We start from the raw sequence: 66,282 nt of genomic DNA, 5'->3' as shown, positions 1-66,282 counted from the left end.
TGCATTTTCCTCGGAAATTCAATTATTTCTTGGAAGTCTAAAAAGCAGACTAATGTGTCCAGATCATCAGCAGAAGCCGAGTATCGAGCTATGGCAAATACTTGTTTAGAGTTAACTTGGTTAAGATACATTCTTCAAGACTTGAATGTTCCACTGTCCGAACCAGCATTATTATATTGTGATAATCAAGCAGCATTACATATAGCAGCCAATCCAGTTTTTCATGAACGTACGAAACACATTGAAATAGATTGTCATATAGTTCGAGAAAAATTACAAGCTGGAATCATCAAACCGTGTTATGTTTCGACCAAAATGCAATTGGCAGATGTTTTTACTAAAGCTTTGGGAAGACAGCAATTTGACTTTTTGAAGGACAAGTTGGGTGTGATCGACATACACTCTCCAACTTGAGGGGGAGTATTAAGAGGATATTTTGCCGTGATAATTAGTTAGAATATATCTTAGATATTTAGGAAGCTGTTAGTATAGATTTGATTAACCGTATATTTTATTTATTTACCAGATTTAATTAGATATATATTTTTCTATTTTTAGGTATTAGTTGATAGTTTGTATCCTATTTAAACGTGTAAACCTGAATGAATGAAGATCATACTTTCGATCCCAATTCTATTTCTATTTCTCTTTCTTAACAGTCCTGCATTCCATGCTTTCGAATTTTAGAGAGTAAATTTCTGCTGCGGTGAGTTCAATATTTGTGGATGAGTGTGTTAAGTTGATTTATGGAAAGGATTCAAGTGTTACAAAGGAAAGGAGATTTTCTGGAGTTCAGGCACTTTCTGGGACTGGAACGTGCCGACTGCTTGCTGAATTTCAGAGCCATTTCCATCCTGATGTTCCAATGTTCTTGCCCGAACCAACTTGGTCTAAGTAAGTTTCCACTTGCTTTAAGTATTTTTTGCAAACATACACTCGGGTAACAAAGAAAACGCATACCTAGTTTAGATCACTGTTATAAATAATTTGTTAAAATCAATGACAAAGAATAAATGAACTTTTCTTTCAAATAGAATGCTTTAAGGATATGATCTTGATAAATGTTTTTTCGTACCATGGCAAGTGAAACTTTCTGCTATGATATGTTAGTGTTAGGAACTGCGAACCTCTATAATTGTATGACATTGTCCACTTTGAGTATAAACTCTCGTGGTTTTACTTTTGGTTTTTCCAAAGGGCCTCAACTAATGGAGACGTATTTCTTATTTATAAACTCATGATCATTACCTTAATTAGTTAATGTGAGACTCCTCCCAACAATCCTCAATAGTTAGTTCTTATTTGATTTAAAATTCCCCGGAATGTTCTTTCTTTTTGCTCCATCCTTGTGCTCACAACCTAACACATGAACAATGGCTAGAAATTTCAAATCAATTAATGGTAGTTGCAAATAATTTGATGGAGAGAATGATGTGACTTAACTCCAACTTTTCCTTCCAGGTGAAACATCACTTTCCCTTTGTTTGACATGGCGTATCAAGGGTTTGCCAGTGGAGATCTTGAAGGGATGCCAAAGTTATATGGCTGTTTCTTGAAGATGGATATATGGTAGGTTGTGCTCAATTCATATGCGAAGAATATGGGTTTATATGGACACAGGGTTGTTTGTCTAAGGTCAGTATCTATTAGCTGAACTCTAGATTGCTATCAATAGGGAAATATTGTGTAGTGTGAAGTAATTGTCTTGCGTTTAATCGAAGTGTTGCAGTACTTTAAATCTTAATTGGGTTTCTTAGTTGCTAGACAGGGGTAAGCATGGTCTTATTTTTCTTACTTTATGATTGTGTTGCAGTACTTTAAATCTTGATCTCTGCCTCTTGCCTGCCTTGTATTCTGACATTACATCCATTTGTTCAACTTTTCCCCCATTTTCTAGTGTTCTTGGCAAAGATCAACAGCAAGCCATGATAGTAAGATTTCAGCTTCAGTGACTGGCCAGGGCAATGTATAGCAGCCCTCCCATTCGTCTGAAGACTGAATGGATTGAAGAACTGAAGGTACTGGATAAATATTTGTAAAGTCTCTTCTTGATTTCTTGGAGGATATTGATTGTGAGATCCCACGTCAGTTGGAGAGGGGAACAAAGCATTTCTTAAAAGAGTGTGGCCCTAATAGACGCGTTTTAAAATCATGAGACTGACGGCGATACGTAACGAGTCAAATCAGACAATATCTGCTAGCAGTGAGTTTGAGCTGTTACAAATGGTATCAAAGCTAGAAACCAGACAATGTGACAGTGAGGACACTGACCTTCAAGGGGGATGGATTGTGAGATCCCACATCAGTTGGAGAGAGAAACGAAACATTCCTTATAATGGTGTGCAAACCTATCCCTAGTAGATGCGTTTTAAAACCGTGAGGCTGACGGCGATACGTAACGGGTCAAAGCGGACAATATTTACTAGTGGTGAGCTTGGGCTGTTACAAATGGTATCAGAGCCAAACATCGGACAGTGTGCCAATGAAGATGCTGGGCCCCCGAGGGGGGTGGATTGTGAGATCCCACATCAGTTGGAGAGGGGAATGAAGCATTGCTTATAAGGGTGTGGAAACCACTAGTAGCGTGTTTTATAACCATGAGGCTGACAACGATACGTAACGAGTCAAAGCAAACAATATTTGCTAGCGGTGGCTTAGGCTGTTACAAATGATATCAGAGCCAGACACCAAACGGTGTGCCAATGAGGACGTTGGGCTCCCAAGGGGGGTGGATTGTGAGATCCCACATGAGTTGGAGAAGAGAATAAAACATTTTTTTATAAGGGTATGGAAACCTCACCCTAGTAGATGCAGTTTTAAATCGTGAGGTTGATGGTGATACATAATGGGTCAAAGTGAACAATATTTATTAGCGGTGAGCTTGGACTTGGACTTGGACTTGGGCTGTTACATACTGATGTGTTTTTACCCTCCTACATTTTAAGGTTTTTGGCCAATTGCATTTGATCTATTAGAGCTAGTTTATTTGATAATCTTGAGAAACTGAATGCTCCTCTCAATCGGGATCACATAGTCAGTTATGGTACTAAGAATTTGGCTAAGTTACATTTTTGTTCCATCATTGAATCCTGCAATTATTATTGGTTGCATTCCAGCTCTTTGATTTCTTTCCAGCTAAACTTAAGTCCTGTCACGTGTCCATATTTTCAATCAGTATGAATTCTTTGACGCATATTTCATATCATTAAAATAAGATTATATCACGAAATTCATATGGCACATACAACACTAATGACTGAGTGGAAAAAATTGTGATAAAGCTGTTTAATATTTGTTTATTTATCAATTGTGACAGATGCAGGTCGGAATGGTTTGCTATTCTGGTTTAAACTGTGAGCAGATTGATCTGCTGGCTAGAGATTTTGGTGGTACATATGAACAGGGATGGACGTGTGAGGTACCTCTAAAACTTTATGTTAGGCTGCATTAAATTTGCATCTTTGATTGGCTGGTTGATGATTTATGTTTTAATTAATTGAGCGATAGTTAAAATATACGAAATAAAAAATTTGTTTCTTTGATTTCTTTCTTGGTTTGATTTATTATCTTTGGGCAGCCTGGCGGGTGTAACGGCAAGAAATGTTAGTTACTTACGTAGAGTATCAAGTCAGCAATTATGATCTAAAATACTTAAACGTCTCAAGATGTAGCTTCTAATGGCTTTTTGTTGTTTAATTTGAAGATGATACGAAAACTCTAGCCAATTGAATCTAAGAATTCTTATGGATATATGAACCCTTGGATCACAAATGCCACGCCCCTCCAAATCAAGGTGATTTCATTCCATAAGATAAGGAAATTTTTAGGTGAAAAACTAGAGATATTAGGTATCCTTAAAACGAAAAGACATCATTCCAAGAGAAATGAATATTTGGATTATCTTATCGATCAAATAAGACAAAAAAAAAAAAAAAACTTTAAGATAAACCAAGTCAAACTTATAGGTAGCTAAGAGAAAGTATAAATGCTCTTTTTATTACATTTTCCACCTCTACTCCACTCGAATACATAAAGTCTCATACATAAAGTCTCAAATAAAACATGTAGCTAAAAAAAAAGTAAATAAAAAGAACTAAAAATATACTAATGAAGCACTATATATTTAGGTTTCAATTCCTCCACCCAAAAGTTTATAACCGTCCAAGAAAAAATGAAGGCCCACTTAAAGAGCTTGAGTCTATTGTCGGAGCTGGATTCTTTCTTTAATGTGACATTATCGACAACTTAAAAGTTCAATTTTAATGAAACTTGACTTTATTTAATGTGATTAGAGTCTATCTTGTGGTAATTTGATGATATTTTTTCACTTCTTTGAAATTTATATTCACTAAGATTCATATCATGGTTCAATGAACGGAGACCAAAAAGAAAAATTGTATTGTATAGCTAATTGAATTGCTTTCTAAACCAGTCGAATTTAAAGTCGACAAGAAGGATCAATTCTTCTAGTTTTTAATTTTTTTTTTTAACTATATTCTAAAATGAATAAATAAATTAATAAAATGATTACAAATGAGCTTTTAGTGTTTGATATTAATGTATATAGTGTTGGTATAATGAAATTAATGTGTAACATAGTAATGGGTAGATGAGAATTTTCATACTATTAATTACATTGAACCAAAATTATTTATTTTTTAAAAGAATTTAAGTCTGTGGGACCAAAGAAAGAATCTGTTGTATGTTGATGTAGCATGGAGTTAAAGTCCATGGTACCAAATCACGGGGTCTTATTTATGTTGTCGAAAGTTTAGAAAACTAGAGTGGTATATTAAACTAACATTGAATCTTTTTTTAAATTTGATTATTGCATAATGAATGAGGAAGTTGTTGAATGTTTGTTTACCATCGGCAGTAATGGATTAGCCTTTTTCTTTTTTTCGACCCAAATAATGGTTATAATCATATGAAATAGAATCTATGTGAGATCTTACATCGGCTGGGGATGAGAACAAAATATTCCTTATGAGAGTGTGAAAACATTTTCTTAGTATACGCATTTTAAAACCGTGAGGTTGACGGCGATACGTAACGAGCAAAAGTTGACAATATATGTCAGTAATGGGCTTGAGCTGTTACAAATGGTATTAGAGTCAAGACATATGGCGGTGTGTGAGTAAGGACATTAGGCTCCCACAGGGATGGATTGTGAGATCCCACGTGGATTGAAGAGAGGAACAAAACATTTCTTATAAAGGGTGTGAAAACCTCCCATAAAGCAGACAACGATATGTAATTGGTCAAAGTAGATCAAAATTACTATCAGTGTACGTGTACTTGGGCTATTTGTGTAATAATCATTCACAACTGAAAAATTAAATAGGTTGATGGTAACAGATACCTATTTGTGTAATAATATTAGTAAAATGCAAAGGATAAAATTCTTATTCTTTCTTATGATTATAATCATTCTTCTTTCCTGTCGGTGCAAATGTTTAGTTGGGCACCAAATGGGTACTAAAATCTTACTACATGACAAGTTTGTTTCCTTTTCACGGTTTTATATCTATCAAATTGACCCGACCCAATTATTACATGTCAACTACGATCAAATTTTACGATAGATTTCAATTACATTCTTCGACTTTGAAATTTTTTATTTTAATCTTTAAAGTATATTTCAGTTATATCCTTCCCTTTTAATAAATTTTATTTTAGTTCTTAAACTTAAAAATTGTTTTCAAAATAATTTTTAGTTAAACAGCTCAATAATTCAAAAAATTTGATGGGTTGGATTCAAATAAATGAAAGTTTAATGGCTCGTGTTGAACTGAACTAAAAAGGATTTATTGTTAATTCGTATATTTAAAATTGAAATTTATCAATAACCACCTTAATCTTATAGAATTTAACCTTATCTTTTCACACCCGTGCACTTGATCAATAGCCCAACTTAGGAGGGTGTTTTTGTCCCTAAATTTTCATTTTTGATCTTCGATAAATCAATTTTTGAAATGATAATTAATGTTTTAGGAATCGTTTAGGTGTGTTTCACTTAAACTAGTCTCATCCTCCCACTAATAACTAATAAATTTTTAATATGAAAATTAGCTAAACAATAAATTAAACTATAAATTTAATTCATAAAATTTAATAAATTTTTAATTTTGAATCCAATAAAATTTTAAATTTTGTGCTTGATAGATTTTAATTTTTTTGGGACGGTTTTTTAAATTTACTTAATTAATAGATAAATTAAAAACTTTATTTATATTATATATAATTATAATGGTAAAATTAGATTTCTAGAAACAATGAAAAAAAAAGTGGTAATTATTCTTAAAAAGAGTTTTAATGCGACAAGGAATATAGATGTATTAAATTGCATAGCTAAATTAGCATAAACATGCTTTAGGTTTAATTATTATTATTAATTTTTTCACAAATTTAATTATTTCAGATGAACAGAACTATGATTCGAAAGCTTTCTTCTCCGATTCCGATTCCGATTCAGAAACTATGAAGATTATCAATCTCACAGCCACAGCGGCCAATTATCTGCCGATGCCGAAACAAAGTACCGAACCGGTGGGCGCCGCCGCCGCCGCTTTCTCCTTCGAATGCGAGATTCCGCTCGGTAACCGTCGCGGAAAACGGCGTCCGGCGGCCGAGTCGAACATCGATCCGGAAGACGGCAATGACGCCGATTTGGAAAATGGCGGCGACAACAGATCGTCGATTTTCCTCTTCGGATTAAAGAAGATGTGGAAAAGCGAGAGCGATTTGGATCGCTTCTTCGGCGGTTTCTTAAGAGAATCGGAAAAGTAAGAAGGAGGAGGAGTGAGAGGAGGAGTTAGGTCATCGGAAAATCGGTGAATAGGCGTACCTGGCTGAGACTCCCAACCGAAGGGAACAGCGCCGGCCAATCCGGCATAGTAGACTCTGGAAGAGTAATCGGCTCTGGAACTTTCTCTGGTTAGAAGCTTGGAGAAGAATTTGTCGTTGTGCTTGATCTGAAGCGATTGGTGGAGATTATCGGAGGTTTCGCAGAGCATAATTGTAAGTTTCTGAACACGGAATCTCTGAATTTGCGATCTCTGATTGTTCGTCGAATCTCTCTCTCTCTCTCTCTCTCTCTCTCTCTCTCTCTCTCTCTCTCTCTCTGTTTGTTCTTTTGTGCGAAGGCCATTGATTAGGGTCCCTGAAACTGTTCATAAATGCGCCTCTGCACGGCCTTTGTCCCCCCTTGGAAAAAGGGTTTTTTCTTTTTTCTTTTTCGGATTACTTTAAATAAATAATTATAATTTGAATAATTTTAGGCTGTAAATTATGGGTTATTTATTTATTTATTTGTTAGATTATTCTTAATATTTGAAAATTATTAGTGTAATATTAATCATTTGGATTATTATTTTATTATGGAATAGAAAATCTTAGATCTATATATTTAAATTAATTAAATTATGTTTATGTCCCACCGTTAGCAGATATTTTTCTCTTTGCGCTTTCCCTTTTAGGCTTCCTCTTAAGGCTTTAAAACGTGTTTGTTAGGGAAGTTTTCCACACGCTTATAAATGGTGGTTTGTTCTCCTTCCCAATCAATGTGGGACATCACAAACCCACATTGAGGGGAAGCCCGAAAGATAAAGCCTAAAAAGGACAATATTGTTAGCGGCGATCTTGGCTGTTACAAGATTTGTTTTGAAAACTTTGAGGGGAAGCTTGAAAGGGAAAGCCCAAATAGGACCATATATGTTAGTAGTGGGCTTGGGCTATTAAAAATGGTATCAGAGCCAGACATCGAGCGATATGCCGACGAGGACGTTGGGCCCCCAAGGGAGGTGAATTGTGAGATCCACATCGGTTGGAGAGGGAAATGAAGCATTTCTTATAAGAGTGTGAAAATCTCTCTCTAGCAGATGCGCTTTAAAAACCTTGTGGGGAATTTTGAAAAGGGAAAGCGTAAAAAGAACAATATCTGCTAGCTGTGGACTTAGACGGTTATAAATGACATTAGACCAATGATTCAGGGGTGCTCGCTAGACGATATGAACCCAATCATTGATATGAATCGAGTGTTTTTTAAGGTAGTACCCCAATCAAGTACTCGTGTACACGGGCCACAATGAAGCTAAATGGTGGACTATTATGACCCTATTTTTTAGAATTAGTTTCATAACTATTTAATACATATATTCTTTAATTAATATTTATTTTTAAAAAATACTGATTTTTGTAAAGGTGATTTTATGAATTATGGAGGAAAAAATTCCCGACAAGATCTAAAGGAATCAAGATATTTTGAAAGTGGGCCGAGTAGTTTCTTTCTTAGGCCCACTAGCTTCCATGACAATGGTTGCTTTATATATACTGGGCCATATTGGGCTCTGAATGGATCACAATGGAAACTCAATTAAATTTATAAAAAATGTAAAAAATATTTATATAAATATTTTTAAAATTGGTGTTGCAATATGGTTTCTATGAAATTGACCAATATTTTAAAATTATTTTATATTTGGGTATATATGAAAATTTGTTAATTCACGATAAAACTCGATATTGAAGATAATCAAAGGAGTTGTATGAGACGTTTCAAACCGAGCTAATTTGGCAAGAAGCTGGAATATTTTGCAATTGTTTCATAAAATTTCGGTGGGTAATGACACAACTTCAATGAACCATTTTTCCTCTGTAAATTTAACGTTAATTGTCCAACGCTCACGGGTTAAGGCTTTAGGTCATATAGATACATATTTTCGTACGTTCGTGTGTTATCAACAATGGAAATGAATGATTTACCCGACAACAAGAAATAAAAATCTGATTAATGGCGAGTTGAATTATTCTCTAGAAATGGAAATTAAATTTAATGATAAAAATATTTGTAATTTTTTTTAAAAAAATTAAAATTATTATTGGAATTTTTTAAAATTTATGAATAATAAATGTGTTTTATTATTTTAACCTAAAATAAATAAATAAATAAAAAGGTTGGAATTTATGATAAAATCTCGGAATTAATTCTAATTAAATCAGATACCCTAAATTCTATTTATTGGACCAAATTTGTAATTACAAAAAAGATCGACCATTTCATTTTCCCTCTCTCACTGCACCGAAACTTTCTTCCCTGTACCTTCTTCTGTTCCTGCTCTCGCTTCCATCTTCTCCAAAAATCCAAACCAGACACCATTGTTGTTCCCCTACCCTTCATCAACCTCCATTGATTCCTCTAATTTTCTCAAGGAAAGAAGAGTTTCGAGGTCTGCTTTTAATGGAGTTTCAATTTGCCTTCGTAAGTTCTTGTTCGTTTTTTTTTTTTTTTAAATTTTCTTACTGAATCCCTAAAATGTCGCATGTTGCCGTTCTGGTAGTTTATGCAACGAGAAAAAACTCGGAGTCCGAGTTTCATTTGGTGATGGAGATTTGAGAGCCGTGAGGTTGTCGGTTGGTTAGCGGCTATTACTTTCTTTAATGGAGAAGCGCGGTGGCGTCAGGGCGGAGATTGATACTTCGGCGCCGTTCGAGTCGGTGAAAGAGGCTGTCAGTAGGTTTGGCGGAAGCGGCTTTTGGAAACTCTCCAACAGTAATGGTCACAGTCACAGCCATCTATCTGAACCTGAGGTTCTTTCCGCCCACCCTTCTCTCTTTCTCTCGCTCTCTTTTGTTGAATGTGGATTGTTTATTTTAGAATTTTCAGATTGTTAAATGGACGATTTCGATAATTTCAGCTTGTTTTATAATTATCTCTGCAGATTTTGGTATTGTTATAGGTAGTGAATGTTCTTGTTTTATTGTAGTTGGTTTGTTTTTATTGTCTTTTGGAGGTACTAATTTGAGATGTTTAGATGCATATTGGCCAGTTTGTAGATAAGATAAAACTAGAGGTTTGGGTCTCAAGTTTTAGTTGTTTTCCATTTCAAATGATCGTGATATAGTCAATTTGTCATTGGCTTTTGACATGCTTTGTATCACAGGCATGCTTATCTGAGGCGTGTTGCCTGTGGTTACATGTCAAATCCTTTGGTCATGCTTGTCTAGGATGTGTTATCCATGGCTGCATGTCCGTTCCGAACCTCCTTTACTTGATTTCATGTATACTTAGGTCTTTAACTATTCTTGTAGTCGATGCGGAGTGTATGACTATTCACCAAAATCATGTTTACACCCGTCAGGACAGAAATGCCCCAAAATATACTATAGGAGATGTGACTGTTAGGAATCACGACCTCCACAATGGTATGATATTGTCCATTTTGAACTTAAGCTCTCATGGTTTTGCTTTTGGTTTTCCCAAAAGGCCTCATACCAATGGAGATAGTGTTCCTTGCTTATAATCCCACAATCATCCTCTAAATTAGCAAATGTGGGACTCCCTCCCAACAGTCCTCAACAATGATTAGTCGTTAATCCTTCCTACCTGGGTTATATACTATCAAGGTTGTGGTTATTTTATTTGCTTTTAGAGACTTTATCATATGTCCGAATTGTCCATGACTTAAGATTTCTATACGGCTGACTTGTTTGTCGGGTTAGAACAAGTGTCACACCATTGATGTCCCATTGCCACAAGAGTGCGATTGTGACCTTGTACAATAGCAGCTAATATAGTTAAACGATCAGAAATTTTGGATATTCATTAGTGACTCTCTTTCCTGAAAATAACTAATGTCAAATTGGTTTATATTCTATCTACTTTCTTCAAAACCATTGGGGAGAGGCTTTGAAAATTTTCAAGGTAGCCCTACATCGACATCCAGTGCAGACTAATTTGAGAATTAAGTTTGTGCCATGTCCTCTGACCTGTTATGTCCTTTCTTTTTTTAATCTTTTCTTCATCATTAGCATGATAAGAACGAGATCGAGGTTGACGTTGCAATGCTTGAAAAGAAGGCAATGGACATGGAGAGTGAATTGATTGTCAAAGAAAGGAAGATCCTGGAGGTCTTAAAAGAACTGGAAGCAAACAGGAGGAATGTAGAAGATTTGAAATTTAAGCTGCAGAAAGAAACAGCTGAAGTCAGCATGATTCGAGAAACGACGAGAGATGATATGAATGCAGCTTCTCCTAAAGAAGCAGATAAGGAAAACCACATGAATCTCGACAGCCGAGGTTGGAATGTGCAAGTCTCCCCTCCAGCACCTGGTGTAATTCTTAAGGAACTGGAACAGGCAAAGTTAAATCTTACCAGGACCACGAGCGATATTGCTGATATACGAGCTTCTGTTGAATCTTTTAACAGGAAACTAGAGAAAGAAAGAACCGGACTTGAGAAAACTCAAGAGAGGTTAGCCCAGAATTCGTCTAATATATCGGCGCTCGAGGAAGAGCTAAACCAAACAAAACTGAAGTTACAAGTGGTAAAAGACGCTGAGGCCAAAGGTTTTCCAGATAACCCTTTAGAGAGGTCAAAGGAGCTGCAACAATTAAGTTATGAGGCAGAAAAGTTCAAGAAAGCGAGGGAAGCGATCGGACTCGAAGTTTCAAGAAGAGAATCCGAGATTGAACAGAACAAGGCCGTGCTAAGAACAGCTCAAGTCAAATTGGTTGCTGCTAGAAAAATGAAGGAAGCTGCTAGAGCAGCAGAAGCTATTGCTCTATCTGAGATCATGATTTTGACGAAGCATAAGAATGCATCTAGTGATGTTTCACAAATTCATGGCAGCGAAAGTGTAACGCTTTCGTCGGAGGAATATTCTACTCTTACTCGTAAAGCTTGTGATGCTAAAGAACGATGTACGAAGAGAGTTATCGACATCATGCAACAAGTTGATGCTGCAAACACGTTAAAAATGGAGATCTTGAATCAGGCAGAGAATGCTTATGAAGAACTCGAAACAAGTAAACGGGCATTGGAAGCAGCTCTGAGTAGGGTGGATGCTGCAAATCAGGGAAAGCTAGCAGTCGAAGAAGCGCTTTGCAAATGGAGGTCGGAGCACGACCGTAACAGGTGTACCATTCAAAGCTCTACCAAGTTTAAGAATCCTTGCACTTCTCACTATAAAAAGGATTCTCGGCTACTTGACATAAATGGAGTGAATATGGTCAGTGATGGACCAACGCCTGTTTTGAAGCCAACGCTTTCGATAGGGCAGATACTAAGCAGGAAGCTACTACCTCCGGAACAATTTGAATCGGTCACGCTACCGGAGAAAAGCTCAGTTGGAAGAAAGATGTCACTTGGTCAGATGCTCTGCAAACAAAATAATGAGGCATCCTTTACAAAGATGGCTGAAAAAGATGGTAGCCAGAAGCTGACTTTTGGAAGAAGAAAGAAGTCGGGATTCGCTCGGTTTACTCTGCTGTTGGCGAAACGAAACAAGAAGAAGAAGAAGAAGAAACCTGCAGTGTTTAGGAAATAACCTGTTACTGTTAGCTTGGCTTTAACTTTGATCTCTTTATCATTCATATTATTGGCTGGCTTCTTAGTGCTTTCTTTCGTATCTTCCCTCCCTTTGTTAGAATCTTTACTTTGGGATGATGTTTATATTTTGCATAGTTTCTAGATTTGGCTTTGCCTTATATGTGTTCTTGATCCGTTGATCTCTTCAATAGAGATGTCTATTAATTTGCAGGATTCAAACTATATCTCGAACAGAGTTTAAAGTTATGTTTAAACGGAAGATGAGGAGGGACTCAAGAGGGTTTTTTTTTTCCTGGTAAGTTAAATGGGATGGGGATGGGGATACCTGCCCTGTCTTGGCTCGTCTCGCCTCACATATATAATAACTCTGAATAGCCTAATCCTCATAAATTTTCTGTGATCCCCTTAAAAATAAATTGAGAATTTTGTAAGGATGAGATTGAAATAAGAGGTGGAGACAGAGATAGAAAAATCTTCTTTGTCTTTTCTCCAACTCGTAAACGTCTCTAGCCTTTATAGTTCTAACCCTTTTAACTATGTTAAGATTGAATATAGGTTTACGAACTTTATACGAGCGGAGAAAAAATGATTATTATATAGAATCTTTCATGCCCCTAAGGCTTATCCTTTCATCAGACGGAGATGTTGTGGAAGGTTTCTCCATTGTGGCAACCATCAATGGCCTCAAATAGCATTAGATTCTATTGAGTGGAGTAAAAGACATAACTTGCTCTCATTGTTGACTCGGGTCAGTTTTGAATTGAGAGGGACATCTCGAACCAAATATAGGTATGAAAGATACTTAATAATGTTCTCTTCGAAAATTAAAGTTTTATTTTCCATTTTTGAGAGATTCAAGAACATGGGAAGATCGAGAATTTGAACCTTAAATTAGGTCGAAGGTATATGTCTTTACATTATTGCTCGTATGAACAAAGTTCAATTGGTTAAAGAATTAAATATATCTATCGTTGAGGTATGACGTGAATGCCCACTTCCATAATTGCACCGTCTAAGGTAAGAAATTATGATTGAACTTTAAAAAAATATATCAATCTTTTTGTATATCCTTAATTTTTTTATTCCGAATATATGTAATTCACTAAATTTAAAAAGAAAAAACATATTCTAAGCATCAAATTAAAATAATCATTTTTTTAGATTAAGATTATAAATAATACTTCACTTTTGTTTTTGAAATTTGGGTGAGAATTCAAACATTTTCATAAATTCATCCATTATAAAATAATTTTAAAAAGTTAAAAATTAAAACAAAATTGATAAAATTACTTTATAAATTATAAATAACTGATAAGCTTTTAAAGAAAAAAAATGAAATTAATATTAAAAAATTGTTATAATTTGGGAGTTTTTATTAAAATAATTCCCTAATTAATTTGTGGATTAATAAAAGTTTAACCAAAATTAGTGGAGGAAAATTAAGGTTAAAATTGATAATAATTAATAAAACTCCAAAATTTATGGATAAGCATTGAAAAAATTCCATTTAATTAATATTTGAGTTCCAACCCAATAGGACACGAACAAGTTCCATCTTCTCTTTCGTACGCCCTCCGAAGAACGGAACCAGAGCCTGGCTGTCTGAGCCTCTCATCGAAGGTCTGTATTTCTCTGCAATCTGAATTCGATTCTGTTTCCAATCCTCAATTCTTAATCCTGCGTGCTGAGAAACCGCGGGAAGAAGAATTAACGATGATCCATGGTTCAATTTTCCGAGAATCGTTATCTTTTTCCTTCGTTTTCTTGGTTGCCAAATTGATGTTCTAGGGTTCTTTTCGATCCTTACCTTCTTTGCTTCTCTTCAGTTTTTCCTCTGTTGTTTGTTCTATTTGTGATCTGTTCTTATTTCATTGACGTCTGTAATACGCAAATATCTTGTAGTTTTTATCCTCGTTTTCGTTGATTGAGTCCATGCTGTGGTTGGATTAAAATTCTTAAGTGAATCGATAAACGTTGACTTAAAAAAGATCGCCGTATAGTTATAATACGTTTCCCCCTTCCATTTCTCGGTTGATTTTTCGTTGTCTTTTACAGGCATCAGGTGCAATGGATTTGAGATTTGGACTTGTCTTCCTTCTTGTAGTGTGTGCTGCTTGGGATTGTGATGCTAGAAAATTGGCATCATCTGGTAATTCTTTATTGCTTACCTTCTTCCTACCAAATTGGCAATTTGTTCAACGTTTCTGGTTGTTGTTTAGAATTTACGTAAGTGTCTTGCTTCAGTTTCGGCTCTAATCTTTTAGAAACTTCAATTTCATCGCATCAAGTCCTCATCGTCACTAATTCTTCAAAGAAAATTGTTGTGCAACATATGGAAAATAAGGGATATTTTTGTTACGATGTCCGATGGATCCTAACCTTATTTGATTGAAGAAAAATAATTACATAAAAGATGAAATTGAAAAATGGTTGAAAAGTTAGAGACTCAATGGTTATGATTATGTATCCTGATTTTCGGACCTTTCCCTATTCCTTGTCTTTAAAGCTTCCAACAAATACAAGTGTTGTGTGAAGATGATTTTTATTTATTTTTGAAAAGGCATTCAATCTTCTGATTTGAATGATATTTTATCTCATCAGAGAAGTTACAATTTCTGCCTTCTCAGATCATGAGTCAAGCTACCTGGAGCTAGAGAAGGACGTGGAGGCTTCATCTGAAGCTTCCAGCAATCCCAAGATATGTAAACTTTGTGAGAGCTTGGTCAGTCAGGCAGTTGAATACCTTGCAGATAACAATACCCAAAATGAGATCACTGGTATTCTCCAGCAAACGTGCGCTGTATTGGGCGTGTTCAAGGAGGAGGTATGACAGCTTAAATGTCCCTATACAACTTTTTTATTTCATGAATCTGTATGAGTGTGCTTTTGAAACAATATGTAACTGTCTGAAATGAAGGAAAATAACTATTGACTTTGCTGTTTTTAATAATATGTTTATCTTTGTTTCAACTTTCAGTGCATCAGTTTGGTGGACAACTATGTTCCTCTCTTCTTCTCAGAGATTTCCTCAATTGAGCCTTCTAGCATCTGCCAATCAGCCCGCATCTGTGAGCAAGTTACTATAATCTCCTCGCAGATTCAGGATAATAGCTGTGGATTCTGTCAAGAGACTATTTCAAAAATATTGGATAAGTTGAAAGATCCCGACACACAGGTTCACATTACACACTCTGCTAGTTATGCTTATCAGGAATTTCTAATTATGGAACAATTATATTGAGGAAATAAAATTTACAGAGATAGGGAAAAGCAATATAGAAGGAGATGATCTGCAAATTGTAAATAATAATTGTAATATGGATTAGGGTGGGTGAATTAACAAAATTCGTGCACGTAGGAGAAATCTGAAAACTAAGATGCATGAGATGATATCATAAGAAATATAGTATGGTCAGTATGAAATGGAATGATTTAAGAGTTTGAGACCGGTGAAACAAGATAATTTTGGTGCAATCCTTTGCCATTTTGAGAGGTTGAGCTAGGATGTTGGGTTTTGTGTGGTCTGTATGGAGAATATTGCTTTCTTGCCAAACTGTTGGGCAGATCTTTTGTCAGGATGACTATTTTGTGAATATCTGTCGATTGGAAGGTCGCAGGAATACGTATATGTATTTTTTGATAGTATCAAAACTTACCACAAATTCTATAGTTGTTAAGAAACACGTATATCTCTCTCGAGGTCTCGAGGATGGTAGTTTCATAGAAAATTCTTATGTTCGTGAACTTATTGCATTCTCTTGAATATGAAATAAACTTTATCATTTAATGTGGACGTGTATTGAACCTTCCTTCTGAGCATATGGCTTATTTTCTTTGTGTGTATCAGATAGAGATACTCCAGACGCTTCTGAATATGTGCGACTCCTTGGGGTATCGTGTGAAACAGGTACGAAAAAACTTGGATATCAATGCTTTTAGTTACCTGTCCACATAATATGATTCATGTCCTCATGTCGATTCTTCATCTTTATTTCTTTCAGTTCCTGAAGTATGTCTAAAACAATTAGTCTCTCTTTCACCTTAATATATCCAAAATGTAACTAGCTGAGGTTGACCAAGTGATCTATCCTTTCTATAATATCCAGTCTTGGGTGACTGTTTTCTGCCAACTTCTTCTCTTATGTTGCTTTAGACTAGCGCCTTACATTAAGTTAATGACCCCCCTCAGTAATCTTTTGGGCGGTGTTCAATATGTTATTCTGATATCTCGACATTTTCCATCATGAGCAGTGCAAGAAATTAGTGTTTGAATATGGGCCTCTGATCCTTGCCAATTCGGAGAAAGTTCTAGAACAAACAAATATTTGCAAAGCTATACATGCTTGTCCAGCAGTAGCTGGTGGTGACAACACCACATCATCTGTTGGAACTGTGTCTTTGCTCGCCGACGCTTGAATGTGCACACAATCACGACGGAGGGATCTACACGTCGTGTCTGAATGAAAATGGGTAAGAAAATTACATCTTCCTTGCCTTTCTCTGTCTGTTTATGAATCTAATATGATAACAATCCTTGTCCGTGGATGGTCTGTGTAATGTACATGATTTACATTGATATGTGGATATATATGTCATTGGCTATTGCTATTTCGAGCCGATTGTTAGCATTAAGGAACTTGGAATTGTCCATTTCAGTCTGCTGTAGCTACTCAATTTGAATTGTTGATGATGCTTTGCTTGAATTGGAAGCTTCTATTCTTTTGCTTTTAACCTTTGTATTGTGCTCTGGCAATTTAGCCTTTTGAACTTTGGGCTAGGAGGATAAAAATGAAGTGAGATGACTCGAGTTATGAAGAGTCCTAATCTCATTACCCTCTAAAGGTCAATGATTTGCAACAACCAAATTTGATTGTTAGTAGATGTTGTCCGTTTTTTTTCTGTTACGTATCATTGTTAGGCTCACGGTTTTAAATACGTTGTTAGTCTTACGTTTTTCCCGTTACGTAGGGAGGGTATAGCCCTACTCCGACCACCAGTGCCTCGCATTGTCCGATACTATTTGTAATAGATTTGACCTACTGCTAGTAAATATTGTCTGTTTTATTCAGTTACGTATAGCCGTTAGCCTCACTGTTTTAAACACAGTTTTAAAACACGTCTACTGGGGAGATCAGTTTTCACACTCTTATAGTAGATATTGTCTGTTTTATTCTGTTGCATATAGCTGTTAGCCTCACGGTTTTGAAACACGTCTACTGGTGAGAAATTTTCGCACCGTTGTAAAAAATATTTCATTCCTTTCTTTAATCAATATGAGATCTCACATTGAATAATATAAAAATGCTAATCTAGCATGTGTCAATAGCGTCGTACGGAGTTGATAACAACAAACATAGCACTAATAATCAACTCCAAACATAGCACTAATAACAACAATTTTTTATTTTTTAAGTTCAGTCAATTAAATTATATTTAGATTTTAAATTTAAATATAAAAAAAAAAATAATAAAAGAATAACTTGGTCCCACTCATTCATTGGGTCAACAAACCAAGCGGCCTTAGCCAGTTAAATTACTGGAAACAAAAATTGGAAGTCTTTCCCACAAAGGCTATTTAAGTAAATTCAGTATTACAAAACGACAAAAGAAAAACAGAGTAGAATCCAGGGGACTGAACGCAGAGAAATCCGAAACCAGAGAGAACGTGTGTGGCTGGAATGGAATTGTGGCAGTGCCTGTTACCGAATGAATGCTCAACAGTCCTACTTGTCATTCGGTGATTGGTGCGGGTCAGATAATTAGGTCACAGACAGTGATTGTTCAAGCGAGTACAATTCACCGTTCGTATTGAAGCACGTGTCCTTCCCCCCCACCCCGCTTGCTTCACCCCAAGTCTTAATTCATTTTTGTAAATAAAAAAACAAAAACAAGTTTATTTATTTTTATTTTTAAGAAATAAATTGTAAAAAATGTTGGCCACGTGATTGTACGTCTTTAATTAGATGAAAAAGATAGAATACCAACTATTTAATATACAATTAATTATTTTTTTAATATATTTAATAATTAAAGCTTTTACAAATGCTATATTTTTCATTTTAATTTTTTTAAAAAAGTTTAAAATTATTTTATTATAATTTTTCGAGTCAGCAAAGAAAATATATTTGTTAGATGTAAAATAAAAAATAATTATAATACATAGGTTTTTTTATATGGATAACAATGATAGGACTTACTTCAATTAATATTTTATTAAGTTATTAAAATATAGAAAAAAGAGTACGACTTTTCCTCTAGTATAAGAAAGAAGATTTATGTTCGTAACTATAAATAAATATATGATGTGCTTATCCGTAATTTTTATTGAATAATTTTTATTTTTATTCAAATAATATTTAATTTAGCTTATTTATTATTATTTTTTAATTATGAATATTATTATTTCTTAATATCACCGCCTCACAATTCAAATAATGAACGATAGAGCAGAATATGTAATTTGAAGAAGGCCGGAGGGTATTTTGGTAATTTGGTAATGATATACGGCCGTTATGGTATCTTTCATTAAAATGGAGAAATCAGGCGGCCAAATCGAAGCTTGCATTCAATTTTGCCTTTGCATTTCTGTTTTAGGGTTTGGGTCTTCGAAATTTCTCTGAAGCTCCGTTCCTTTCCTTTGCGTTCATTCTCAGTATTCTTGCTCTTTGACAGCTAATTTCATCAGTTTCTTCGCAATTCCTCTTCAGGTTCCTGGTAAGCCATTGAAAATTCATGTTCATTTCTTTTTACGCTCTTAGATGATTTATTTGTCCATTTTCTCTTTGTGAATTTTGTTTCTAGGCATTGAACTCTGATTTGTGGTTTGTTACGATGAGGTTATGAATCGATACTTATATTTCTTGTTTGTGTTCGATTCTGTTTGGTTTAGTAGAATGAGAGGCTTTGTATTTTCTTGATTTGCCTCTCTGTGTCTCGATCTCGATTGGTCTCTAGAGAGGTAGAAGAGAGATTTGTTTAAGTAACTCTGAGATTAATCGAGTGAGGGAGGGAGTGAGGCTCACTCTTTAATTTCTTGGTAAGCGATCGAAATTTCCTTTTCCTTTTCCTCTTTTCCTTCTCCCTGTCAATTTTGTGTCTAGACGATAAACTCTGATTAACAGTGTGTGATGATGAAGTTATGAACCGGCATTTATATTTGTTGTTCTTGTCGAGTATGTTTTTATTCCTTGTTTGTTACCGAGATTCGTTTCCGCCGCTTGTCTGTTTGGTTCCTTGATTGAAACGATGCGAATTTTCTTCAACTTTGTCTCTCACGATTTGTTCAAGTCGCTTACAGTACGTGCTAATTTGGCTTAAGAGTTATTATTATTTTTAATTTGTCCATTTTTTTTGTCTATCATTAGTTGGAGAAAAAAAATTGACCGTGTAGCTTAAATTCTACATGACGAGATTTTTTTAGGTTAATATTATCATCGGCTTGCTTCTAATCACAATTTTTTTTTCTTTCTGTATTTAGCTCTAATTGCTAAGAGTTGGCTTTACTGTTTAGTTTGTGTTATAAGCCGCGATATTTGTAACTATTGCGAGTGAAAATAAAAAGCTTTTATCTTACTACAATTATTGAACTCTATGAAGCTTCTCTCTGTTCTTTAGATGTACTAACTGTAATATATGGAATTGGATGACTTGTACAGTCTTACTCTACATGATTATCCTTAAATAATATAATCCTTAAAATGTTCAATTAAGTGTCTGCTATTCTCATTTTTTAATTTTAGCCTGTAAGGGGAATTCTTTCTGACTTGCTTCATGTTCTGTAGTTTGATTAAAGGAACCTGGGAATGCTGAAACATGTGCATGCAAGTCAAGGCTTTCTTCTCTGAGGTTGATGGGGTCATTTATCCATCAAGGATGCCCTGTTGCGTACTTCATGAAATTGGTTATTTAATTCGTCAACCATACAGATTGGGATGCCAAATACCCACTGCAGCTTGCAATGCAGAAGAACATCTATACTCGAAGCACAGTGATAATGAAGATGGTTGAGTTTTGTGTTTAAATACTAGTAATTCATTATTCCGTCCAGCGGCAGTTGCTGTGCCTATTTTTTTTCTGCGGTAGTACATTTGTCATGGAGAAGAAAGGGGCTATCTTGATGCAACGTTATGAATTAGGAAGGCTGTTGGGGCAGGGAACCTTTGCCAAGGTTTACTATGCCAGAGACATTAAAACTGGCTTGTGTGTGGCTATTAAAGTTATTGACAAAGAGAAGATCTCGAAGGTTGGGATGATTGATCAAATCAAGAGGGAGATCTCTGTCATGAGAATAGTTAAGCATCCGAACGTAGTTGAACTTTATGAGGTTATGGCAAGCAAAACTAAAATTTACTTTGTCATGGAATATGTCAAAGGTGGTGAGCTATTCAATAAGGTATCCAAAGGGAAGCTTAAAGAAGGTGCTGCACGGAAATTCTTTTGGCAGCTGATCAGTGCTATCGATTATTGCCACAGTAGAGGCGTATGGCATCGAGATTTGAAACCAGAAAATTTACTACTGGATGAACATGGTAATCTGAAGGTTTCCGATTTTGGGTTGAGTGCTCTTGTTGAATCTAAATGCCAAGATGGGTTGCTCCATACTACCTGTGGAACACCTGCTTACGTTGCTCCAGAAGTCATTAACAGGAGAGGTTATGATGGATGCAAAGCTGATATTTGGTCATGTGGAGTGATCTTATTCGTTCTATTGGCTGGTTATCTCCCATTTCATGATTCAAATCTAATGGAAATGTATAAGAAGATTGGAAAAGGAGAATTTAAATTCCCCAACTGGTTTACGCCAGAGGCGCGCAGGCTATTGTCGAAGATTTTGGATCCTAACCCAAATACTAGGATATCCATCGCCAAAATAATGGGAAGTTCTTGGTCAAGGAGGGGGTTGGATGTGAAACCCCGAATTAAAGCAGAAGAAGTGAAAGATGTCGATCCTTCAGAAGTCGATGCAGTTTTCGGGTCTTCAACGGACGAGAGAGATTCTGTTAGAGAGCTGAAGCAATTAGTGGAAAAGCCATCGAATTTGAATGCCTTTGACATTATCTCCTTATCAGCAGGTTTTGATTTGACAGGTTTGTTCGAGGAGACTACTGATCAAAAGAAAGAAGTAAGATTCACATCAAACAAGCCTGCGCCCACCATCATCTCAAAACTGCAAGATCTCGCAAAGTGTATGAAACTGAAAATAATGAAGAAAGACAGAGGCGTATTGAAGATCGAAGGGTGTAAGGAAGGTCGAAAAGGACCTGTATGCATTGACGCCGAGATTTTTGAGGTTGCCCCATCATTCCATGTAGTCGAAATGAAGAAATCGAACGGAGATACTCTGGAATATCATAAGATCATGAAAGAGGATATAAGACCTGCTCTGAAGGATATTGTATGGACCTGGCAAGGCGAGCAGCAATAGCAAGAACAAGAAGTGCTACTACAACAGTGTCTTTGAGGTAATATACATATTCCAGTTTTATCTGTTGTGTTATTATTATATCATGGTTAGCTTATTATAGACCATTTTGTAGTTATGGGTTTTTCTTAATTGTTGATGTTAACAACAGCTAAGTATGAATCCATTTTCTGTTGAAGTTATTTTCTCCATATATATATATTTTGTATTGAATGATTAGTAGATCCTAAGCATGTGCCATGGTTTCGAGTTGCGATGCCATTATCAGTCGTACAAAAATGCTTTGCCGTAACCTAACTTGAAATAGAGGTAGCACGTGACTTGAATATTTTAAGAAATACTCAGTAACTGGCTCCATTATTAGGGTTAAATGCAAGAATATGCGAATGTAATAATGAGATTTATCATATCAGTCTCTCTTCCTACGACACTATCTTAATTCCTACGACACTATCTTAATGGGCAGCTTGTACGACACTATCTTAATGGGCAGTTTGGATGTATACTATATACTCTACAAATATCTCATATGTGTGAGTATGGGCTCATCAGATAGTTCGCACACCACTAGGCTCATTTTCTTGTTGAGCGAGCCTTCTCTAGTATCTCCTTATGCTGGACACTGATTAGAATTAGTGATCGTTACGGTAGCATTATGTATTCACTTGCCTAATGGTGTATGCGTCCGTATCGTGATGGAAGTTCACACATAATGCATGAGGTCCCAATATTTTTTCGTTTTCAACATTATTAAATATAACTCCGTTATTATTTCTCATTCATATCATTTCTCATTTTTCATCTCATTCATCTCATTTCTCGTTTTTTCAGTCCTTGTATCAGTTCTCATATTATACATAATTCTAACCGATTATATTTTATGCAATTTATCGTAATTTCATGTTATTCATATCATGTTGTATACTAACATAACGTTCAATGCTTTTAACATAACATTTCTTCATATAAATATCATACCATAACATACTGCATTACAATATATCATATCATGAACATGTTAGTTTGTCACATATCTTGTACCATAACATATTGCATTACAATATATCATATCATGAACATGTTAATTTATCACATATCTTGTACCATAACATATTTGATATCATTTTCATATCAGAGTATATATAATCGTCATTCATATGTCGTATCATAATTATATCATATCGTTAACACTTTGGAATCATATTATTTCTTATCACAGTCTTAACGTTCCTATATATATTACAGTCATATTGTTACATGAACGTACTTTAGTTATGATATTCTCTTATTAATCGATCTGACTATATTGTTTTTATCAATTTCTCATATCCATAGCATTTCGATATGTATCATAATCTGAACGTTTCATGGGCATATCTTACTCTTATTATTACATTACGTTTAATGCATCTTTTTCGTATCCTATCTCATACATATCATCGAACACCTTTTCTCTAACTTATCATAGCCTAAACAAAATTTCCAATTCAACCTAACTCCGTCAAAATACACCCATAATATCAAGATTTTAACTCTACAAATATATCCATAAAATATCTATTAATCTTGTAAATAAAAAAAATGTACAACAATCATATAAGTTAATGATTACATTTTCTCCTAAGAAACATCGACTAAATCATAATATTAATATCAAACATCATCATATCTATGAATATTTTAATTCTTTCTATATAAAATTTGGTAAGATGAAGATATTTCACACTGCTTTGTGGGCATAATGGTTAAGAAAATATTGTTTGGAGGACATTTAAATTTATATTGTTCCAATGTCTGCATGTCCTTGTCTGAATTCAAAGCAAATCCGACACCATGTCTGCCATTTCTGTTGCCCCTCTAAGCCCACTAATATATATCTTTGTTTCTTTAGGCTTTTTTGTCCACCCATATAACAAATACCCTACCCATATATGAATTACTATAATTGTTATTTTTCTTCAAAGATTTAACTTTTGATTCGACATCAAATGTTTGAAAAATGCATGTATTTAATAAAGTTCAGTCAAAACTCCACAACGACACAATTTACAAAATGACAAATAGAGACGACTAAGCTCATAAAACAAAAGATCTAAGATATACAAAATATCGGTCTATTTCGATCTCTTTAGCACTTTAGCTTGTGTACGTCCTCGCTTTAGTTGCCCCATCTAAGTCTCATCTGAAAGGGGTTAGAGTAGCGTGGATTAGTACAGTCATTAAGTTGTATGTATAGTTCTTAGTTTGTTCTTAAATCTTTTTTTTTTATTCGTTCATTTATTTTTTTTTGTTCAGTATCTTAAGAGTTTGTTCTTAAGTCATAGATGTTCCTACCTAAGCTATCTCCTAGGTTTATTTGATTCATCTATAAAGTAGAAATTATCAAGTATTTTTTTTCCGTGACCCTATTTGAACGGTCGGTTCTCACAAGGTTGAGTTCTTTCGAGATCATTTTTTCTATAAGGTTTGTTTTTAAGGTTTTAAGATATGTTTGTTAGATTGTTCTACTAGCCCTTTTCATCATTGTTGTTATCATCATCATAGATCTATATCTTATAGGCACTTAGGCAACTCCACCCATTATTCTCATCGTACTATTATGGATACTGTTTTCAGATTCTCTAATAGGGTTTTGTTGACATCTCTATAGTAAGCTCCACAATGTAAATATCGTAAAGGAGGTTGTGACCCACAATCTAGCTAATACTCATCTACTTTTATCTACTCTCTTACTCTCATTCTAATAAGATCAGAATTAGGGAGTGGTTAGAGAACGGCGCTCATAAAGTTTTCATATGATTCATGCATTTTCAGAGCTCAATCCTAATTTTATCAACTCATAAGAATACTCTTGTGAACACCTACCGACTAGGTAAGTTTACTTCGAGGAAATTAATCTGTAATCTCCTAATAGTCTCCATAGAGTACAAATAAATCATAGTTAGTTTTAAAATATTATATGGTCCCTCAACAACCGAGTCGAGCTCACAATTAGGATTTAGATGACGAAGCCCTAATCATCTTCGTATAATAGCGTAGACATCTCATGCAAGAGCATACCATAAAAAGGGACATCGTATAGTAATCTAAGCAGGGATACATTGTCATGTTTTTAGTAACAATCAAACATAATAATGTTTCAATATGCTTAATATTAGTCAAATCAGCTTAGTTCAGTTCTATATTTCAATAGCACACTTCTATACATACTACAAGCTCGTTTTAATTTGAAGTTTTGAGGTGCTACTTGGTACATGTGGTACGTTTTAGGCTAAAGCCCTTAAATAACTCCAAATTTCTCCAAACTCTTCAAGTACATCCAAATTAAGGGAATCGTGTGAAAAAATAGGGAGTCAATTTGATTGAACCGAAGGACCGGTCTAACCGAACTAGGGTGGATTGGTCCAATTGGACCAAACACCTTCTACCTCTGCTTCCCTCGTGTCCCTTTAGCCACTCATCTTTTCTCGCTTGTATCTCGCATTCTCAACCTCGATAGATATTTCGATCCCTACAAGTTGTTTGATTATAATGTATTTAAAAATCACATGATCAATATTTCAATTGTGTCCATTACTCTCTAGAGTTTTAGTCGGTGGTTAATCGAGAAAGTGTCAAGCTAAGCTAAAACCACATATCCATATAAGACTTGGTAGTCACACGGAGAGCCATGAAGAATGTGCAAGTTTAGAGGCTTAAAATCTAACGACGACTAACAAGTCGATGACAACTCTAACCCATTGCATTTTTGAAAAATGTGCCTGAGTGTCTCCCCTCCCATCATAAGACCCACTCCCAAGAGTTCTTATCGACAAAGTTGTTTGGCATCTTAATGTCGACTCATTATATCCTAGAATTGAAGAAGGTCTCTAAAGTTCGGCTGTTCACTGATTCAAGTGGTACATGAGTTTGGTATAGAACATTGTGAGCCCCAACCCCCTATGGCACAACGGGGACCGTTCTTAAACTTCTTCGACCCTAGACTAGCAGTGAAATTCAAAGAAATATATATATATATATATATGATCCTTTAATTATATCCTAGGAAGACAAGTATGAAACCAAAAAAATGATTTATTTTTGTTACATATATTATATATCATATAGTTTTATAGAAAGGAATAATTTAAGAATTAAGTACATAAAATGGAAAAAAGCAGCCAAAAATTTGGTATGTTTATTTGTAACCCAATGAAAAGACCAAACCACCCCGCCCCCACTTCTTGATTTGACCTTACTTTATAACTCCATTTGGGCCTTACATAAATGAATCACTTTTTCTTAAAATAATAATAATAATTAATTTCTAAATTCATAAAATTTCAAGGTTATCGATCGCAGAGATTATCCAGCATAAAATTGCTTCAACCAAAATATGCTTCATTATTCTAGAGCTACCGAAAACGAATGTGGACCTTGTTGGTATATGTAATAACTTTATTTTCAGGATTGTTCTTGTTTGAATGTAGTCTCGGTTCATTTATATACCTCTCCTTTACTCGGGTATCACACAAACCTTCGATGATTCCCCAATACTTAGACTATCTGAATTATATATAGTCGACAAGAAATTCAATAAAGGGATCGATCTGGCTAAGAGAAACAAAATAGAAATTAAATATAACATGAAATGAAAAATGGTGGCTAAAAATAAAATGCACAAACTTTATCCTAAAAACATTAGGTTAAATATGAACCACTTATGTAAGTAATCCATCAATCAATTTTAAATTATGTAGAATATAAAAAAAGAAGAAAAAAAGAATTTTTATACTAAAACCATCCTCATAAATCCAATATTAAAATGGGTCCCATGCCAATCCGGAATAAGTTGGGATAGCTTCAACCTGTGTCCAAACACCCCCACTTTCTCTCTCTATAGACCACATTTATTAAGGAGTCCGACCAGGAGGACGCTGTAGGACCATGTACCCTACCGGCTGTGCCATTTCAGGGTCAGCTTCATATTATATGGTGGATCGACGTAGCCACGGACCCTCGACTCTTAATTGTTAAGGATTGTTGGGATCATGAATTTATAAGTGAGTAATACGTATTCATTGGTAATGAGCCATTTTATTAAAACTAAAGGCAAAGTTACGAGAGCTTATTCTCAAAGATCGACTATATCATATCATTATGGAGATTCGTGATTTTGAACATAGTTATGTCAATAGAATCCTCAAGTGTCGAACAAAAAAATTGTGAGTTTCGAATGTGTAGTCAAAAGTGACTCAACGGCTGAATAAAAGGGATATTTTATTCGAGGGCTTCAAAGAAGGAGTTAAACCTCGATTAAGGAGAGGCTATTCGAGGGCTTCATAGGCCTTAGGGAAGTCTGTATGGTGTACTTTGTTCGAGGGGAGGATAGTTAATGATTGTTGGGAGGAAGTCCCACCTTGTTTAAATAAATGAATGATTATGAGTTTATAAGCAAGAAATACATCTCTAGTGATGACGAGACATTTTGAGGAACCAAAAGTAAATGTAACAAAAATATACTGTAGAGCCTCCTCGTCGATCAAAGTATACCCTTTGTTCGATACTTGAGTCATTCTTAACTACACCTTTGCGTATCACAATTTCTTTGTTCGACAAGTAAAACACGGTCATATTTGATAGCTATTTATTTTTTAATTTTTAATTTTAATTTTTTATAAATTAAACTTATAAGATCGAGTTCCCACGATTTTTTTTTTCTCACTTTTTAATATATTATTTTAAAAAAGTATTTGTTTTAAAGAATTTGGAACAATTTTCATTTTTCAATATAATTCTCCGTTCAGCTCACGACCAGTAGATATTGTTCGTTTTGACTTGTTACATATCGTCGTCAGCTTCACTGATTTTAAAACACGTCTACTAGAGAGAGTTTTCTACACCCTTATAAGGAATACTTCGTTCCCCTCTCCAATCGATGTGTGATCTCACAATCCACCCTCCTTAGAAACCAACGTCCTCGCTTACTCTTATACCATTTATAACAACGCAAGTCTAGTTGGGCCCGAAGGGGAGATTGGGAGATCTCAAGTTGGAGAGAGAACATACCATTTCTTATAAGGGTGTGAAAACTTCTCTCTAGTAAACCCGTTTTAAAAATTTGAAGAGTGATACGTAACGGACCAAAGTAAACAATATCTACTAACGGTGGACTTGGACTATTACAAAATCCAAACCCAATAATATTTCATATATAATATTCAATATAATTTCTAAAAACTTAAATTTGTTTTTATATAAAATAAATTAGTTTTGTATTATAGTTTTGATAATATATATACGAAAAAAAAGGGGCACATTTGAGCGAGATCAAGTGGGAGTGAGGACAGGAATATAATCCCGTCTTCAATACAATTTGCTAGAAAAAGTTTCTCCTCACTTTCTCTCCCATTTCCAGATTCTTTGTCCTATTCGACCATATGGTTTAGAGAGGATATCAAAACATTCTTTAATTTCTCTCTGGTAAACAGTGTTTTAAAAATCTCGAGTGAAAACTTGAGAAAAAAGGACTGGAAGATAATAATATCGGTTAGCCTTAACTATTATATGTTCGTGGTAGATCAAATAAACATCTTTTATAAAATTAAAAATTAAAAATTAAAAAAATTTATAGATCATAAATCATCTCAAAAGTGGAGTGAGAGTAGAAAACATGTGGTTTGAAAAAAAAGTTGGAAATAAATAGCTGTTTCATTGGCAGGAAGAAAAAGCCTCTTAACACTCTTCTTCCTCGCCACTTCCTACTAAACAACAGCAACCTCCTATGGCGGCAGCGGCGGCGGCGGCTCTACCACCACCGACTCAACAGAAACCATCACTACCGATGAGGCTAAACTCTTTTGTCGCCACCACCCGTGTCGGAAAGCGATTCAAACTCACCCAACGAAACACAACCTTCACAACCGAACTCCGCGCCGGCACCGCCACTTTCCTCACGATGGCCTACATTCTCGCCGTAAACGCCAGCATCCTCACCGACTCCGGCGGCACGTGCTCCGCCGCCGACTGCACACCCCTCTGCTCCGACCCGACCCTCCCCCTCTCCGCCTGCACCGGTCCGACCCACCACGTCATCCAACCGGACATTTCCTGCAAATTCCGACCCGTCAACCCGGGTTACTCCGCCTGCCTGGAAACCACCCGAAAAGATCTTATAATCGCCACCGGAGCTTCGTCGCTCATCGGGAGTTTCATAATGGGCGTTTTCGCAAATCTCCCTTTAGCCTTAGCTCCCGGAATGGGCACCAACGCCTACTTCGCCTTCGCCGTCGTCGGGTTCCACGGGTCGGGTCAATTACCGTACAGAAGCGCTTTAGCCGCCATTTTCATCGAAGGCTTAATCTTCCTTCTAATCTCCGCCGTCGGATTACGAGCCAAAATCGCCAAATTAATCCCAAAACCCATCAGAATCTCATCCTCCGCCGGAATCGGATTGTTCCTCGCCTTCATCGGATTACAGAGCAATCAAGGAATTGGGCTAATCGGGTACAACGCCTCGACCCTCGTCACCATCGGAGCCTGCCCGAAGAATTCCCGGGCAGCGTTAGCTGCAGTCGTAACTGCCCCGAATGGAACGGTCAGTTTGCTCCGGAACGGCGCCGTTTCCGATCAGATTCTCTGCCTGAACAACCGAATGCAAAGCCCCACGTTCTGGCTCGGCGTGGTGGGATTCGCCATCATTGCGTATTGTTTGGTGAAAAACATCAAAGGCGCAATGATATTCGGCGTCGTTTTCGTGACGGCGGTTTCGTGGTTCCGTAACACCGTCGTAACGGTATTTCCCGACACGGCGGCCGGCGACTCTGCATTTAATTATTTCAAGAAGGTCATCGACGTTCATTGGATTAAAACCACCGCCGGAGCTTTGAGTTTCCGGGATTTGGGGAAACCCCATTTCTGGGAAGCGATGTTCACATTCCTTTACGTCGACATTCTCGACACCACCGGAACTCTGTACTCCGCCGCCCGTTTCGCCGGATTCACCGACGCCGCCGGCGACTTCGAGGGGCAGTATTTCGCGTTTATGTCAGACGCTTTTTCAATCGTGGTTGGGTCTCTGCTCGGAACCTCGCCGGTGTCGACGTATATCGAGTCGTCAACGGGAATCCGAGAAGGCGGAAGAACAGGGCTGACGGCGGTGACGGTGGCGGGATACTTTCTAATGTCGTTTTGGTTTACGCCGCTATTGGCGTCGATTCCGCCGTGGGCGGTGGGGCCGCCATTGATTCTGGTAGGGGTTCTGATGGCGAGATCAATGGTGGAGATCGAATGGGGGGATATGAGAGAAGCAATTCCGGCATTTTTGACGATGATTTTGATGCCATTGACATATTCGATTGCTTTCGGATTGATCGGAGGGATTGGGACGTTCGTGGTGCTGCATTTGTGGGACTGGTGCGGCGTCGTTTTGGAGAAGCTCCGAGCTCGTCAAATCTGTTCTAACGGAAATAATGGCGGAAAAGAGATTCCGTTGTCCGGTGGAATCTCCCCACGGGAACGTCCAAAAACATTAGAAGTTTGATTTTTATTTTGTTTAATTACAAACTTACCCTCTTATATTGTAAATAAATTAAATTTGAAAACAAATATCTTAAACTTAAAAAAAAAAATTAAAAAATATCTTTTTAATTTGTAGGAAAATATTAATATTTTTATTTTAAAAATATTTAACATTTTATTCTTTTAATTCTTATCCCGTTCTGACCTAATACTTATCGAGTTCTCATCTTTCGTTCTCAAGTTGATTCTTTAGTCCAATTATTTTTTTTCGTAATATTCTTACTAGTTGTTAAAGAAAGTCGTCATTTCTCTTGCAAAAATTTGCTTAGACCTTTCTATATTACTCCGTTCTCGTGTGTAGCGTCTCGAAATCTGTAATATGTGATAGATTTGTTATATATGTACGTAATTAATGGATAGATCTGTAGTATGTGATAGATTACATTTTCATAAATAAAAAAAACAAGCCCTCACTACCCACTCAGATTAAGATTGAGCCGTATATGGTTATCATATAAAATATTACTTTTTTCAATTAATGGATTTGTAAGGAGAAATTAAATATTTCGTGGTCTAGTGCCCAGGGCCCTACCCGACCCTTCAACAAGTCTATCTTTGCCCTTCATGTCTATTTTGATGTCTCCGTCTTCCTTATGTTTCAACTTATTTTCAATGCCCACTTTGTGTGGTGGTGTGTTGGATGATGTATTGTCCTCCTCAATCGCATCATGACACTCGTCTAGGCCCTTGCGTGGCCGGATGGGCGCCACTTGAGGATTGTCACTTCTATTGTCGCAACGTAAGGGTCACAACCTACTCTGTTCATAGTATGGTTATGACATTCTCCCCCACTTAACTTAGTCATCGTCCTCGATGACTTATTCGGGTCACAATTCTGTACAAACTCATTGTATAAGATACCTCAACTCATATATCTCTAACCTGAATGATTTAGATCAAATAATTTGTAACAATTGCAAAATGGGTCGTATCTTTGGACTTCCAAATTTTTAAAACACGTCGGAAGATGAGCAGTATCACATGAGATGCCCATGACGAAATCCAGTGAGTAGAACCTCTTCAAGAAAGTACACTACCCCAAATTGGTCGATCAGAGGAACACTAAAAGAATAAATGATTTCAAAACTCAATAGACAAACGACGTATGCAACCCAGTGGAATAGACACATCTCAACACAAAATATATGATTTGGGCAGAAAAAAAATGACGTCTTGACATGATTAGACATGATTTTGGAGGGGACCGATTGGATTGTAATGGTTTAATTTCACTAATTGAAGCTAATAATGGGTTAGTGGCAAACATTGGATAAAAGGTGATGTATTTAGGTCTAGGAAATTTGAAGCAACCAAGTTGGGTTAGGTTAAGATAGTCTTTTTGACTATAATGAAAAATTAATATATTGTGAAAAGAGATATTGTCCCCTTTCAATTGAGATGATGTGTTTTGTACTTGGGGGAAGCAAACAAGTTAGGGAGAAGAAAGATCAAGATCCAACGACCTACTCGGCTCGACTAGAAAAGTCAAGCTTAAGTCGAATCTCTTCGTAGAGCATGTAGCCTTAAGACTCTAAGCTGCCACCGAAGCTTGGCTTGACTTCTTGGTTTAAATCCTACCACTAATGTAGCCAATGAAATAAGGGAATGATTATGATACTAGAGCAAAGGAGAGATATATGAATGAACCGAGACCACATCTAAATGGGATAGATCCTGAGAATAGGATGACTAAGAAAAGTTTAAAAGAATTGAAAGCTATTAACTGTGACAATGCACCTTCCTTTTTGTGGCTCAATTGTAGGACTCGTGATTCTACGTGGGTGACCTCTTAGAATTTTTTTCGAGATATATGTGAGTGAATATAAAGCATGCTAGAAAAACTCGTATTGATATGTGGGGATAGTCTTCACTTTCTTAAGAAGCAAGAAATAGGTAACATGACCATGTTGCAGAGCAGGAAAATGCCGGGATCATCAAGTGTCAAATCTAGATTCTAAATCCTAATTTAAATTCTGAGCAGGACTCGACGTACGCGTGTGTGTGTGTGAGAGAGATTCAAAATTTGGTTTGGACACCTGATGGTTTTGATATTGGCCTACATCTCGTCCGACAGGATTATGTTACTTACTCTTCGTTTATAACACTAAAAACTATCTATATATTTATTTTCAAACATTTAATTAAAATTTATTAACTTAATTTCAATATATATTTTGAAAATTTTTCTTTTTGACTAGTTAAAAATTATTTTTAATAGCAGTCGAAAAATTAATAATAAAAATAAAATAAATATATAATATATAATTGTATTTTAACATAGATATGTTTTAAAATTAAAATAAATTTAAGTTGGTACGATTCTTCGACAAAGGGCAAAAATGAAATAACTTTAAAGAAAAGGGTTATATAGAGAAATAAATTCTAAATATAGGGTATCTACGTAAATTTACAAAAAGTTTGGTCTGCTATTTCGGTCTATACGGGCCAGCCCAAATTTTACGACTGCAGGCCCGGCCCATATTCTGAATGGTTAGCCCATTAAGGTATGGGTTTGATTAAGTTTTGGGCTGATGTGTTAGTTAATTACTTAATTAATTGTTATTAGTCATGTATTTAGTTGCTAATTGTGTTCCCATAAACCCCATAATTTTACTTCTAATTTGTATTCCTAACTATTGAGTAAAACGTACTTACGGCTCGTTCTATCTGAGTTAACCGTTATTAGTTTAAACTTCTTTTTAAAAAATTTGTATAATAATAATAATAATTTATATTCAAGGTATTTACGAAAATTAATCATTCAGTACTAGTGAACTAATGTGAGATCCACGTCGGTTGGAGAGGGGAACAAAGCATTCTTTATAAGGGTGTGGAAACCTTTTGCTAGTATACTCGTTTTAAAATCCTCGAGAAAAAATGTGAAAGGTGACCATATTTACTAGCGGTGGGCTTAGGCTGTTACAAATGGTATCAAAGCCAAACGCCGTAGTGGATTGTGAGATCTCACAATGATTGGAGAGAGAAACGAGTGTTAGCGAAGACGCTGGGCCCCGAATGAGGGTGAATTGTGAGATTCTACATCGGTTGGAGATAACGTGTAAACCTCATGTTTTAGATTTATTGAAAGTATGTGAGTTGGTGAAGTAAATAAACTAAAATAGAACAAGTTTCTCGGTTAAAAAAGTAAATAATAGGCAAAATTAATAGAAAAACATCTATGACAAATTCGATTAAACCAACTAGGACCAAACGTAGCCACGAAGAATTTGGGTCGTAGCCCAAATTCAATGCCTCGACCTTGACCTCAAGCAACCCTATGGTTCCCCTCTCAAGGGGACGTGTCATGCATGTCTTAGACTCGTGGTTTCTTAGTTCAATCCAATATGGTTTATATGTGACCTAATTCTCGAGATTCTTCTATAAATACACCTCTTCAACTTTAAAAATGTAATCTCTTCCCGGTTCCAAAACTCTTGCTATACTAAAATTCTCTATACTAACTTAGCATCGAAGCTTGTGTGACAAACACTATTGAAGTGTGAAAATTTTTCTTACTTTATAGGTCACGTTATCTCCCATCAAGTAAATGTTACCGTTGCTATTTACAACAAAAAAAAGTCAAATACGGGAGTAGATATTTTAACCGCTAACTCCAATTATTTAAGATAAGCATATTTAACAAAATGTAGGATAAAAATACGTTAAATAAATTATATCATAGTTGAAATTCATAGATATTTTGCCTTTTTTGTTCATAGTTTATACATTTTTCTTATTCATAATGTAACATCCTAAAATAAACAAATATACAAATATAAAGTAGTGTGACATCAACTTCCACTCAATGTCATGATTAGTTTTGAATTACGTGACAAATGTCGATCATATATTAAATTTTATGAATTGAATATACTATAGTCTATAATATAGACATTTAATATTGCTAAATATATTATTCATATATGTAAAAGTCAAATATATTTCTACCATTATGGAAAATGACATTTACTTGTAAAACTATAAATTCTATTTATGATGTTAATTGTGTAAATAAATAATACAATTACTAATATTCAAATCAATTTTTTTTAAAGAATTAAGACCTAATATTTCAATAAAAAAAAATTTGATTAACGGTCAAGTTTTTATTACACGGATTTCATTGAGACTTTGTAACGGCTCAAGCCCACCGCTAGCCGATATTGTCCTCTTTAGGTTTTCCTTCTAAGGGATCCCCTTTAAGGGTTAAAACACGTCTACTAACACTTGGGATAGGTTTCTTTGTGTTTTCCTTACAAGGGATTTCCCTTAAGGTTAAACACGTCTACTAGGGAGAGGTTTCTACGACCTTATAAAGAATGTTTCGTTCTCCACTCCAACCGATGTGGGATTTCACAATCCACCCTCCTTAGGGGCCCGCGTCCTTGCTGGCACACATCCCAGTGATTGGCTCTGATACCATTTGTAACAGTCTAAGATCACCTCTAGTAGATATTGTCTCCTTTGGCTTGTTACGTATCCCCGTCAGCCTCACAGTTTAAAAATACGTCTACTAGGGAGAGGTTTCCACACATTTATAAAGAATGTTTCGTTCTCCTCTCCAACGAATATGGAATTTCACAATAAAAATTTACATTCTTCAAGTAATTTGAAAGGAGGTTTTATCCACCCCACGACCAACTCGAAAGGACACATTTGTTTTTGGATTCAAACTTTGGAATTAAAAAAAAAATAAAAAAATTTGAATTTACCCTTTGGGGAGCTTTAAAAGTTAAACATATTACATGTTTGTGGAAAAAAGTTTATAAAATTTTAAAATAAAGTTTGAATGAATTATTTAAAGTATGGAGAATATTTAAATGGAAATATTATGGGTTAAGCCATTATAATCCAATATTTAGATATCTTCATATCAAATTATGAGGTTCTAAGTTCATCAAACACGATTCCTTCCATTTCTTAATATTAAAACGATACCAATCTGTCATTTATTATATATTTTACAGATCCCAATTGTTTCTATAATATTTATTTTTAAGCTTACGTCTTCATATTAATTTAAAATAAATATATATTATTTTTATGGTATTACATGCCCGTTAATATCTTTTTGTCCGATCTTAATGGTGTTCGTGGATTGAGTTGGTTTGAATCGGGACCAAACCAACCATAAATCTCTCGGATTGAATGATTGAAGTTGTTTGAGTCATTTATTTAAAAAAAAAATTGATATTTAATAAAAATTTACAATTTAATTTCGATATATATTTCAGAAAGCTACCTTCTTGGACTATTTGATAAGAGATGTATCACAAAATATATATTTTAAAATTAACAATAAATTCAAGTTTGTTCGGTTCAATTCAGTCTAGTTTTAAAGAAATCTATGAACTAACCTAATCTATAAAATTTTCATATATTTTAAGTTAATCCAACTTAAATAAGTTCCAGACTAAGTTTAGGTTAATTGAATTTTTGGGATCGTTGGAGTTTTTTTTATCGCTTGGTATTGGGTTAAATTACTATTTTAGTTTTTAAATTTTAAATTTTTGTGTTTATCTTGATATTTGAAATTTCAATTTTTGATAAATTAAAATATTTTAAAAAATAGTTAATTAAAATTTAAAAAACTATTTATTTTTCATAAAATTAAAGGTTAAATAATCAAATAAACAGAAGTTAATATTAAATTGGATATTTTAAAAATGGAAACTAAAATGGATATTTTTTAAACAACCTTAATAGATGTAAGTGGAAAATGAGATTTAATCTTAAATAAAACAAACCGTTTTCTGTTGGTCGGTGGATTGGATGAGCCAACGTCATCGATTGGCGTGCTCTTTCACCAAATGAGAAAAAAAAAAAAAAAAAAAACAATTTGGTCTTTTAAAATTTGATTTAGAAGATATTTTGTTGAAAGGCATATTGTTAAGTAGAAAAAGATTGTTACAATTATTTTAATTTTTCATAAAAAAAAATTATTGTGTTTGAATCTCTCACAATAAATTAATGGTCTTCCTATTTCTTCAATAAAATAAAAATATTTGAATTATTAATTGAATTCTTCAAAAAAAATTAAAAATTAAAAATTAAAAATTCGAGTTAGCTCGTGGGTGACATTTTTTTTGGTTAGGTTAACCACGTTTAGATGATGACCTAGGTCAAGATGCTTCTAGTAAACTGAACACCTTAGGATCGTGTGTGATGGCTTGAGGAGCCAAAAAGAGATGGGGTTAGAAGTCTGCATTTAGCTACCTAGCCACCTTAGGAATCCAATAGTCTGCATTTAAATTATGGATTACGTGCATATGTGTTCGATAAAAATACCTCCCGAGAAAAGCATGCATGTGAGAACTCATTTAAGATTTAGGGCGCTATAGCTAGTGTGGTTTTCCATGTTAACGTATGCCAATATGTTTCTGGTAGACCATGTACCCTAGATTTGTGAGCTATCAAAGGTTTAGACCTCTGTGTACTCAAAGATTGGTTTAGCCCAAGGAGCTAACACCGAATGTCCTAGAAACGAGAGATGAGATTTAAATTGTCTAAATGCTCTTAAGAATCTAATAAACCTCCACGACATCCGAAAATGACAAAGGTAGTCTTTTACGCTGATAGCAACCATTATAGTGTGTGAGTAGCTTCTATTTTCTGTTTCACTTTGGTATAGTACTGTTGAACTAGGTGTAAGGTTGGTTAGAGATGTGTGACTCGGTGGTTTGTTGGATTACCCTGCACAGTGGATCAGTCCTATGGTTGGACGTTGATCATGCGGGTAGTCTGTGGTTACCCTGCATAAAGGATCCGTCCTGTAGGAGGGTGTTGACCATACAGGTAACCAATACGTATCAGGGGTCGCGCCCCCAACCTTGGGTGATTGGATGGTTCTATGGGTAGGGTTCGCCAGATACCTACCACAGATGATTAGAGTAGGTTAACACACATCATGTCATCCCCACTAGAGAGAGTTTTACGAGGTAGCCTCTCGACCCAAAACATCAGTTACACACTGTTTAGGCAGAGCAAGCTATCTAAGTCTAAGAACCAAAAAGTAGTTCATTCGAGAGATGAAATTTTTTTGCTCAGAAGAACATACGACTCCAGAAGTGGGTGAACTACCCCCTCCATATCCAAAGTAGGTCCTTGAGCAGCTAACGTACCACTCGGAACTTCGAGTAACCCCAGATACTCAGATAGTAGTAGAGAATAGGCCCGAACTTCCTACCGCCCATAGTGATGTCATCCTTGTCATAAAATAAAATTTCCTCTTTTTGTTGTCATCTTTTAACTAGAAATTAAAATTAAATTCTCACTATTATTATGTTATAACGAAAAAAACAAAAATTGATACGATGGTGAAATGTTTGGGACATTTGAAAAAGATGAAAAGAATATGAAAAAGAAAATTAAGAACTTTATTCTATAAAATTTCGTGGACCATATATTTTCCCCAATGTGAGTTCAACGTTGTGTGAACCCACAATTTTCCATAGAACAAAAATGGGAAAATGTGAAACCATACTTTTATTCCATCCTACTTAATTTTCGAGTAGGCATTCGAATCAAACCAACGAGGTAGACGAATTATTTGTTCAGATTGCACAACTCACACACTCGATCTACATGAAGAACACGAAGAACAAAAAAAAAGAACATGCAAAGAGTAGACGTAATAGCTCAAGTCCACAGTTAGCGGACGTTGTTCTCTTTGGGTTTTCCCTTTCAAATTCCTCCTCAAGGTTTTTAAAACGCGTCTTCTAGAGAGAGGTTTCCACACTTTTATAAAAAATGTTTCGTTCTCCTCTCCAATCTTGAGATCTCACAATAAGATTTTATCTTAGAAACTACATGTAAGAATAGAATTGTGTTCCACTTTTTCAAATTCCTTAACTCTTAAGTTTTCTTCACGAGTAAACTTAACCTATAAATAAATAGTAAGTTTTCTTCACGACTCTGAAGTATAGATGGAAATTTAGTCCGATTGGAATTACCCTAAACATCTCAGCCATACCCTAAATCCTAAAATTAAATCCTAAAATTACTATAAGATAAAGTCAAGTCACACAAGAATCAAGCTTTATTCATGCAACAAATTTTTAAATATACTCTTCCTGAAGCTTTATTTATTTTTAGATAGTTACAAATTTATGATCATGATTATGAACTAAAATTATGGTATTTCATTAATATATTTTTAGCCAATGACTAAGTTTTTTTTTAGGTTGCATATTTAGAATTATTCTATGATTTGAATTTCAAACCAGTGTTCTTGGCTTGACAAATTTAATCAACAAAGTTATCCGGATTGTACTTTCCCTTATAATGTTTCCATGTTTTGAGATTATTTGATATTTAGATTTAAAAATTTTATTTTTCGATTAGGTGTTAGGTCAAATTCCAAAGAAATGCAATCTATTTGGAATGAAATTAAATTAATTTCGGAGTTTTAGCATTTTTAAACTAAGGGTTTGCATATCAAGTCGCTTACGAGGATTCTTAGATTAAATTGGCTACCGTTACCATATTATTACAGCTTTGAATATAAACATGCTAAATGTGAATACACCTAATTTTTCAACTTCGTTTCATCTAACTTTAGTGATTTGGAGTCAATCGAAAAATCCATGTTCTTATGGGTCCAGCTTGACCTGATCAAACTCGAATTTGATATTTTTGGACCCATTTGAGGCGGATACATTCAGACCGTTTTCTACGATTTTCAATTCTTTGGGAGTCATTTTTGACACCATCAAATGCGTCTAAGGTTAGCCAATTTCATAATAGAATTCCAATTATGATGGTGGGACTCCTCAGTAGAATTAGAATTCAAGAAGCAGTTTTAAGCTAAGCTCAAGGGAGTGACGTCGGCATAGCTAACCAAGTAAGTGAGTTTGCTTTTGGTTTGATTATATAACTTGTTTGCTATACGAATGATATGTGCTCTGTCCTTGCACTTGTCATGTTTTATGATCGTTTAACGTGTGTTATATTATGTTTATGCTATGATATATGTTATGACATGATACACAAGTTATACAATAATATGATTAGGATATGTTATGGAATTAATGTCGTATGATGCATAAATGTAACAACTCAAAACCTTTTCTTTCTGGCTTTCGCTCAAGATTTTTAAAACGCGTCTACTAGCGAGAGATCTCCACACTCTTTTTAAAATGCGTCCACGTTTCAAACTCTCGACCCTTTTGATCGAAAATATATGCAATAACCAATTTAGTTATGCTCAAATTAATAATTAAATTAAGGTAACACTTATCCCCAACAAACGATATTAAATTCCATGAACTTTGGATACCACAAAGAAAGGAGATAAGGACATATCATATAGATGAAGAGTGCATGTCTAGACCTAATTATGTGTATCCATGTTACACCTCTTGTACGCATCTTGTGTCTCAATGCACTATCATCTTCACTCAACATCCCTAAAATAATGCATCTTTTCCATACTTTATTTGTGGACACGTTTATAAGTTCATATTAATTAATCTATTTGAAAATTCATTTTTTCCAATTATTAATTTGTGGGTAACATTTTTTTCCAAAAATTAATGATTATATCATATAGTATTTAAATTTGGGCATGATTGATCTTTCATTTTCAATTTTGGGTCCCAAATACACTCCATACTCTCCAATAATCTACTTTTCTCCATCAAAATAGAGACGAGTCTAAGTTGAGGTGTGATGCTTTTATTATAGAGGTATTTATGGGTTGAGTTGAGTCGGGTTGAGACATTTTTTAGATTTAACTCGATTGTTTAGGTTGTAAAATTTTTTAGTTCAAACAACCCTTATTGATTAATGAACTTTAACGGACCAAACTATTAATTTTTTGGGTTGAGTTGGGTTAGGTCAGGGTGGGGTGATTGTTTATTCAAATTTTTGTTTTTAATAAAAGTAAAATGTTAGTGTAACAGTTGAAGCCCCTCGCTAGCAGATATTGTCGTCTTTAGACTTTTTCTTTCGAGCTTCTCCTTAAAGTTTTTAAAACCCGTCCGCTATGGAGAGGTTTCCACACCCGTACAAAGAATGTTCGTTCCCCTCTACAATAGATGTGGGATCTCACAATCCATCCGCTTCGGGCGCAGCGTCCTTATTGGCACTCGTCTCTTTACAATCGATGTGGGATCTCACGGTTGGTTCATAAAAGATCTATTTATTTAATTTCAAACAATTAATTAAGATTTATAACTCAATTTGAATATATATTTTGAAAAGTTAAGTGTAAAAATAAATTCGAGTAAGTTTGGTTCAACCCAATCTAATCTAAGAGGAATCCATGAACCAACTCAACCCATCAAATTTTCGTTTGTCTGAACCCAATCCAATCAAAGTAAATTTATAACTCAACCCAAACTATATAGGTTAGGTTGGGTTGATCGAATTTTTCAAGTTATCGAGTTTTTTGAATCCCCTACATTTATGGCTAAGAAAAACCAACCTTCAAATCTTCTTCCATTACAACGACATTTACCCATAACTTAATGCAATCAAAGCACTACAAGTCAAGTCTCACTCTCTACCTGTGATCCACAAACGACATATCAAATTCATTACGTGTTTGTTATTAAAGTTACAGATTATTCAAGAGTTCGTTATATGTTAAGACAACAAGCGACTATTTTCCTTAATATAGATCTAAAATCAACTCGGGTTCATATCCACATCTTTAGATGTAACAATGACATATATATATCTAAAATAAAAACAAGAGATAGGGTTGAATAATGAAACAGTTCCAATTGAATAGGAGAGGTTGTTCTTGGGGCATATGTTCAATATATTTATGTGTGTGTGTGGTTGACAAGAATTGCCAAAAAGAACACATAAAAGAGTGAAAGCTAAAGGTGATCTTATTCTCAATCCCATTATCACTTTCCATGTGGTTCATCATCTTCCTCAAAGTGCCTCCAAATAAACTCCACCATAAGTTTATTGATTCTCCACTATCATTCTTACAATTCTATCCATTCAACTTTCTTTTTGGATTGAGCCCTTGTAGTTCATTGTTATTATGAATGTGTTGTGGATGGAATCCTCTAGAAATGTTATATTCTTTAAGAAAAAGTAATAAGGCTTTTGTGATGTAGTTTGTATTGTTGATGTCTTTGATGAGATTGTAATCATTCAGAATGATGGTATGATATTGTTTATTTTGAATCTCAACAAGTATAGGTTTTGTGAGGTCCCACGTCGATTGGAGAAAGGAACGAATGCTAGCGAGGACGCTGAACTCTGAAAGGGGATGGATTATGAGATCCCACATCGGTTGGGGAGGAGAATAAAAACATCTTTTATAATGGTGTGAAACCTCTCCCTAGTAGACGAGTTTTACAAACCTTGAGTGGAAGCCCGAAAGGGAAAGCCGAAAGAGGACAATAAGTTTTGTGAGATCCCACATAGATTGGAGAGAGGAATGAATGTCAACAAGGACGTTAAGCCCTGGAAGAGGGATGAATTATGAGATTTCACATCAGTTGGGGAGGAGAACGAATCATCCTTTGTAATGGTGTGGAAACCTCTCCCTAGCATACGCGTTTTAAAAACCTTGAGTGGAAACCCAAAAAGGAAACTCCAAAGAGGACAATATATACTAGCGGTGAGCTTGAGTTGTTACATGTTTAGTCTATTAAAAATTAGTTTAGTGTATAAGATAACAATCACTCTCTTACATGAGTCAATCTCCCACGCAATCATTATTATACATGATTCCATGAAGGAATCAATTACATACCAGTTGCATGAAATTAGAGGTTATGGTAAAATTTCGTTTAAAACGATGTGATAGACAGCAACGTGCGACTTGAAGGACATGATCTACTGTGAATTCTTACACCCACCATTTTATATTAGATAGGAACGAAGATGCTCTTGATTTGACATCGTTTGTTCTGTTCCACTAGAACTTTAATTTTTCTATGATTTTGATGTAAATAGTACATGATCTAACTCGAGTGAAATTTATTGATTCATGTATCGAGGGGAGAGAATAAGTCCAATTAAAAAATGAGAGGACTAAAAGCAGCTCGAGAGAGTGAGTCCCAAGGCTCCTTCGACCTAAAATCATTAAAAATTAGACAATATTAGATAATTTAGGATTGGTCTGATAATAGAAAATGGGACAAGAACTAACCATTGGCTCTTTATATGTCGTGTGTCATGGTCGTACTTTTTCAACCGTGCAGCGTCATGATTTTAACACGCTCACAACTAGCCTTAAGGAAAATTCAAGCCACATATTCATTTTTTGTCCAACTTTGTGGATTGTTCAGACTTTAGGCGAGATTTGTCTTCGTTCACCAAACATAACTTGTGTGGAAACCAAACTTGTTTGGCCACACATGCACACCTGTATTTCCAATCATTTGCGACTCAACTGACTTACTTCTACACTAGGTCAACTCATACGGCTCGACCTCTCCACTACTTGAGACCAAGGTCTCTCAATGTAACATTGCATCTCAATGTCTTCAGTTCCTGATTAACATGACTCATATGCCTTAACATCATCCCAAGTCAGGGTGTCATCGGCCATCATATCTTACTCAGTCGTGCCATCAAGAACGGGCCCACTTGATGTTCATAATATCAAGACATCCTGAGCATCCATCCATCCATCCGCCCATTCTAGTTTTATCAAGGCATTGGACCCTCCCGTTTGCATATCATATCATTTATGGATTCCGTACTGGATAGCGCGTGTCGATCTAACCTCTAACACAAGGGTTGGGCACAATACCAACATACCTGTGCCATTTGACACCGTCCTTGAAAAAATTAATTTAAAGGAAGTCGTCCGAGACACTCGTCTCGCTGCTCGTCCTCACTGTGACACACATATGTGCCACAGGATAGCTCGCTTAGGTCACAATGGCCCAAGGGTGGTGGAGAGCTGATACCGTGCCTCCCCGAATAGTACATTTTGAGGCATTTTCAATTGGCAGGTGTAGAAGTGATTTTGGAGAACGGTCATACGGTGTCGTGGAGTGCCCGTTCGGTGTTCAATTGATACCAAATTTGGTGAGCTCTCATATTTCATATGGACGGACTTGACTCTAGAACCGCATGTCCAAATTTCCTCAGGAATCTCAATTATTGAGGTTAAGACCAAGAACCCTACCCTTCAACAAGCTTATCTTTGACACTCTTGCCTACTCGTTGCTCTATCTTGCTCATGGTCTTAAGAACCCTACCCTTCAACAAGCTTATCTTTGACACTCTTGCCTACTCGTTGCTCTATCTTGCTCATGTCTCATCTTCTCTTCAATGCACATATTATATGGTGTGTTGGATGATGCACAATCCTTCTCGCTCTCATTATGACACTCGTCTGTCTTGGCCCTCGTGTGATCGGATAAGGGCCACTTGAGAGTCGTCACTTTGCTTGTCTCGACGTAAGGGTTGCAACCTACTCTCTTCATATAATGGTTGTGACACCGTGCATGCTCCCGACACATGGTGTCATCATTTAAGTCCAGTTTAATCTTTCTCCACAACTAAATTGAAAAGCAAGAAAAATGGAAAGTCAGAAGATCGATAATCACAATAAGAGTGCGTGGTCATCCTTACATTAGGTGTCTTACATTTTCTTGAAAATTAAGAGTAGCACGTGGTTTGAGTATTTTAAGAAATACTTAGTAAGTAACTCTACTGTTGGGATCATAAAATGTATACACAAACAATCATTATGGAACTTATCCTTTCACAAAAATATTTCATGGCATGACATTAGTCTACTTTCTAGTCAGAGTAAGGTTGTATGTGTAGTACTTCCCTACGGCCCACACATGCGCATATAGACCCACCAGTTGGGCTCGTATACGAACCCCTAAGTCTAACTTGTCGAGCTAGCACTTGTTAATAGATTACTGGACACTACGGAGGAAAAGGCCCACATGACATCATGGCAAACATATATGTCGTAAGATACACATCCATACTCATCCTAATGGGGAAGTATCTCGATGGATATGAAACACAAAAATAGATTAATCATGATTAATAAAACACAATTCCAAGCATGCTAATAATAATAATAAGACAAAGCTTGTTTAAATACGACATTTTAAATATTACTTAATTAATTAAGTAATGATTATTTCACTTTTAAATTTAAATTATATTAACCCATAGAACACGTTTCCGGTGGGCCATTCAACGTTCATATTTTAAGTGCATGGCTTTGTCTTTTAGGTAAAAATCCAAATGAATTTTAAATTTATATTTTAAATAATTTCTTAAATAATACAAACAAATTCGATTTCCAAATCCGACGTGTAAATTGCAATGTGAATTAGTACTTAAAGTAAAGGACTACATCATCAAGTTTGGTCTAGAACATTCCTAAATTGTTTATTAATTTCATTTTATTTTATAATTTTAAAAACTAAGCCCCTAAATGATCTTCTAGTTTGGTATTCTAATTTTTAATTTTGTCGTTTTTCTTAATAATAAAAAATATTATGTAACGATCCAAAATTTTCTACTTAATTTAAGATCGTCAACTTCTACCCATCAATTGAATGCAGAAATACTTCGTTTAAACTTTCATAAAACGACCACTTCCATCTTAAAACACAATTGGACTTACGAGTTTTGAGAACACCACAATAAAAGACTAAATAAAATAAATAAACGTTTAAATTAAAAACATTCTATTTTAGCCTAAGTCTACAAAAATAAATGCGAGTACCCTATGCATGTGTCATGGTCTCGACTTGCGATGACATCGTCAGTTGTACATGAATGTTGTGCATTAACCTGAAATAGAAGTAGTATATGACTTGAATATTTAAAAGAAATACTGTCTAAGTGACAAATGCAAAAACATGTGAATGCAATGATGAGACCTATCATAACAGTCTATTTTCCTACAGTACTATCTTAACAGGTAGCTTGAGTGATGACCCACTAGTCGATTCGAAAATGCAATTACAGGACGTAGCATGTTATACGTGCACGTTAAATATTTAAAATAATTATCAATTATTTTAGTTTAAAAATTGCAAAATTACAGTCCATTAACTTTTAAAAATGTTAATGGGGAGTTGGTAGAGTTAATAATATTTAGAAAATAATGGTCCTTTTTAACCACTAAAAGGTAATAACTTTTTTACTGAATAAATTAATGGAGAAAAGTGGTGTGATTAGGTTTCAACTTCCATGCGTAATTATTACCTAATTAGTAAAGATGGGATATTATTAGCTATTAATATAGATAAACCAACTAGGTTTCTATCACTTTATTACTTCATTATAAACTTTAATTATGTTTAATTATTATTTTTTATTTTGTTTAAATTAAAATTTTAATTTAATAAATATGTAATAAGCTATTATCCTCAATTAATAGAATATTTATTTATTCATTAAAATTTAAAGTTTAAATTTAGGAAATTGAATATTTAAGATTATAATTGACCTTCAAATTTAAAAATTTAAATTATATATTTTTAAAAATAAATTTGTTTTAAAAAAATTTTAAAAAAATCTAGAATTCATCTAATATTTTAAAGAATTCTACTCCACCCTAATTTTGAAACATTTATGAAAATGAAGCAGCTATATTACCTATTTACTTGATTTTGACAATTTTAGGCTTTAAGTAATATTTTGTTTATATGCATAAAATATTCATAATAATACTATAAGTTGATAGTTCGATATAACGACTCAGATCCACCGTTAGTAGATATTGTCTTCTTTGGGCTTCCCCTCAAAGCTTTAAAACGCGTCTCTTGGGGGGAGATTTCCACACGCTTATAACCAATGTGGGACATCACATTGGATCTCCACCTCCACAATTATTAAACTAAAAAAAAAATAATACACACATATTTTTATAACTATAATGATTAAATTCTTGATATTAAAAATGTATGATTAAATGAGTTCATTGCTTAATTACTATTTAAACATGTACCTTAGGGTACATAATTATTATTTTCATCCATTTTTGGTTAATTATTCCCTATTATTTAAATAATTTCCTTCCAAATATAAATGAAATTAAAGAGTGTATTTTATCCAAATAATTATTGTAATATTATGATGGTTGATTTTTTTAATTTCTTTAAAATTAATTTAGATTGAACTGAAACAATTAATATTTTTTTCTTAAAATACAATTATATATGAATATATTTAATTTAATCTTATTTAAATAATTTAATAAAATTTTCATAAATAGTTGTGTAAAATAAACAAATTTCTAATTTTAAAAATATTAAAACTGTAAATATATATATATATATATATAAAGTAAAAATGTATAAAGCATGAAAGTTAGTGTATTTACAAAAATGCCCATTGAGAGAAATTAAAGGAAAAAAGAAATTAAAAAGTAACCCGGGAAAAAAGAAACCGTTTACGGAAAACCCGGCAGTCGACTGCACCGTCGTCGTCGATCAGATTCCGATAAAATCCCGGAAGCCGGAATCCATTACTCGGACTGGTAGATCAAACAATCGAGTTGAGGTCTTAATTTTTCTTTCCAAATTTGATCGATTTCCCTCACTCTGTTTTTGATCTCAACCACCACCAATTCCTCCGTCAGCCGGAAAATCTCTATAACGGCGACGAATCCGCCGTCGTGCCCTTCCACTCTAACTCCCCACCCGTTCTTCTCCACCGCCGCATTTTCCGACTTCGAAACCTCCTCCACCGTCATTATGATCTTCTCCGGCGATTCGGCGGAGAGAAACCTCTCAACATCGGACGAAAATTCCGTCTCGTTGATCAATCCAGTTGAATCGAAGCAAAGAGAGAACGAAATTAAATCAAAAGCATTCAAACATTTCGCATTGTTCATATCGCCGTAAAGCTCTGAAACCGAATAATCCTCGAATTGAATCTTCTCCTCTTGAAATCCCTTTCTGAACCACGGATCTTGATGAATCTCATCGACGGTGATCCTCGTCTCCGGATTCGTATCCAGAAGCCGCGATAAAAACCGCCGGAGATCTGGCGACGTCCATTTCGGACACCGGAAATCGCCTCTGTAAATCTTCCGATACATCGCCATTAAATTGGAATCATTAAACGGAAGAAATCCAGCAGTAAGAACATAGAGGATTATACCGCAAGACCAGACGTCGATCTTCGCGCCGTCGTAGCCTTTCTTCGCGAGAATCTCCGGCGCGACGTACGCCGGGGTTCCACAGAGTGTATGGAGCAATCCGTCGGGCCGAATCTGATCCGTTAAAGCACCGAGTCCGAAATCCGAAACTCTGAGATCGAAATTTTCATCGAGAAGGAGATTTTCCGGTTTCAAATCGCGATGAAAAATTCCTCTGGAATGACAGTATCCAACGGCGGTAATCAATTGCTGAAAATATCGACGGCTGAGATTCTCACTGAATCGTCCTTTGGAAACCTTCGTGAAAAGCTCTCCGCCTTTGGCGAATTCCATTACGAAATAAATCTTCGTCTTCGTTGCAAGAACTTCGAAAAGACGAACGACGTTGGGATGGCGGAGGCGGCGCATGATATCAATTTCTCTCTTAACGTGCGCCGTGAAACCGCCATTTAAGACCTTGAGTTTGTTAACAGCTTTAATCGCAACGCTTTGTCCTGTATGAACGTTTCTGCCATGGTAGACCTTCGCGAAGGCTCCACGGCCTAAAAGCTTCCCGAGTTCATATTTTCCGAACAGAATCCCCTCCGGTGAAGAGTCGCCGCCGTCGAATTCCGGCATGGTGGCAGTACAAAACGAAGAAGGTACTTTAATTCAATGCTTGATTTTGGGTATTTGTTTCAACCGCATTTCAGCCATGGAAATCGGTGAGGGAAGAGGAAATTGATACAGCCAGTCCGGATCGAACTCTGGTATTTGAAGTGGGGGATTTTGGGAGTGGTGGGGTCCACCTTACGATAATTTAATTTAATTTTTATTTATTTGAAAGGCTAAAAAATAATAATTTTAAAAGATTGTTAAATTAAAACCTTAGGGCTACATTTATTGAAGTGTGTAGATACCGCGTTTGAAGTTTAGGAGCAATGGTTGGAAAGTTATAAAGTCAAGTCGTATAACATAATGGGAAAAGAATTAAATTGTTTTGGATTATATATTTGACTATTCATTAAGGAAGTAAATGGGTTTGATGGAAAAGACCGTTTCGACCCCCTAAAAATTTGGATTGGTTGGATTGGTGACTCGAGCAACTGTTTACAACCCAGCCGAGTTGGGTGAGTTGGGTTGTCAGATTGTAAATCCTACTTCTCTACTGTACATGTTGCATAAGTCTTTTTTGGGCTTTCCCTTTCGGGTTTTCCTACAAGGTTTTTAAAATGTATCTCCTAAGAAGAGGTTTCCGCACATTTATAATAAATGCTTTGTTCTCCTCTGCAACGGGATCTCAAAATCCACCCTTTGGAAGTCAGTGTCCTCCTCGTTGGCACACTGCCTGGTGTCTGACTATGATACCATTTGTAATATCCCAACCCACAACCAGTAGATATTGTCCTCTTTGGACTTTTCCTTCCGGGTTTTCCCTCAAGGTTATTAAAACATGTCTGCTAGGGAGAGATTTCTATACCCGTATGAGGAATGCTTTGTTCTTCTTTCCAACTGATGTGGGATCTCACAATTCACGAGTCACAATACATCACTAACATTAGTTACAAACGTCAAATATTTTAATCTTCGTAATAATTTAAAAGCATGGTAAAATTGGGTTGGTTTGTAACCTTATTTTATTTTTCAAAAATTCAACCCAAAACGAGAGAAAAAAATCTAACTCAACCCAACCCAACCTTTATAGTTTGGGTTAGGTAGCTTGAATTTGTCGGATTCTCGAGTCATATGTTTATTTAATTGAGTGTTTATCATTTTTATTATTTTAAGGGTTTTCTACATAATATTCTTTTAACTTTAGAGTAAATTTTAAATATGATTTGAAAGTTAATACGAAAAGATGATTTTACGTGATTGTGTAAACGTTTAGATTTAGGTCTGAACGTAATTTTTATTTAATATACAAACTTTTGAGTGGGGTCCATGGGTGACATAAGCATAAAAAATTGTGGCCAACCATGTGGTATGTTTGATTTTTTGTGTATGGAATAGAGGGCATGGAACGTAACGTTGCTTTTTGTTGAAAACTTCACATCCTAATTTCTCTATTTCTTTGTTTCAAATTATTTCATATTTACAAAAATTCCATAAATTATATATATATATATATTTTCTTTAGATAATTGTAACACGACTTTTTGTTCATTGTGTTTTTACGTAAAAACATGGATGTCGTAGTTTGAAAATTAAAAAATTTGCTTAAGTTTTATGAGAAACACAAAAAAAAAAAAAAAAAAATTAATGTGGAAGCATTTAAAAACGTACGAACACTGGAGTCATTCCAGGGTTATTTCTCTTAACCCGACTCTTTACTTTTGTGTCATGGCTGTCTTTACCTAAAATCATATTGGAAAAGAGTGAGTATTAAAAATACTTAGTAAAACACTCCCGAACACTTTCCTGTTGGAGCTAGATATTATGGGTGTATATAGTTCAGGTTGGGTCGAGGGATTTTTTTTACCCAACCCAAAAGTTCAACCCTCTATTTTCAAGTTCGGTTGATAGGTTGTTAACTTTTATTATTTGATATAGTTGTATATAAAAGTTGTTAAAAGTTTCCAAACATACATAAATCAATCTATAATCATTAAAAAAAAAATCATCAAGAAAATGGTAACGTCTTGACATGGTTCAGCAATAAGAAAAATCAACGGACCAATTTTCTTTCAAAACGTGCAGTCACCTACTTCTGGCCTTCCCTAGATCACTTGTTTTGGTGACCTTGGTCGTTAATTACTCGATAATAGAGCATACAATTTTTTCTTTTAGGCTTACCTCGTAAGGTGACGTGGATCACCCATTTTGGTGACCTTGCAGCTTAAATTACCCAGCATACAACAACATGTAATCTTTCTACAAAATCATTTTTGCTAAAATTGAGTCTCACTGGAAATTTAGATCACACTTTTTTTTGGTGACGTTCGTGGTTAATTATCCAAGCACACAATGTGTACCTTTCTCACAAAATTATTCTCACTAAAGTTGAGGCTAACCTATAAGGTAATATGAATTAGAGGTGTACATGGGTCAAGTTGGGTTGGGTTGAGGAATTTTTTTAGACCAATCCAAAAGTTCGGGTTGGTTGAATTAGTACCCAACTGGAGGTTGTTTCACAACCCAATTCTTAAAAGAAAAAATTATTTCTCCACAGTGTATACCGTTGGACTCAACAACTTTTTTTGTTCATGCTCATTTCACCACCCCCGGAATTTGCTCATTTTCCTATAAAAAGGCTTCGAAAAAGGTCATGACAATCATCACTAGCTGTAATTATCCGTGAATTTTGAGACATCTTATTCTAAAACATTCAATTCTCACGTATCTTAAACAAAATTTTCAAATGACGGTTTAAAAAAAAAACCTAAACGTTAAATATAATATCTTTTAGAAATTAAAAAAAAAAAAATAGTTTGAGCTTATTAAAAAAAAATTGAATTATCAAAAGATTTTGATATTTAATGATATGTAAATTTAGAGAGAAAAACAAAGGCACTTTTTTCTTTAGGAAAAATAAAAAAGAAAAAATGTAAGCCCAAGCCCAAGCCCAAGCCCAAATCGCCCCAACTTCATCAGAAAAAAGCCCAAACTCACTATGAATACAAACAGCCCAAGCCCATGGATTATTGATGGTGTTCACAGCCCATTAATTTGGGCCACTAATTCACTAGGCCCAATGATATCATACGATTGATTCCCAGAAAGCCCTTCCCATATTGCTTTTTTTTTTCTTTTCTTTTTAAATTAATACTTTTCTTCACATTTTTTTTAAAGCTCTTTACCTAATAAAATTTAAATTCTAAACTTAATTTTCAAAAAAAAAAAAAAAAATTAAATTAAATAATGGTTATAAATTTTAATTTTTTAAAATAAATAATAGAAAGTAAAATATTCATCCTCTTGCCTAGCAAAGCTACGACACGGATTGTTAGTAATCACTTGTGTGCTTCAAGGTGCTCTTTGGCTCGTTAGTTCTCTCTTCCATGGCGTTATCTGCACTATACAACAGTGTACGAAGTTTCGCGACCGTTCATCTCTCTCTTTCTTTTCTTTCCACTCGTTTTCGATGTTTCTGTGTGTTTTTTTATTTTGGTGGGCAGAACGAGGTAGTTGGATTTAATGAGAGGGGGATGAACATGTTCTTGGGCGAGGTTGCCCGAGAATTCCAATGACTCGTCGGAATTCTCGGAGTTGCCAGCGATTGGTTAATATATATATATATATATATATATTTTTTTTTTTTTTTTTTTGGTAACCATTACATTTGACATAGTATCAGAGTTGGAAGTTTGAGATCGAATAATGTCATTTTCTTCCCGATTAATATTGATTTCCACTTATCGAGCCTATCCACAAGTGAAGAGTGTTGAGTGTTAATATGACATTAAATTTATCGCAACTCGTTAGTTTAAATGTGAGATTCCACATCGGTGGGAGAAGGGACGAATCATTCTGTATAAAGGTGTGGAAATCTCTCCCTACTAGACACGTTTTAAAAACAGTGAGACTGATGACAATATGTTAGGCCAAAACATACAATATTTGATATCAGTAGGTTTCGGCTGTTACATTAAGTTTTGGGGTGAACAGGTAATTTAGCATATGAGTAGGATATTCCAAGTTTAAACTTTGTATTATTATTCTCTTGTCCCGTTCATATTAATTCTCTGTTGGAAGAATTAGGGAAGTGTTGCTTGGAAAGTTCGAGCAAGAGTAGGACATTCCATAAAAATCTTTTAGATCGTCCCGTAGTTGGTCCTCCCCAATCCTATTTTTTTATCGATCAATAAGTTTCATTCTAAGAACATGAACGAGCACCACAAATGACACATTTCATTAATTCTTTGATCGCTAGCACTAATAATAGATTCAATCAAAGGTCAAATTCACCTCCGAACATCTGTTGTACCAACTGAAGAGCGTAACTTATAAAATGGTGCATACGGTGATGATCACTTTTGAATATGTACGAGAGCCTTCAACAAATACTCTCAGACGCGTTAATACGCAAGAAAATTGCTTAGGCTTTTAGGTCGATTAGTAATTAAACAATGTCGGCATAAATGTTATTATGATTTTATAATTTAGAAAATAGTCAACATAAAATAATCATAACATTAAAGTTTGTAAATTAAGTTAAAAAAAACATAACAAACTTCCAAAATAATCAGCTCAACTGCCATTGTGGATAAAGATTACACGTGATTATTTAAAAAAAGAAGATAAGATATCACATCAAAATAATTAATATTAATTAGGATAATTCAACTTTAGTGTTTATAATTTTAGTATTAAATTATAAAGCATCCATTTTCTTCTCAACTACTACTAGAGAATATTTATCTACTAGAGAATATTTATGAGACAAGATATTTCAAATGTGAAAAATGATGATTTATTTTATGAATTTTGATTGAGTTGCTGATCTGAGCAACCGGAATAGAGTCAACAAGTCAACCCAACGTAACCCTCTATTTTCAGGTTTGGTCGGGTTGACTCAACCATTAGTTACAAACCATTAATCCTAACATAAAAGTAGGGTAGGGTTGAGTTAGATTGTAACTCTATTTATTGGTTGGTCCGGTTGACTCAACTAAAAAAAATTAGCTCGTAAACCTGAATTTTTAATTTCTCAATCTGACCCAGACAAAAAAAAAAAAAAAATCTAATCTAACCTAACATTTTATAGTTTGGGTTTAAGTAATATGGGTGGGTTGGGTTCTTTGGTCATATTGACTCAACTAAAAAGAAAGATAGCTCGTAAACGGATCTGAATTTTTAATTTCTCACCCCGACCCAGAAAAAAAAAATCTAACCTAACCCAACATTTTATAGTTTGGGTTTAAGTAATATGGGTTGGTCGGGTTCTTTGGTCATATTGACTCAACTAAAAAAAAATTAGCTCGTAAACCGATCTGAATTTTTAATTTCTCAATCTGACCAAGAAAAAAAAAATCTAATCTAACCTAACATTTTATAGTTTGGGTTTAAGTAATATGGGTTGGTCGGGTTCTTTGGTCATATTGACTCAACTAAAAAAAAATTAGCTCGTAAACGGATATGAATTTTTAATTTCTCAACTCGACCCAGAAAAAAAAAATCTAACCTAACCCAACATTTTATAGTTTGGGTTTAAGTAATATAGGTTGGTCGGGTTCTTTGGTCATATGAACACCCCTAATTGTTACAATATTCTTGTAAAAAAACATAAAGTATTTTAGTTCGACAAACCAATAATTAGAAATCAAACATTTTTTTCATTCAACAATTTCAGAGTAGGAGATAAGACTGAGATGAAAAGTACATATTATCCATTAAACTACGTTTATATTGACGAAAAAGATAGAACATTAATCTTTAGAAAAGTTACCCTGTCTTTTAAATCTCTTAAATCGAGACGCTTTAAAAATAATTGTCCTATAATAATATTTAAACTACTTACATGATCACCAAAAACGACCGTGGTGGTATTTCAACTACTCACGAGATCATCAAGATTTTCAACTTAGCTCCAATAGGTAATCTGCTCGGTTCTTCTCTAACCGAAAACATGCTCGTATTAACATTTTATAAAATCAAATCAAATCAAATATTAGGGTATCGGAGAAGGTAGGGACAAATTGAAGTGGTTAGAAGGAAATATGATAAAGTGTTGGGAAAATGTTTGGTGGTATCATAATCACTTTGTCTCAAAAATGAATTAATTCATCATATGGTGTTGCCCATTAATTAAAATGCTTCTTTTTCTTTTTATTTATTTATTATTCAAACAAAACAAATAGGCCAAAAATACCCCTATAAATTTTAGATAATATTCCTAATTTTTTTTAAAAATTAATAAATAATTTTATTTAGAAAAAAAACCCTTCAAAGTTTTAATTTTTTTTATAAAAAAACACATTTATGATTAATACTATATTAAAAAAATATCCATTAAATCATTTTTAAATATTTTTTAAAAATATTTTTTCTTAAAAATTTAAGGTATTAACCTTATTTTTGAAATATGGTTCAATCCATATATTTTATTATTATTTTTTTAAAAGTTTAAAGCTATTTTTTAAGTTTTAAAAAAAATATATTTAAAGATATTTTTAAAAATTTAAATTTTTTTTTAAGGGTATTAATGAGATTCTTGAAAATTCAACCAAATATTAATTATAATAATATTATAAAATTTAAAAAAAAAAGTTTAATGATATTATTAAAATAAAATTTCATTTATAATGAATATTTCATTCATTATAAATATTTCATTTATAATGAAATAAAGTTATTAATATAAAATAACTTTAAATATTATTTTTGGTCAATCAATTTATTCTTTATAATTATTAAATTTTAAATAATATTTATTCCCTTATAATTTTCAAACCTTCTCGATTTTTTAATTTGACGGTTTATTTCTTAAAGTAGAAATATTTCATTCACATCCTTGAACCTATTATAGCAGAAAGACATAATTCATTCCTTTGATTGCTACCTGTCCATCGCTTATCCATAAACTTTCTCGAACTTACTTCTCCCTTTTCCTTTTCTAGGGGTATTTTGGTAATAAATTTTATAAAAACTGAATGACCCTATTTCACTAAACACAACTGACAACTCATACATTCTTTTTTCGATGCAATATGGAGATAGAACATCGAACCTCTAATAATCTTTTACTCGAAGATATAAAACCTAATTATCTCGTAATTCGAGAAATAAATGGCATATTTTACAAGTTTGACTTCTTCTATTTATAATAATAAAGTTGAACCATATAAAAATTGGAAAATAAAAAAAAAATTAAATTAAATTATTGTCAATTTAAACATAACTCAAACGACCCACCAATGTAATATTAAAATATTATTTTAGTTCGAAAGGTTTGAAATTTTTTGGATTTCATTATGGTTTCTTTTAAATGCATAATTCATATTTGGTAATTTCGAATACATTTTGTATTTATTTAAAAAAAGAAAAGTCATAAAACTTACCAACTTGGCTGCTAGAGTTGACCCCACGTGGACTCCCATTGAAGACTTCGAGGGCCAATATATTGAATTTTCTTCATTTTAATTAAATTGACCCACTTTAAACAAAAATATACCTTTAAAAATTTTAATAATATATTTAAATTTAAAAAATTAAAAAATATATATTTACAGGGACCTTCAGATTTTGTTGGAATATAATATTTAAAAAATATATTAATTATGAAATATATCTTAAAAATATATTATGGAATATATTTGAGATATTATATCTTAATATTCTTTCGTTTATAATTTATAGTATATTTTATTTTATTCTCAATATTTAATTATAGTTGGTAGCTTGTATCAAAGTTGACGCCTTTATTCCAATTCTATTTCTTATTCTTAACAAATTTTAATAATATTTTTAAAATGAGATACTAATGATTCTTAGAGTAAGAAAATGAGATTAAATTTTTTTTGGACGGCGAGAGATATTATTAAAATTTTCGAAAATTAAAAATATTTTTTTTAAATAAAATATAAAATTAATAAATATTTGTATTTATAATTTTGATATAAATATTGGTGAAAATTGACATTTTATGATTAGTATAAAATTGACATTAAAAAACAAATATTATATATATATATATATAAAGTCAAATTGGCATATATAAATACTTTTCTTATCGTCTGGAATTTTCAAGCCTCCCAAACAGAATCCTTCAACTTTTTTAAATAAATCCTAAAATTTTTTTAATACAAAATCCTCGCTGGAAAATGCCCTAAAAATATTATTTAATTAATCATTTAAACATATGGGCGACCGCCGACAATTCCAACCCCATTGTGGCTGTCGTTTCCAATTTAACACCAAATTTCCCAAACTGCCCCTTTTATTTTATTTATCTAATTAACTTCATTTTCCATTTTTTGCCCCCTTTTTAACGCCATAATAATACTAATCATAATATTACAAAAATCTAATATATTTTACTCAACAAATCAAAATTTGATATATATAGTAATAATAAATTGATAATTGTAAATAAAAATTTTGTAATAAATTGATAATTATTTTTATTTTGTAATGAATAGTTTCTTGAAAAAATATATTTTTTATAAAAAATTTGTTCCGAGCAGACGAAACGGGGAAGACTTCTCGATCCATGTCGGGATTCAACTTACCCTACCACATAAATAAGAACATTAATATATTCAAAATCGGCGGCAGCTATTGTGCAATTGCCGTCTTCAATTTCCTATTTTCCAACGAATAAAAAATTCTCATCTAATCCCCATTTTTTTTAATTCTCAAGTTCATAAATTTAAAATTAAATTAAATTAAATAAAATAATTTTGTTATGCAATTATTTCAATTATTTATTATATTCGTTTGCGCGTGAGCCTAAGTCTCCACTTGGAATCTGGACACGACTTTATTTTTTCTTAATTCAAAACATAAATTAAAGGGAAAAACCAACAAAAATGGCATCCAAACAACTCCCTGTTCAATTCCTTCTCCTTTCCTCAAGCTTTCTCTTCCATCTATGGCGGTTTCTCCTCACTCTTTTCCACCGAGGAAGCGCCGGCCGTCGGCGGCGGCATTCGTCTCCCCAAATTTCTCCGCACAAGCTCTCCTTGACTCACTTCTCTGTCTCTGCCAAGAAATCTCCGCCATGAAACCGCTTCACTTCCTTCTCAACCGCTACTCCAACTCCATGATTCGAAAATCGCGATTGCTCGAGGTTATTCTCGAGGATTTCCGTCGCGATCGGATTGTTTCTCTTTCGGCCTCTGCCTCGCTCTGTCTCGAAGAAATGTATATCGTTTTGCAGAGAATCAAGACCTTGATTGAAGACTGTTCTAATGGAAGCAAGATGTGGCTACTTACACAAAACGAATCTATTGCTAATAATTTTCATGAACTCACCTTGGATTTATCGACTCTTCTTGATATTTTTCCTGTGAAGGACGCTGGATTAACGGAAGACGTTGAGGAATTGTTCTATCTCTTGAGAAATCATTGCTCCGAATCCTCCGCTTTCGTCGATCCGAGAGATGAAGATCTCCGATTCAGAGTTTTGAAAACGATCGATCGGATTAGAGACGAAATCGTTCCCGATTATACCGAGTTGTCAGAGATTTTCTCGAGGATTGATCTTCGAGATTCTTCGAGTTGCAGAGAGGAAATCGAGAATCTCGAAGACGAGGTACAGAATCAAACGGATGAGAAATCGAGATCTGATGTGATTGCGTTGATCGGATTTGTTCGTTACGCGAAATGCGTTCTCTACGGCGCATCGACGCCGGAATCTGGATTTCAGCGGAAGGATTCGATCTCCGATTTGGCTTTACCAGCGGATTTCAGGTGTCCGATTAGTTTGGATTTAATGCACGATCCTGTAGTCGTGGCGACAGGTCATACGTACGATCGTGCGGCCATTACGCTCTGGATTGAATCTGGGCATAACACGTGTCCCAAGACAGGTCAGACTCTGGCCCACACGGACCTAATTCCGAACCGGGCTTTGAAAAATTTGATAGCGATGTGGTGCCGTCAGGAGAGAATTCCGTTTGATGTAACGGAAAGTAACAAGGGGGGTATTAACGGCGTTACGTTAAACAAAGCGGCTTTGGAAGCAATGAGAATGACGGCGTCGTTTCTTGTGAACAAACTCGCGACGCCATTAGATTCCGTAAACGACGCGAACGGCGTCGTTTACGAGCTTCGCGTTTTGGCCAAAACAGATTCCGGCAGCCGTGGATTCATCGCGCAAGCCGGAGCTCTGCCGTTGCTTGTACGTCACCTCATCTCCGACGACCCGACTCTGCAAGTTAACGCCGTCACGACGGTGCTCAACCTCTCCATTCTTGAAGCGAACAAGTCTCTGATTATGGAGACCGACGGCGCGTTGATTGGAGTGATTGAGGTGCTCCGGTCCGGCGCCACGTGGGAGGCGAAAGGGAACGCCGCTGCCACGATCTTCAGCCTATCCAGTGTCCATAGTTACCGGCGGAGATTAGGAAGGAAGACACGTGTCATAAGGGGATTGCTCGATTTGGCCAAAGACGGGCCGATTAATTCGAAGAGGGATGCTCTGGTGACGATTCTAACATTAGCCGGTGATCGAGAGACCGTCGGGAGGTTAATTGAAGGTGGGGTTATGGAGACGGTGAGCCATGTGATGAACAGTTTACCGGAGGAGGCGGTGACGATTCTGGAAATGGTGGTCAGGAAAGGGGGATTTGTGGCGATTGCTTCGGCTTTCAATCTGATTAAGAAATTGGGGACGGTTTTGAGAGAGGGCTCCGATAGGGCTCGAGAGAGCGCCGCGGCGGCTCTGGTGACAATGTGCCGGCAAGGTGGGTCGGACATGGTGACGGAGCTGGCATCGATGGCTGGAATTGAGAGAGTCATTTGGGAGATGATGGGGAGTGGGACGATGAGGGGACGGCGGAAAGCGGCGTCGCTGTTGAGAATACTCCGACGATGGGCGGCGGGTTTGGACAGAAATGGCGGCGTGGGCGGAGGAGACTTAACGATGGTGAGTTCTTCAAGAATGGTCGGCGATTCCACCACCATTGTTAGTCCATCGAGCGGAGCAATTGTTAATAGCTAGAAGAGAATGTTTCATCCAAATTCTTACCCACACGATTGTTTGTAAATTAATGTATCTTACTTTTATTTTATTTTTTTTATAATTTTTTTTTCTGTTCGAGAAGAAAATGACCAACTCGTCATTAATTGTAATCTTGTGTAGTTCAATTCATAAAATACCCATTCATTTATACAATACAATAAATCAACTTCTCGAGATGTCTATGAAACGGGAAAGTGTTTTCCCATTTCCATTTTCGTCTCCTATTTCAATATTGATCCAGAATTGATTCAATTCGCAATTTGGTTCATGTCTCGGTTTTGAACAAAACTTCAACTTCAAAGACAACTTTTAGGGTTTATTTTGGTGGAACACCACTTCTCTTCTCCTCTCGATCCCTTCGTCTTTTTACCACTTTTCCTTTTCATTCGACATCTTTTTCAATCTCTTTGTTTGGTCATATCTATATGAGATCGCGTTTGGTCATAACAACGACGATAAGATCATCTGAAGAAGAAACAAAAGATTAAATAGGTATTGTCGCGCAGCTCACTATGCAAAATAGCGAGTTGATAATTTGTGATCACATAATAGGTTATATCTCCATTAAAGAGTTGGAGAACGTTGAAACGTTACCCTCTTTTATAATTCTTATTTCTCATTTTATCGAACAACAACCATCTCAACAGTTATGTTTACTCGTTATGTAAGTTGTAACTCTCGAGAACATCTTTGCTTTATATTTAATTTTTTTCTACAAACACTCCCTTTAGATTCAATACTTCGGACATTTTATTACTTGTTGGCATGCACTTGCATTAGCACCGAAGCTTCTAACCCAAAAATTTTTCAAACAAGCACAAACTTTTTCAATTACTAAGTTTTTAGCACAGTAATGACCAGAATTCTTAGACTGACCACCTAAGTATGTTACAATAACGTGCATGTTAATAGCAATAAAAAACTAAGGAGAGGTCATTTCGTTGGAACAAAGCATATCTCTTGACGCATTTCTTGTATCGGGAGAGAATTTTTCTTGTAGATGTGCATGCGCAAATGGGTTTATCCTTTTACTTTTGATCCCGAGATGAGGAAAACTTTTGATCGATGTCGAAAATTAAGAACAAGTAGAGTCAATGTGTGAAAAAGGTGTGCACAACAAAGTTTTGTGCGGACACCCGTTGCACCTTCTCAAAATCCTATCTTTTATCTATGAAGAACATCATCCAACAATAAAAGATTATACAACAACGTTTGATAATTTAAATCTAGGAATCATCAAACCAAACATTGAAACAACAACTCATGTTTAGGGCAATTCCTAGGACTTCCTAAACATCTTCATAAACACCTTAAGTAGTTATTTTTTAGGGTTTAAAATTCGTTCAAGTTAACGAGAGTCACCGAAGAAATATTGTAGTCAAATTTTGTTTCCTCGTTTTTTATAGGTCAATGCTTTACTTCGAACAATTCTATGTTAAATGATTGTCTAAAATTTTTTTTAAGAAATATATGAGTTAGGACAAAGCATGTTGAATTGACCTGTGTTGATTTGTAATGTGATCATGTCGTAGAAAAATGTCGGAGTGAAAAACGGGCATCAATGTTAAGAATTTGGGAAGGGGATAAGAGCTATTTAATGGCCCATAATGGTCCAAACACAACAAAACTATGGTCTTGTTGTTGGTTGTATTATGATGGTTGATGGGCCTCTTACTTTAAAGCACCTGGACCATCTTATGTTCTAGGAAAGCAACACCCAACACAACTAGCTCATGTAGGTGTAATAATTTTACTTTGTTTCCGACATGTCTTTTTTCTTTTTTCTTTTTAAAATTTGCATGCATTTTTCAATACTTTTAAAAAATAAAATATATCTATTAGACCAAAAAATAGTTGTAACAGTTCAAGCTCACCTCTAGATCCTGACTTCCTAGTAGGAAGAAGTTTTCACACTCTTGTAATAAATGCTCTCTCCAACCGATGTCTCACAATCCATCTCCCTTGAAGGCACAGCGTCTTTGCTTGCACACCGCCTGTTGTCGATGTCTCACAGTCCACCCCCATTTAGGGTCCAACATTCTCGCTCGCACACCGCTTTGTGACTGGCTCTGATACCATTTGTAATCGCTCAAGCCCAGCATTAACAGATATTGTCCTCCTTGAGCTTTTCCTTCCGGGCATGAGCATGTTAGAGAGAGATTTTCACACCCTTATAAGAAATGGGTCGTTCCCCTCTCTGACCGAAGTGAGACCTCACAATAGTTAGGCATGAGTATGCTAGAGAGAGATTTTCACACCCTTATAAGGAATGGGTCGTTCCCCTCACTGATAGAAGTGAGATCTAACAATAGTATTTTTCATAATCTTCTAAAGTAGATGAATAAAAAAAACCACTAAATAATGCATTCACAAATCTCTTAGATCAAAATCAACAAGATTTATAGTACAAGATTCAAATTAAAGAAACTACTTTCGTAGTGAGGCAATTGTTGTACCTCAGAGAAGATTTGTCTATCAATAGACAATACTTATATCTTAAAACTCGAGCCGAATAAGCTACTTCATAGCAAGTCGACCTTCATGCTTTACGACTAAAGCTAAAGAGGTGACTAGTAACGATACAATTATTGTGTTAGGGTTTGAACCGAGCCGACGTTCAAGTTGTTTATCGTATTCTTATTGAAGCCTTAAATAAGACATCATTTATGATATGGTAGGAGGAAGAGGACAATGCAAAACATTACACAAAATTAAGCCATTTATTCCATATGTGAATTTTTTAGGAGGTGAGAAAGATGAACACGTTAAGGCACTCACTACCCTAAACTTGTTTGGGACCAGAGGTTGTGGGACGTCTGTAAGGCACTGTGTCCTGCAAATTGTGGGGCAAATACATGGTTTTAAGGGTAACAAAGAATGTCTCTTCCAACCCATTTAAACTCTTCTCTGCCAAAACCCTATCCTTTCTAACTTAGATTTTCTATCTTCAACTCAATCCCAATGCCCTACCTATACAAACCCTTTATTGTACCTCTTCTCTTCAATCCACATACCCTACTTTACGTGTTTCTAAAGACGTATGTAAAAATCTATAAAAAGACGTGTCGTGTAATCGTTCTGGTAAGTAGCTGAATTCTTTCCTGACTTGTGAATGAGCTTTATTGAAAAAGTCAGTCCATAACAACTCAAACCCACCACTAGTAGTAGTAGAGGGCTTTCCCTTTCGGGCTTCCCCTCAAGACTTTGAAACGTGTCTTTCTGAGTTACACAGTAGAACTCATATTCATCCAGATATTGTTCTCTTTGGGCTTTCCCTTATGAGCTTCCCCATTACGCATCTATTAGGGGAGGTTTTCATACCCTTATAAAGGGTGTTCTATTATACAGTCTTTCAGCCGAAAAACAGTATGATTGTTGGATATGGATAAACAGAGCTTATTGGTTCGAGGGAAACGAAGATGTTGGCTAAGAAAGCTAAGCATGCAAGTATAGGATGGATGGACGAATAAAATGCACATACAAAATGGCATGATGGGTTTCTAATCTTTGAACCGAAAGTAAATATACTAACTAATTGAACTATTTTTCAATCGTTAACGAAGCTAAAATTCTTTCCATTCATCTACGTAGAGATAAGATCATGAGAATGTTTTTTTTTCCTTCTTCTTGTTCATATTAGATTTTGTCTTGCTGTTGGTTTGTTTAGGTATATATGGAGGAGTTACTTAAGTATGGGCTGGACTTGGGAATAGGGACAAACTCATCAAGACATTTCTTGTCTTTTTGTTTTATAATTTATTATAGAAAAACATGTTCTTGTTTGGGAGATGGGAAAATGGGTGAGAAAAGGAAAGAAAATTAGGGTTTTGGAGAGAATGTGAGTTTGATTTTCCTATATTTGTTTTTAGGTCATCAAAATGTGTTTAGTTTGGGAGAAACAAGGGTTATTCAGCCAAACAACTCAAAACTCAAATCGTTCGTGTCGAGATGTGAGTGAGTATATCACATATGCGATTTGATCTTAAGTTGGAGTGAGTTATAAGCTCCTACCTATTAGAACTTGTTCTTTGATATGTACGAGTGAAAATGACTTTTTTAACTGATTCGATGGCTACCATTTTAGATACTTGATCCGATAGGAACTGGAAACATAATATTAAGAGATATAATACACTGAATCTTATATAGGGTAAGTAGATAAACGGTTCCTTGATTTTTGATTTCAAGACTTGATCAATGGGTCCCCATGCTTTCAGTGGCGTGAGAGGAACTTGGTTTATGACTGGATTATAAACAAATTGTTCATTAGAGAATCAGTGATATTTAAGATGTAAGATGTAATTGTTCAAATACGACCAATTTTTTACGGTTGTAGTTAAGAACAACTCGTGAAAGAACGATATGTCTATAATGAATATGTTTATGGACACAACTTGTTCTATTATGTAACCTTTGGAAATTGTTTCAATTTCGTGTTTAATAGATTTCTAAAGGGTCGTTTGGTTAGGGATTTTGTCTTAGATACATGAGAATAAGATGTCCGAAAATATGATATAATGACCCATACCCAGGATTCATATCAGAATTTGGAATTTGGATTCGGTACCTAATGACCCCGACATTCTCCTATGATATGGTTGCGTTACTTACTCTTCACTGTGAAAACCATCCCCACAGACCAACACGAATCCTTCAACATGTTTTGTCCTCACTCACATGTATTAGTAAAATTTTCAAGAAGTCACCCAACATAGAATTGTTCTAAGCAACCAAACCAAGCTTAACAACCATGGAGTTCCAATGGTTAAGCCACCGAAAAGAGAGGCGCACATTATTGGTATAAGTCGTGACTTTCAATTCTTTAAGCATTTTTTAGTTTTTCTATCCTCATGATCACACCCATTCAAATGTGGTCTCGATTCATTCATGTATTTCTCTTTTACTCAAGTGTCACATATGATGTAGAGAAAGCAGATACTTGAAAATAAAAAATAAAAAAAAACTATATTTGGTGTTATAAGAATTTAATATAAATTAATTAAACATATTATTTTTCAAAATTAAATATCATCTAAATAGACCTTTCTATTATGTCAACATTTTTTCTCATTACATTTTATAAATATTATAAATCATGAAAAATTATTAACAAAAAAATAAAAAAATAAAAAAAATTAATAGATAATATATCACGAATAATTCATGAACAATTAATTATAAGGATTATCCTGATAATTGATTAAATATATATTAATTAATGAATTAATATTAAAATAATTGATTTAATAATGGATGTTTATACTTGTTCTATGAAATTAATCCTAAAGATATTACTTTGGTAGATTATTTAATAAACTAATTAAAATAAAATTATTTAATCAAATAATTTTATTTTAATAATTAATTATGTTTTTTTAATAAAAAAAAAACATATTTATTTGGTGTATGGGGCGTTTATGGCATGTGAGCCACGTAGAAGGGTCCTTGAAAGAGAAATAAACGGCCAAAAGAATGTGGAAACCTCTTATTGTTTTAACCCTACTTCCAATTTACCTATTCTTTTTATTATAAAAAATATAATTATTTAAAAAGGTAAAAAATTATGACAAAATAATATTAAAACATTAAATGATTTTTTTTTTTTAATGTTTGAATCCTAGATTTAAAATTTTATTGTCAAACTATATACTTTTATTTATTTTTAAACATTTAATTAAAATTTAAAAATTACCATCTAATTGATAAAATTCATTAAAATTTATTTATATATGTATATATAATTATTTTTTAAGAAAAAATTTGATTTTAAAATTAAAAATATAATTTAAATGAATTCAATTTAACCGAATATAATTTTAGAGTAAGTTGCCATGTATAAAGTTTTTGTTTATTTAAACCTAATCCAATCGAAATAAGTTAGTAGCTCAACCCAAACATTACGGTTGGATTAAATTGATTATAATATTAATAAAAGAAAATCACCACGCGGACCCCACCGTTTTGCCTTTATACCCACTTTTTCTACCCCAGTGGGCCCCACTGTTTCCGCCCCTCTTTTTATCTCTCCCACCGGCGACTCTGTAACACACAGAAACAGAGAGGAAGAGAGAGAAAAACAGAGAGTTTTTAGAGAGAGAAACTTTTCCGATGGGAAATCACAAGTTCCACCTATTGGATATGATTCCGAACTCCTGGTTATACAAGCTACGAGAAATGGGCGGCGGCGGAAGAGGAAAATCTTCGAACAACCAATCATCTTTAGATTCTAAGAAAAAGCACCGGCAGCCACCGCCGCCGTCAAAAAAAAAACAGCCGGAAATGCCCCCGCCGCCACCGCTGCCGCAGTCTCGTTCGAGAAAATCTTACTATTTCACTAGAGAGCTTGAATCCAACGATGGGTTAGGCAATAATTCCCCTCCGCCGTCGCCGCCGGTGCCTCCACCGCTGAGAAAGTCATCAAAACAGCAGAACCCCGGAAGAAGACGAACTAGTTCCCGGTTGTCGGCGGGGAAAGTCGTCAACTCATCCTCCGTCGGCTGCAGCTGCCGCACTACGACGGAGTCCATCTCAACCAAATCAAATTCTCCACCGGAATTCTCCACGTCACCCTCCGACACTTCCCCTGTACCCAAACCCAAATTCCAAACCGACAAAATCCCCGCCGCCAAATCCCAATTCTTCGATCGCGACATCGTAATCGACGTGTCGTCGAAGTATCCCGACAATGTCATCATCGGCTCCTTCGATTCCCTGTCGGAACTGGACCTCCCGCCGATCATTACAAACCACAAAAAGAAACACACAAAACAGAGGACAACACCGGGAGCGACAACGGCAGCAAGTCCGACAAAGAAATTTGCAGCGAATTCCCCCGGCGTACGGCTCCGAATTCACTCCCCCAAAATCGGACACCGGAAAATCGGCAGCCGGAAAAGCACGTCGTCACGGCGGAGCCTTTCCGACAGCCTGGCGGTGATGAAATCATCATACGATCCACAAAAGGACTTCAGAGAATCAATGGTGGAGATGATCGTGGAGAACAACATTAGAGGTTCGAAGGATTTGGAAGATCTTCTTGCATGTTATCTCTGCTTGAACGCCGATGAATATCACGATCTTATAATCAACGTGTTCAAGCAGATCTGGTTTGATCTTACGGACCCTGTTTGAATTTTTCATACTCAAATTCCAAAACCCATCTCAATTTCTTGTACAGTTCTTCAATCCAATTCAAAACACATTTTAATAGAACTTTTAGTTTAATCTTTTAAGTGTTATGAATCTATGATGTTACTAATTGATTACACACACATTTTTATTGGAAATTGAAAAAAAAAATGTGATTTTT

The 66,282-nt window shown here is 34.9% G+C and overlaps 8 protein-coding genes and 1 long non-coding RNA gene across 12 annotated transcripts in view; 7 read left to right on the top strand and 2 right to left on the bottom strand.

Annotated features, from left to right (window-relative positions):
* The window catches only part of LOC111432415, a 20,235-nt gene extending 16,315 nt beyond the window's left edge, over nucleotides 1-3,920 (top strand). The window contains exons 3-6 of one of the 3 annotated variants that reach the window (XR_002708635.1): nucleotides 755-894; nucleotides 1,462-1,635; nucleotides 1,898-2,018; nucleotides 3,317-3,920. This is a non-coding gene — a long non-coding RNA (uncharacterized LOC111432415). Of the gene's footprint in view, nucleotides 1-739; nucleotides 895-1,461; nucleotides 1,771-1,897; nucleotides 2,019-3,316 lie in introns of all 3 variants that reach the window. The other 2 variants (XR_002708636.1, XR_002708637.1) reach the window with 2 other exon arrangements.
* A 2,396-nt stretch (nucleotides 3,921-6,316) lies between these two features.
* LOC111432413 lies at nucleotides 6,317-7,176 on the bottom strand. The gene has a single exon (XM_023069281.1). The coding sequence runs from the start codon at nucleotides 7,014-7,016 to the stop codon at nucleotides 6,516-6,518; it is 501 nt and encodes a 166-aa protein (XP_022925049.1). The 5' UTR covers nucleotides 7,017-7,176; the 3' UTR covers nucleotides 6,317-6,515.
* Nucleotides 7,177-9,060: 1,884 nt separating this feature from the next.
* On the top strand, nucleotides 9,061-12,548 carry LOC111432410 (WEB family protein At2g38370-like). Of its 2 annotated transcripts, none has more exons than XM_023069279.1 (3): nucleotides 9,061-9,227; nucleotides 9,339-9,588; nucleotides 10,810-12,548. In XM_023069279.1, exons 2-3 carry the CDS (start codon nucleotides 9,439-9,441, stop codon nucleotides 12,325-12,327), a joined length of 1,668 nt encoding a protein of 555 aa, XP_022925047.1. In that variant the 5' UTR covers nucleotides 9,061-9,227; nucleotides 9,339-9,438; the 3' UTR covers nucleotides 12,328-12,548. The 2 variants fall into 2 exon arrangements, with proteins under 2 accessions (XP_022925047.1, XP_022925046.1); XM_023069278.1 differs by having other exon boundaries at nucleotides 9,061-9,259.
* Nucleotides 12,549-13,848: 1,300 nt separating this feature from the next.
* Nucleotides 13,849-17,019, top strand: LOC111432411 (proactivator polypeptide-like 1). Its single transcript, XM_023069280.1, has 6 exons — nucleotides 13,849-13,949; nucleotides 14,385-14,478; nucleotides 14,957-15,153; nucleotides 15,307-15,504; nucleotides 16,177-16,236; nucleotides 16,581-17,019. Exons 2-6 carry the CDS (start codon nucleotides 14,397-14,399, stop codon nucleotides 16,743-16,745), a joined length of 702 nt encoding a protein of 233 aa, XP_022925048.1. The 5' UTR covers nucleotides 13,849-13,949; nucleotides 14,385-14,396; the 3' UTR covers nucleotides 16,746-17,019.
* A 1,856-nt stretch (nucleotides 17,020-18,875) lies between these two features.
* LOC111432473 (CBL-interacting protein kinase 18-like) lies at nucleotides 18,876-21,983 on the top strand. Its single transcript, XM_023069370.1, has 2 exons — nucleotides 18,876-19,043; nucleotides 20,111-21,983. Exon 2 carries the CDS (start codon nucleotides 20,422-20,424, stop codon nucleotides 21,751-21,753), a length of 1,332 nt encoding a protein of 443 aa, XP_022925138.1. The 5' UTR covers nucleotides 18,876-19,043; nucleotides 20,111-20,421; the 3' UTR covers nucleotides 21,754-21,983.
* Nucleotides 21,984-28,438: 6,455 nt separating this feature from the next.
* LOC111432357 (adenine/guanine permease AZG1-like) lies at nucleotides 28,439-30,323 on the top strand. The gene has a single exon (XM_023069204.1). The coding sequence runs from the start codon at nucleotides 28,514-28,516 to the stop codon at nucleotides 30,269-30,271; it is 1,758 nt and encodes a 585-aa protein (XP_022924972.1). The 5' UTR covers nucleotides 28,439-28,513; the 3' UTR covers nucleotides 30,272-30,323.
* Nucleotides 30,324-46,551: 16,228 nt separating this feature from the next.
* Nucleotides 46,552-48,088, bottom strand: LOC111432298 (CBL-interacting serine/threonine-protein kinase 14-like). Its single transcript, XM_023069111.1, has one exon. It carries the CDS (start codon nucleotides 47,987-47,989, stop codon nucleotides 46,736-46,738), a length of 1,254 nt encoding a protein of 417 aa, XP_022924879.1. The 5' UTR covers nucleotides 47,990-48,088; the 3' UTR covers nucleotides 46,552-46,735.
* Nucleotides 48,089-56,669: 8,581 nt separating this feature from the next.
* On the top strand, nucleotides 56,670-59,143 carry LOC111432499 (U-box domain-containing protein 16-like). Its single transcript, XM_023069409.1, has one exon. The coding sequence runs from the start codon at nucleotides 56,880-56,882 to the stop codon at nucleotides 58,950-58,952; it is 2,073 nt and encodes a 690-aa protein (XP_022925177.1). The 5' UTR covers nucleotides 56,670-56,879; the 3' UTR covers nucleotides 58,953-59,143.
* A 5,879-nt stretch (nucleotides 59,144-65,022) lies between these two features.
* On the top strand, nucleotides 65,023-66,205 carry LOC111432457 (transcription repressor OFP1-like). Its single transcript, XM_023069349.1, has one exon. It carries the CDS (start codon nucleotides 65,082-65,084, stop codon nucleotides 66,102-66,104), a length of 1,023 nt encoding a protein of 340 aa, XP_022925117.1. The 5' UTR covers nucleotides 65,023-65,081; the 3' UTR covers nucleotides 66,105-66,205.
* Nucleotides 66,206-66,282: the final 77 nt, after the last annotated feature.

The sequence above is a fragment of the Cucurbita moschata genome, unplaced genomic scaffold (assembly GCF_002738365.1).
Source record: "Cucurbita moschata cultivar Rifu unplaced genomic scaffold, Cmos_1.0 Cmo_Scf00038, whole genome shotgun sequence".
Classification (NCBI taxonomy): Eukaryota; Viridiplantae; Streptophyta; class Magnoliopsida; order Cucurbitales; family Cucurbitaceae; genus Cucurbita; species Cucurbita moschata.
Note: the sequence above shows the minus strand (reverse complement) of the source record. Positions and strands in the feature narration are given on the sequence as shown.

Coding starts and splice junctions, on each gene's coding strand:
- LOC111432499 (XM_023069409.1), top strand. CDS start 56,880: ATGGCGGTTTCTCCTCACTCTTTTCCACCGAGGAAGCGCCGGCCGTCG.
- LOC111432357 (XM_023069204.1), top strand. CDS start 28,514: ATGGCGGCAGCGGCGGCGGCGGCTCTACCACCACCGACTCAACAGAAA.
- LOC111432411 (XM_023069280.1), top strand. CDS start 14,397: ATGGATTTGAGATTTGGACTTGTCTTCCTTCTTGTAGTGTGTGCTGCT. Junction 15,154..15,306: donor TGGGCGTGTTCAAGGAGGAG/GTATGACAGCTT, acceptor TTCAACTTTCAG/TGCATCAGTTTGGTGGACAA. Junction 15,505..16,176: donor TGAAAGATCCCGACACACAG/GTTCACATTACA, acceptor TGTGTGTATCAG/ATAGAGATACTCCAGACGCT.
- LOC111432410 (XM_023069279.1), top strand. CDS start 9,439: ATGGAGAAGCGCGGTGGCGTCAGGGCGGAGATTGATACTTCGGCGCCG. Junction 9,589..10,809: donor GCCATCTATCTGAACCTGAG/GTTCTTTCCGCC, acceptor CTTCATCATTAG/CATGATAAGAACGAGATCGA.
- LOC111432473 (XM_023069370.1), top strand. CDS start 20,422: ATGGAGAAGAAAGGGGCTATCTTGATGCAACGTTATGAATTAGGAAGG.
- LOC111432413 (XM_023069281.1), bottom strand. CDS start 7,016: ATGCTCTGCGAAACCTCCGATAATCTCCACCAATCGCTTCAGATCAAG.
- LOC111432298 (XM_023069111.1), bottom strand. CDS start 47,989: ATGCCGGAATTCGACGGCGGCGACTCTTCACCGGAGGGGATTCTGTTC.
- LOC111432457 (XM_023069349.1), top strand. CDS start 65,082: ATGGGAAATCACAAGTTCCACCTATTGGATATGATTCCGAACTCCTGG.